Raw genomic sequence first — 72,089 nt, forward strand, 5'->3', positions numbered from 1 at the left:
CTGAACTCCAACGAGTACAGACCCAGAGTCCTCAACCGTTCCTCATACAACAAGATCTTCATTCCAGGGATCATTCTTGTGAACCTCCTTTGGAACATTTCCAAGGTCAGCACATCCTTCCTTAGATACAGGGCCCATAACTGCTCACAATACTCCAAATGGGGTCTTACCAGAGCCTTATACAGCCTCAGAAGTACATCCCTGCTCTTGTTTCTAGCTCTCTCGACATGAATGCTCACATTGCATTTGCCTTCCTCACTGCCAACTGAACCTACACGTTAACCTTAAGAGAATCTTGAACAATGACTCCCAAGTCCCTTTGTGTTTCTGATTTCCTAAGCATTTTCCCATTCAGACAATAGTCTATGCCTCCATTCCTCCTTCCAAAATGTATAACCTCACACTTTTCCAAATTGTATTCCTTCCGCCACTTCTTTGCCCACTCTCCTAACCAGTCCAAGTCCCTCTGCACCCCCCCTGCTTCCTCAATACTAGTGATGGGCTTCATTCACAACCCTTTGTAGTTTCTTCTTTCTCAATCGCATCACCTCACACCACCCCCATGAAATTTGGTGTACAGTTTTAGGGCGGCACGGTGGCACAGTGGTTAGCACTGCTGCTTCACAGCTCCAGGGACCTGGGTTCAATTCCCGGCTTGTGTCACTGTCTGAGTGGAGTTTGCACATTCTCCTCGTGTCTGCGTGGGTTTCCTCCGGGTGCTCCGGTTTCCTCCCACAGTCCAAAGATGTGTGGGTTAGGTTGATTGGCCATGCTGAAATTGCCCCTTAGTGTCCTGGGATGCGTGGATTAGAGGGATTAGTGGGTAAATATGTAGGGATATGGGGGTAGGGCCTGGGTGGGATTGTGGTCGGTGCAGATCCGATGGGCCGAATGGCCTCTTTCTGTACTGCAGGGTTTCTATGAATTCTATGAGTTTGTCATTCCACAGAATGGCCAGTCCTTCATAAGTCTGACACAGTTCTCTTGCAGTTAGCCAAAGAAAGTATTGTTACAAACGCCTAGTATTACAGATGTTGACAATCTGAAATAAAAACACAGAGGCCTGGAAAAACTCGGCAAGTCTAGCAGCCCCTGTGGAGGAAGAAGCAGAGTTAACATTTCAGATTGATAACCTTTCAACAGAACTCTTAAATATATTTTGGAATATACTTTGTAAAAAATGTGACAATTTACGTATTGTTATGTCTGTACCTATACCAATTGAAAGAATATTCAACAACATTGCTGCCATTTTATTAAAATACACATGCGGAATGAACCAGCACAGTGGGTAGCACTGCTGCCTCACAGCGCCAGGGACCCGAGTTCGATTCACGGCTTGGATCACTGTTTGTGTGGAGTTTGCACATTCTCCCCGTGTCTGCGTGGGTTTCCTCCGGGTGCTCTGGTTTCCTCCCACACAGTCCAAAGATGGGAAGGTCAGGTGGATTGGCCATGCTAAATTGACCCTTAGTGTCAGAGGGACCAGCAAGGTAAATATGTGGGGTTACAGGGATAGAGTCTGGGTTGGATTGTTGTCGGTGCAGGATCAAAGGGCTGAATGGCCTCCTTCTGCACTGTAAGGATTCTAAGTATAATTTTGAAGTAAGATTATAAATTCGTCCAGCTCAAAGATTGCTGGGCTGAGAAATTTCAGGAGGAAAGTGAAAAGAGTTTCTATGCAATCTGTGTGCTTAATAATGAGACAATGAATGATTATTTGCTCTGGCTTCTGTTGTGTATGTAAACTCCCTGGAGTATTTAATGGAATTAGTGCAATTCAAACTTGTTTGTAAGTATTGGAACATGGTGCTTAAGTGCTGCCAAACTGACACCATGTGAACATGACTGATAATTGAATTTGCTCTGATCATTCACTCACAGACTTGTACACACGACATGCCTTAAACAAGGGCATGTTCATCCCTTCAAACCTGATAAACAAGGTCAACCTCCAAAGATACTCAGTATCGGCCAGAGTCGAATGACTCAGCAGTTGGTGCTGAGCTGAAATTTGCTGAATCATTGTACTAAATGATCGCCCTTTGCCTTCTCTCTCAGATATCTGGCTGGCCAGGACTCTGAGCTCTTCTGTTTTTCTTAGCATCCATCATATTTGGAAAATGAGATTGGATATCCATTCTCCCAGACCTTTCACACCTACAGATACACAGACACACCTATAGATAGACTGTGCTCCCACTCTCTGCACCCCTGTGATACAAAACATGTTCTTTACGTTTCTTGTTGAGCGAAAGCTGTAATGATGGTTCACCATTTAAGTCAGTTTTCAAATTATGAAATATTTATGGCTCCATATCATAAAAATGTGTTTTCTTGGCATTTTAAGTGCTGAATATTTAAAGTCATCTGGCAAACTGCAGAGCTATATAACATATAATATTGAGTTTTACACATGGAAAGTTTATTTGCAACAATTGTTAATCAATTAATGAAATTACACTGAGAAAATGAAATGATAATCGTGTTATCATGGCTTAGTTGATAATACTCGACTTAGAGAGCTGAGCACACAAATCTAGCTGACACTCTTATGCATTACTGAAGCAGATCTGCACTGTCAGAGGCGCTGTTTTTCAGATGGAACATTAAGTCAAGTTTCTCTCTGCTCTCTCAAGGGGTCAAAGAAGACCCAACGGTGCTTAGAGAGAGGTGATGCCCAGTGGTATTATCAGTAGACTATTAATCCAGAAATTCAGCTAATGATCTGGGGGACCTGGATTCGAATCCCACCATGGTAGATGGTGGAATTTAAATTAAATTTTTAAAAATCTGGAATTAAGAATACACTGATGACCATGAAACCATTGTTGATTGTCGTAAAAACCCATCTGGTTCACTAATGTCCTTGAGGGAAGGAAATCTCTCATCTTTACTTGGTCTGGCCTACATGTGACTCTAGAGCTACAGCAATGTGGTTGACTCTCAACTGCCTGCCAAGGGCATCTAGGGATGGGTAATAAATGCTGGCCCAGCCAGCGACACCCATGTCCCATGATTGAATTTTTTTTAAAAACTGTTTTGTTGAGGCTCAGGAGAATTCCTCCCAGCCAAAGTTTAATTCTCAATCAACACCACGAAAAACAAATGATCTGATACTCATCGCAGTGCTGTTTGTGGGATCTTCTCTGCACTAATTGGTTGCCATGTTTCCAACATTACAACGGCGAACAGACTTCAAAAGGAAAAGTAATTCTTTGGCTGCTTTGGATTCGTCAGCAATCAGGAACGCTGTTATAGAAATTCAAATCTTTCCTTATATGTATTTGTTCAAATCTCTCTTGGAAAGAAGGAATGAAGCCATTAACAGTCAGCGGAGACTGGGATCACTCTGCAATGATATAAGGAGGAAAGAAGAGGATTCAAAGGCCGTACAATATTCAATTTGTCTTTTGCAATAGTCTCTTGGCTTTGGTGAAGGATCTTCAATGCATCATGCATCATAGCATTCTGACACTCAGAAGCTATGAACACACAGCCTTGCACAGCACATGCATGCTTGGAATTGTCGCAATGCTATATTCAGAGACAGCTGCTAGATACCAACTTCCACTTCACCGGTGTGATTTTGAGCCCGTGTTAGTGGTCAGCGAGAACGGCGATGCAGGCCTGAAAACAGTAACGCGTGCGTTCTGCGTATTGGGCCCAGTCTTCTATGTTTGTATCATACACTACAAGTTTACCAAAAAGAGGCATTTTTCTTACTGGAGGATTAGTTGCCTCAACAGTAAAGATGGTGCCGAGGGCAGAAAAAAACTCGCCTTATTCCTCATTGCCAATGTAATAATCTTACTGAGGCCAGTCTTCTGTCACCATCATTCTTTATTTACAATGTGCATAAAGTGCCACTCAGTGGCTACAATGCACATGTCAAGGTCCCCCGCCACCTCCCCCCTCCCCCACCCCCCCCCCCCTCCCCCCCACCCCCCCGAGTCCCTCGACTGCCGGCCTGAGTGGAACCAACTGGCTTTAAACTTCCCGCTGCTCCTTCCCTATTGGACGAGCCTCCACTCACCTAATTCAGGTGCTCATACTCACCGAGGCCCATCGGGAGATCTATTGATGATCTCCCGTGACCATCATCACACTCCCTTCCTATAACCTCTGCATTTTTGTGACTATTAGGATAATAGTTGTGCTTTGCACCATGAAAACTGAGGCAAGTTATTGATTTAGTGTCTCAGCCTTTCTGCGTTCCTCACTATTAACTCCCCAGTCACATCTTCCAAGGGACCCACATTCACCTTAGCTACTCTCTTCCTATCGATATACTTATAGAAGCTTTTGCTTTCCTTTTGCAAGAGGATTTGTGGGGCATGGTGCCACGAAATGCCAGCCTGGAGGATCTGTATGGGTGAACAAATAATGTTTAATGCAAGAGCGATGTAACTATGGCGACCTATCGCTACTAGTGCCTAGGTTCGTTTTTATATTTTGTGCCCGTTTTCTTTCATAATTTACCTTTGCTCTTTTTATTACTTTTTTAGTGACCCTTTGTTGATTTTTAAAAGCCACTGGCCTTTGCAATACAGTTTTGTTTTTATATTATCCTTATTAGAGGTAAGCGCTTAGGTCTCCATTACCTTCAGGGTGCCATTTGCAGAGGAAGCAACGCTGAGGACCCAGATAATTTCAACTCGGAGTGGGAATTCAGTGCCTAGGTTCACCCGTGCCCTCGAGGTGCCTATATATCTTACTCTTCCTCACCCTTCCACTATGTCCAGATACTTCCCCAGGATCCCCAGCTGAGGTCGAGGTGGCCTGCTGAGTATCACACCCTTTGCCCGAGATTACTTTGGCGGGCATCCCCTCGGGGACCTGGACCTTGAGGGTCCGGGCCTACTTTCAGGCTGGAGGTGTGTCACTCACAGGGAGGGGGGTGTCAGTGGGCTGGACACCCCTCAGGGTCTCCTGGCTGCAGGGCCTGGGCTCCATTCAGCCAATCCTCTTCTCTTCTGCCTGGAGGCCACTGGCCTGCTCCAGGGGATAGAGGGGCTGCTGGAGTCAGATACAGAAGCACCGCAGTCCTCTGGAGCTGACACTGAGACTCCCACTACTTCCTGCACCATGGAGTTCATCCCCTCAGACATGGAGGTCATGAGCTGCACCCTGGGATAGACATCCCTCACCATGCAGTGCATGTCCTGCACCAAACGCTCACTGCGGATGCCACCCTCGCAATGTTGGCCTCAGTGCGCTGCAGTGACGGCACCACCTTCTCAGACAGAAGACGATAGGACTGCTCCAGTCGGCCTTGCACTCCGAGGAGGAATGTTGTCATACCTTCCTGATGCTCGCGACTCTGCCTTTGCAGCTCCGGCAGTTCTGGGATGACCGGGCCCAGCGGCACATCATCAGCCAGGGGCTCAGCAGAGTCCTGTTCTCCGGCATCCCTCTGAGTGCCGGTTCCCTGGGATGTCCCTGCCTCCCCCTGCTGTGGGTTTGCAGCTGTGAGGTGCTCACCAGGCAGTGGACCAGAAGCCTGCCTGCTGAGTGAACCCACTGAGGTGTGAGTAGCTGCATTGGTGCCGGGTGTGGGTGACAGCTGTGGCACATCCTTGATGCCTCCCTTGGAGCTGTCCAGACATGACGATGGTTTGAGTTGATCGACTGATCGACTGGCAAGGGCAGTGAGATGGCATTAGCAAGGGCAGCAAGATGGCATTAACGCTCTACTGGGGATAACTGATGGGGGAAAGTTAACTCCCGTGTGGCTGGAACCAATTCTGCCCGTCTGGATCTGCTGCCCCCACCTCACCCTCTGTACAGGTGCTGTCCTGCTCCTCGCCAGCCAGCTTGAGGGCTCTCTCCTCAAAGGGCATGAGGAATCTCAGCTTGGGCATGACTCCGCCAGGCTGCGCCCACTCATGATGGTTGTGCTGGAGTTTGTCCTGCAGTGAGACGGGTGGGGAGAGTGGACACAGGAGTCCTGCCAAGTTCAACGGGGATGAAGTCTGGTAAGTGTGAGGTGGGAGGGGGGATGTGAGGAGCTGGGGGGACCATAGGGAGTGGGGGGAGGGAGGAGAAGGGCACCGTGAGAAGTGTTGGGAATCTGTGAGGTGGCTGGGTGAGAGATCTCTGCGGAGGTGTGAAGGATGCAGGAAGGGGTGCAGCAGAAGACAGGAGGATGAGGGGAGACTTAATAGAGGTGTATAAAATTATGAAAGGCATAGATAGGGTGAACGGTGGGAAGCTTTTCCCCGGGTCGGTGGTGACGTTCACGAGGGGTCATAGGTTCAAGGTGAAGGGGGGGAGGTTTAACACAGATATCAGAAGGACATATTTCACACAGAGGGTCGTGGGGGCCTGGAATGTGTTGCCGGGCAAGGTGGTGGAGGCGGACACACTGGGAACGTTTAAGACTTATCTAGACAGCTATATGAACGGAGTGGGAATGGAGGGATACAAAAGAGTGGTCTAGTTTGGACCAGGGAACGGCGCGGGCTAATTGTTCCTTGTTTCTCGTTTCATGGCTTCATTCTATGATCATCTTGCTGGTGCCAGTACAGAGCGAGACTGCGGATAGTTGGGAACCTGTCTCGGGGGCAGGGAATTCATATGGTGTTCGTGGAAGTGGAAATGACTAGGGTTGGGAAGCATTTTCCGATCAGGGCCATTGTGATCTCCTGGACTCGTTTCGATCGCCTCAGGGGGTCGGAGAGGAATTTCCCAGATTTTTTTTCCCCATATTGGCCCTGGGGTTTTTCACTCTGGGTTTTCGCCTCTCCCTGGAGATCACATGGTCTGGAATGGGAGGGTGGGGGTGAGTTAATAGGTTGTAATGAACAAAGCATCGTAGCTGTGAGGGACAGCTCGGTGGATAGGATATTGGTATGTAGATAGGCTGGAAAATTGGGCGGGGATCCTGGATTCAGGATTCAATCCTGGACCGGGGAGCGGCGCGGGCTTGGAGGGCCGAAGGGCCTGTTCCTGTGCTGTATTGTTCTTTGTTTGAGGCGACCCTGGGTTACCCTGGCCACACGAAGTAGGGCATTCATCTTCTTGTGGCGCTGTTACCCCATCTCCTTACAGAGCGAGCTGGCACTCACTGTGGCGGCCACTGCCTCCCAGGCAGGGGTGGTGATTTCGGTGGGTGGAGGTCTGCAGGAACGCGGGTAGAGGACATCCCGCCTCTGCTCCGTGCCATCCAGGAGTTTGGTCGGGCCTCCCTCCGAAAATCCCGGTGCTGTCTTCCTTACAGCCAGCCCCCTGACTGGACTTGGAACAAGTGCTGGGACGGTGTTTAGATGGAGCGCCACCGATTACAGAGATTACATTTCCCCGAGTGAGTGAGTCAGAGGCAAGCCGCCGTGAGTGCGGCGTGAATCACGCAGGAAACAAAGATGTTAAAGAGGCCCAAGACTCGGTGAGAATTCCCACTGTCGGCATCGATGGGATTCTCTCCGGCTTTCACACCGGAACCGATAAAATATGGGAAAACTCCGCTCCACAAACCTGCCTGAAATATTTTTCTTCTCTGTAGTCCTTTCCACACAACATTTAATCGTGCTGATCCCTGCATTAGTCACTCCCCAATCCTCAGAAATCCCACCACAATTCATTAAAAATAAATAGCTTGGAGGAATAAAAGCATGCTACCTCCTGTAAACATTTCACAGACAACATGCAGAGTGGATGGGTTGCTCACCCCCCCCCCAACTCTTTTTAAGACAGAAGTGGACAGTTTGGTGTTGGGTTTAAGATTTAAAAATTTTTAATCCCCTCGCACACACACAACTTACCCATTCTTGGAGGTTAAAACTACCCCCATTCCTCTCTAGGATGCGCCATCATGTGGTAAACAATCGAATTGCACAGTGCTTTGCATTCCAGAAGCTGTTCAAAAAAGGAAATAGACAAAAGGCGGGCAACTACAGGCCGGTTAGCTTAACGTCTGTAGTTGGGAAAATGCTGGAATCCATCATTGAAGAAGAAATAGCCGGCCATCTGGATAAGAATGGTTTGATCAAGCAGACGCAGCATGGATTCATGAGTGGAAAGTCGTGTTTGACGAAATTACTGGATTTTTATGAAGATGTGACTAGTGCGGTTGACGGAGGGGAACCAGTAGATGTGGTGTTTTTGGATTTCCAAAAGGCATTCGATAAGGTGCCTCACAAAAGGTTGCTGCAGAAGATTGGGGCACACGGAGTTGGGGGTAAAGTGTTAGTGTGGATTGGGGATTGGCTATCCGACAGGAAGCAGAGAGTTGGAATAAATGGGTGCTTTTCTGGTTGGCAGATGGTGACTAGTGGCGTGCCACAGGGATCGGTACTGGGGCCTCAACTGTTTACTATTTACATAGATGATCTGGAGGAGGGGACTGAGTGTAGGGTAACAAAGTTTGCTGACGACACGAAGATAAGTGGGAAAGTGAATTGCGTGGAGGAAGCGGAAGGTCTGCAGAGAGATTTGAATAGGCTGTGAGTGGGCGAGGATCTGGCAGATGGAGTATAACGTTGGCAAATGTGAGGTTATTCACTTTGGAAGAAATAATAGCAAATTGGATTATTATTTAAATGGAAAAAATTACAACATGCTACTGTGCAAAGGGACCTGGGGGTCCTTGTGCATGAGTCGCAAAAACTCAGTCTGCAAGTACAACAGGTGATCAAGAAGGCAAATGGGATGTTGGCATTTATCGCGAGGGGGATAGAATATAAAAGCAGAGAAGTCTTGCTGCACCTGTCCAAGGCATTGGTGAGGCCGCAGCTGGAATACTGTGTGCAGTTTTGGCCCCCTAACTTGCGAAAGGATATATTGGCCTTGGAGGGAGTGCAGACAAGGTTCACCAGGTTGATACTGGAGATGAGGGGTGTAGATTATGAGGAGAGATTGAGCAGATTAGGTTTGTACTCGTTGGAGTTTAGAAGGCTGAGGGGTGTTCTTATAGAGGCATATAAGATAATGAAGGGGCTGGATAGGGTAGAAGTGGAGAGATTCTTTTCACTTAGAAAGGAAACCAGAACTAGAGGGCACAGCCTCAAAATAAAGGGGGGTCAGTTTAGGACAGAGTTGAGGAGGAACTTCTCTCAGAGGGTGGTGAATCTCTGGAATTCTCTGCCCACTGAAGTGGTGGAGGCTACCTTGTTGAATATGTTTAAGTCACGGATAGATGGATTCCTGATCGGTAGGGGAATTAAGGATTATGGGAGCAGGCGGGTAAGGGGAACTGATTCACTTCAGATCAGCCATGATCTTATTGAATGGCGGGGCAGGCTCGAGGGGCTAGATGGCCTACTCCTGCTCCTATTTCTTATGTTCTTATGTTCAAACTGGAACCCACACTCACAGGCGCAGGAACATGGATTATGTCAAGGTCAATTCATTTCACAATTCTTCTCACCACCACCTTGGCTCCATGTCCCTTAATGCCTTTCCCTAGCTAAAGTTTATCGCTCTCAGATTTACAGTCAGTATTGAGCCAGTGTCTATTGCGTTTTGGTGCAGTGAGTTCCACGATCCTTTGCATGAAGACGTCTTTCCTAACTCCATTCTTGAATAGTCCTGCTTTGATTTGGGGCTATGTATGTCCCCTTATCCAACTCTTCCCAACACACTGAGGATACCCTCCATTGTGTAGAGTGGTGTTTTCACAAGGCTAAATGGGATAGATTGAGAAGTCCTCTGGCAGCCAGGTCAGTACTGGGCATTCATGAGGCAGTGTGGGCCGTCAGGAGCAGCAGAATTGTATTCATCCACAAACTGTAATCCCCTGACACGGCATATCCCTCAATGAGGAGTGTAAGAGGACATGCCAATAACAGCACCAGGCACCTGCCAATGAGGTGTCGCCCTGCTGAAACTACATCACAGGACTTGATCTCTGCCAAACAATCTCTGCGACAGACAGAGATAAGTAATCTCACAGTCATAGAATCATCGAATCCCTACAGTGCAGAAGGAGCTAATTCAGCCCATCGAGCCTGCACCAACAATCCCACCCAGGCCCTATCCCCGTAACCCCAGATATTTACCCTACTAATCCCTCTGACACCAAGGGGCAATTTAGCATGGCCAATTCACCCTAACTCACACATCTTTGGACTGTGGGAGAAAACCGGAGCACCCAGAGGAAACCCATGCAGACACGGGGAGAATGTGCAAACTCCACACAGTCACCCAAGACCGGAATCGAACCCGGGTCCCTGACGCTGTGAGGCAACAGCAATGGATGCAGACAACATCCTGGCTGTAATATTGAAAAATTGTCCTCCAGAACTAGTGTGCCTTTAGCCAAGCTGTTTCAGTGCAGCTGCAATGCTGCCATCTACCTGACAAGATGGAAAATTGTCCAAGTATATCCTGTGCATAAAAAGCAGGACAAATGCAATATGATCGATTAACCCTCATCAGTTTACTTTCAATCTCCAGCAATTATCACTCACCAAAAATGTAATTGAAACATCCACATGAACACTGTGGCTATAAGAGCAGGTCAGAGGCTGGGAATTATGCAGCGAGTAACTCACCTCCTGACTCCCCAAAGCCTGTCCACCATCTACAGGCCAGGAGGGTAATTTTTTTAAAATTCATTCATGGGACATGGACATCACTGGCTGGCCAGCATTTATTGCCCATCTCCAGTTGTCCGAGGGCAATTGAGAGTCAACCACATTGCTCTGGAGCCACATGTAGGCCAGGCCAGATAAGGATGGCAGATTTCCTTCCCTAAAGGGACATTGGTGAACCAGATGGGTTTTTATGACAATTGACAATGGTTTCATGGTCATCGGTAGATTCTTAATTCCAGATATTTTTTTATTGAATTCAAAGTCCACCATGGTGGGATTTAAACTCGGGTCCCCAGAACATTAGCTGAGTTTCTGGATTAATAGTCTAGCGATAATATCACTAGGCCATTGCCTCCCCAATGGAATGGTAGTGGAATACGTTCCACTTGCCTGGATGAGTACAGCTCCATCAACACTCAAGAAGCTTAACACCATCCAAGACAAAGCAGCCCGCCTGATTGGCATCCAATCCCAAATCTTAAACATTCCCTCCCTCCACCACAACACAGTGTAAGCCAGGGGCAGTGTGCATGCTGTCTGCAATTGGTGAAGGAGCTCCTCACAGAATTCGACCATCTCTTGCAAAGAGAGCAGGTTGAGTTGGTACTGCCAGTGCCAGTGAAGATGCCCATGGCCCCAAATTCCTTCATGTCAATATTCTTTTAGGTTGCAGTAGGCAACATCTGCAACAACTTCCATTTGCCTGTCCACTGTTGCATCGAAGAGGTAATAGGTATTCTTTATGCCATTGATTTTGCTCTGAAGACAGGGCAGGTGGCACGGTGTGCTTTGATTTTTTATTTTATTTGATTTTGATTTGATTTGATTTATTATTGTCACATGTATTAGTATACAGTGAAAAGTGTTGTTTCTTGCGCGCTATACAGACACAGCGTACCATTCATAGAGAAGGAAAGGAGAGAGTGCAGAATGTAGTGTTACAGTCATTAGTGTTACAGTCATAGCTAGGGTGTAGAGAAAGATCAACTTAATGCAAGGTAATTCAAACGTCTGATGGCAGCAGGGGAGAGCTGTTCTTGAGTTGGTTGGTACGTGACTTCAGACTTTTATATCTTTTTCCCGATGGAGGAAGGTGGAAGAGAGAATGTCCGGGGTGCATGGGGTCCTTAATTATGCTGGCTGCTTTTCTGAGGCAGCGGGAAGTGTAGACAGAGTCAATGGATGGGAGGCTGGTTTGCGTGATATATTGGGCTACATTTATGACCTTTTGTAGCTCCTTGCGGTCTTGGGCAGAGCAGGAGCCATACCAAGCTGTGATACAACCAGAAAGAATGCTTTCTATGGTGCATCTGTAAAAGTTGGTGAGAGTCGTAGCTGACATGCCAAATTTCCTTAGTCTCCTGAAAAAGTAGTGTCGATGATCTCTGCTCACCCTGTTCATCCATGTGCATGTGGCTTTGGCAGATAACAGACTTCCCATGGTACAGAGTGCCTTCAAATGTACACATTGTGCAGTACTGCAATGGAAGCTGAGACATCCGCCATCAGACACTGCACCATATATTCTCATGGAGTTGACCGCCACTTCCACAGTGGACAAAATGGGTCCCCAGTTCTCCCTAGCTCTCCCCAGTTAAACCCTGCACCACCTGGGCTCCTCTGTACTCCCTGACGGAGGCATCATGCTTTTTTGACAGGCCTACCAATGCACTAAGCAACTGGGTAGACATGTCCATCAACCTTTCTCTGTACACCATACCATCAACATCTTCATCCGAACATTCTGCAACTCCTTGCGTGGCCTCACCTTCGAGCAAACGGAAACATGTGCGAACCATCCCCCCCCTGCCCTGGCTGCAGTCCTCTTGTTCACATTGACTCAACATCTACAGATCCTGCCTCAACACCGCCCTCTGAAGTTTGGGCAATGGCAGTACAGTCTCTGAACTGGTGGCTACAGGTGTGAGACTGAATGATGGTGTTTCATCTTGTTCCATTTGCACTGCAGATTTCTACAGCAGTTAATGGCCAGATGGCAGTTGTAAAATATCTGAAATGCAAAAGACCATAAGACTAAGGAGCAGAATTAGGCCACTTGACCCATCGAGTCTACTCTGCCATTCAATTATGGATGATATTTTTGTCATTCCCATTCTCCTGCCTTTTCCCCATAACCCCTGATCCCCTTATTGATCAAGAACCTCTCTATCTCTGTCTTAATGACACTCAATGACCTGGCCTCTGCAACCTTCTGCAGCAAAGAATTCCACAGATTCACCACTCTCAGGCTGAAGAAATTCCTCCTCATCTCTGTTTTAAAGGATCGTCCCTTTAGCCTGAGGTTGTGCCCTCTGGTTCTAGTTTTTCCTGTTACCGGAAACATCCTCTCCATGTCCACTCTATCCAGGCTCGCAGTATCCTGTAAGTATCAAAGGTATGTGGGTGAGGGAGAAGGGGAGAAAGCAAAAGAATCATAGAATCCCTGCAGTGCAGAAGGAGGCCCTTCGGCCCATCGAGCCTGCACCAACCACAATCCCACCCAGGCCCCATCCCTGTAACCCCACATACGTACCCTGCTAATTCCCCTGACACTAAGGGACAATTTATCATGGTCAGTCAACCTAACCTGCACATCTTTGGACTGTAGGAGGAAACTCCGGAGCACCCGGAGGAAACCCACGCAGACACGGGGAGAAAGTGCAAGTTCCACACAGACAGTGACCCGAGGCTGGAATTGAACCCGCGTCCCTGGAGCTGTGAAGCAGCAGTGCTAACCACTGTGCCACCGTGCCACCCCAGACACATGTTTATACCACATGAAGCTTATGAATCAAGTGCGATTGTCAATGAGGTGATGTGCGGTGTGAGAAGGAGGAATAGGTAAAAAACAAGGATGGTTTCAGCCCCATTGCTGGCCTCCTAACCACCTCAATGGCTGCCAGCACTGTCTCTTCCATCGGGGTTAGACTATGGAGGAATATCTGTTCCCCATCTGTTAGCTACTGCTGCCTCTGATTAGGGACCAAATTTCCTTCCCTGCAAGACCGAGGGAAGGTTGACAGTGGTACAATGCCTCTGTGAGCTGTGCCTGCCACAGTTAATTCGCTGGCAGTGTGTGTAAGTTGGGAGATGTGAGAGTGAGGTTTGCAGCAATGCTAAGAGCAAGAAGGTGAGGCTGTGACTGTTAGGTTTGGGTGGTTGATTGTTGCTCGGTGAGTGATGGGAATGTGGTGATGTGAGCAGTGTGTGGTTCAGTTGTAAAGGTACGGCAACGAGCTTACCCGCTTGTGTGAAGTCATTGACCTTTCTGTGGCACTGCATTCAGGTTTGATCGCTGGCATTGAAAATGATGATTATCTGCTTCCCACACTCCAGAGGGTCTCCTGGCTCCCTGAGCAAAGAGGTTCTCTCTGATCCCACACCAAGGTCTCCTGTGATGAATGGGCCACACTTTCTGCTCTGTTGTGCCACTTTGGCTTGTGCTTCTGCTCATAATTTCTTCCACAATGATTTCTAACACATGCTGTAGGCAGAATGTGCCTCCTCTCTCACAGCTGCAGGCTGACTTTAAATGGTATTAGCCTCACACATACATGGACCCCTTGCTGTGGCAAGTTGTCACTTGCCAGCACGTCATATTATCATTTATATTTGCATATAGTACAAAGTTTGGAGTGTACTCTTGTATCTTCTGCCTCTTATATCTCTTGCTTCCTCTGAACCCTGTCACACTCTGGTGGGGGGCGATTCTCCCATCTTGCCGCGCTAATTTTTGTGTGTGGGCCGATTCGTGGGATTCACGCATGCGTTCCCGCCATGCGCATCTCCGAGCACTGGATATCCAGTGTGATTGAAACCACGCTGGAAACCAGCGGGAGCAGGAGGTAAGTGATTTAAATCTTATTTTAATATTATTTAATTGTGATTAGCGGGCCTGGGACTGAAGTCTCTCTGTCCTGCTAGTATCTCCCACCCCGTCAGTACAATTTCACTCCGACAGGGTTCAGACTAGCTCCCCGCTTTCGGGGAACTAGTGGGACGACCATGCTGGAGTGAAGCGGGGGCAATCAGGGCCCCCCAGAGGGTTGGGCAGCGGGGAGGTGGTGCCCCCTGGGCATGGGCACCCTGGCAGTATTAACCTGTGCCCCCAGCACTGCCCAAGCGACAAAGTGCCCATGCCCAGGTGGCACTTTGGCACTCCCAGTGGGCATGGGGCAGTGTCAAGGAAGTGGGGCTTAGGGGGTGGGGCCAGCTGGGATTGGAGCCTACTGGGGGCTAGGCCTAGGGGGCGATCCATGGAGGCTGGGGGGTCCCGCTGCCACTCTGCATGAGGATCGGTCAGGGCTGGAGGGTGGCCAGCGATCAAGGTGGCCTGAGGGGATATGGTCAGCCTGGGGGTTCTGCCCATGGGGGAGGGTCTGCCGGGGAGGGGAGTCCGTGGGGGTGAGGGGGGGGAGTTTGTCACTGCTGAGGCGTGGGGGGCTGGAGAGTGGGATGTTCCTGGATTGGGGGGAGGGGGGGGGGAGATTGGGCCTGGCCCAGGAATGGACGGGGTAGGGCCATGATCGGCCCGTGCCAGGGTTTGGAAGGGCAGCACTGCGGGGTCCCGGGCTGGCCAGCGATCGAGCTGGCCAACAAACTGCAAGCTGTCAGTTCGGGGCCACTGGGCACGCGGAGAGTCCCGGAACTGTCAGCCTCTGATGTGAAGCTTTTAATTATGTTCATGGTTGTGACCTCTGCATTGCACAGAGTGTGGGAGATTCGAGTCTGAACTCCCACTGAAAAACAATCATGATTTACACCAGTTTACCACCATTTCAGTACTTTTTTTGGGAGAATGCCCCCTCTATTCCCTGCTGAGGCTTGAGACTTTCTTTACATAATAGAACTGAGAAAATACTAATTGGAAATCATAATGGGATCATAGAACATAGAACAGTACAGCACACTACAGGCCCTTCAGCCCTCGATGTTGTGCCGAGCTTTGTCCGAAACCAAGATCAAGCTATCCCACTCCCTATCATTCTGGTGTGCTCCATGGGCCTATCCAATAACCGCTTGAAAGTTCCTAAAGTGTCCGACTCCACTATCACAGCAGGCAGTCCATTCCACACCCCAACCACTCTCTGCGTAAAGAACCTACCTCGGACATCCCTCCTATATCTCCACCATTATAGTTATGCCCCCTAGTAACAGCTGCATCCACCCGAGGAAATAGTCTCTGAACGTCCACTCTATCTATCCCCCTTATCATCTTATAAACCTCTATTAAGTTGCCTCCCATCCTCCTCGCTCTAAAGAGAAAAGCCCTAGCTCCCTCAACCTTTCCTCATAAGACCTACCCTCCAAACATGGCAGCATCCTGGTAAATCTCCTCTGCACTCTCTCCAATGCTTCCACATCCTTCTTATAGTGAGGTGACCAGAACTGCACACAATATTCCAAATGTGGTCTCACCAAGGTCCTGTACAGTTGCAGCATAACCCCACGGCTCTTAAACTCAAACCCCCTGTTAATAAACGCTAACACACTATAGGCCTTCTTCACAGCTCTATCCACTTGAGTGGCAACCTTCAGAGATCTATGAATATGAACCCCAAAGTTTCTCTGTTCCTCCACATTCCTCAGAACCCTGCCGTTGACCCTGTAATCCGCATTCAAATTTGTCCTACCAAAATGAATCACCTTGTACTTATCAGTGTTAAACTCCATCTGCCATTTTTCTGCCCAGCTCTGCATCCTATCAATGTCTCTTTGCAGCCTACAACAGCCCTCCACCTCATCCACTACTCCACCAATCTTGGTGTCATCAGCAAATTTACTGACCCACCCTTCAGCCCCCTCCTCCAAGTCATTGATAAAAATCACAAATGGATTCAAGTGGATTCTAACAAATCTGAAACCCATTTTACATCCCTCAACATTTCTGTTGCTACTGATGCCAAGGCTATGTCAAACAGGCTGCGTTTCCGACACTCTTCTCTCCATCACCCTCATCTCCCTCTCTTCCCTCTCGCTGATGTTTCCAGAACATAAAACTAAACTAATGACAGATGTGTTTTCATCACAGCTTGAATTTATCAAGGTGTCAATGTCAGATTAGCTGTCCTTGTTCTATTCATCCAATTATACTTTTCAAACGACAGATGTTATACCCAGGGGAGCCTATGGCCTAGTGGTATTATCGCTAGACTATGAATCCAAAACTCAGCTAATGTCCTGGGGACCTGGGTTCGAATCCCGCCACAGCAGATGGTGGAATTTGTATTCAAGAAAAAATATCTGGAATTAGGAATCAACTGATGACCATGAAACCATTGTCGATTGTCAGAAAAACCCATTTGGTTCACTAACGTCCTCTAGGGACGGAAATCTGCCGTCCTTACCTGATCTGGCCTACATGTGACTCCAGAGTCACAGCAATGTGGTTGACTCTCAACTGCCCTCTGAACAAGGGATGGGCAATAAATGCTGGCCAGCCAGCGACGCCCACAAATGAATAAAGTTACAACCCAGTTAAAAGTTAAAATGACCCTCCTTCCTTTCTCTCTCTCCCTCCTCCACATGGGCAGAGACACAGAATGGGGTATAAATTTGGGATAGAATACGTCAGAAAGTTTTCCCATTCTTTTCTTATTTGCCCAGTAGTGACCAACATAGAATCATACGCTGGAATTGTACCGCCGCGCCCCCCACGGAATCGGAGCGGGTGAGGGACAGACAATGGAAATGTCCACTGACCTCGGGCAGGATTTTCTAGTCTCGCTCGAGTGAGGTTGTAAAGTCCCGCCCCTCGAGTCTCCACCGACCAACTACCACTAAAATCGCATGAATCCCATTTTCCTGCAATTGTCCCATATCCTTGAACGTTATGATGTTTCAAGTGCTCAGCCAAATATTTTTTAAAGGTTGTAAGGTTTCCGGCCTCCACCACCTTCCCGGGCAGTGCATTCCAGATTCCCACCACCCTCTGAGTGAAAATATTTTTTCTCAAATCCCTTTTTACCCAAAAACTATGCCCCCTCGTGATTGACCCCTCAACCAGCTGCTTCCTACTCACCCTGTCCATATCCTGTATAATCTTATACACCTCAATCACATCCCCCCTCAACCTTCTTGATTTGAGTTGATTTATTATTGTCACTTGTATCAACATCCAGTGAAAAGTATTGTTTCTTGCACGCTATACAGACAAAACATACCATTCATAGAGAAGGAAATGAGTGAGTGCAGAACGTAGTGTTACAATCATAGCTAGGGTGTAAAGAAAGATCAACTTAGTGCGAGGTAAGTCCATTCAAAAGTCTAACAGCAGCAGGGAAGAAGTTGTTCTTGAGTCGGTTGGTACGTGACCTCAGACTTTTGTATTTTTTTCCAGACGGAAGAAGGAGGAAGAGAGAATGTCCGGGGTGCATGGGCTCCTTAATTATGCTGGCTGCTTTGCCAAGGCGGTAGAAAGTGTGGATAGAGTCAATGGATGGGAGGCTGGTTTGCGTGATGGATTGGGCTACATTCACGACCTTTTATAGTTCCTTGCAGTCTTGGACAGAGCAGGCGCCATACCAAGCTGTGATACAACCCCAGAAAGAATGCTTTCTATGGTGCATCTGTAAATGTTGGTGAGAGTCTTAGCTGACATGCCAAATTTCTTTAATCTCCTGAGAAAGTAGAGGCATTGGTGGGCTTTCTTAACTATAGTGTCGGCATGGGGGGAACAGGACAGGTTGTTGGTGATCTGGACACCTAAAAGCCTGAAGCTCTCGATCTTTTCTACCTTGTCCCCATTGATGTAGACAGGGGCATGTTCTCCTTTATGCTTCCTGAAGTCAACGACAATCTCTTTCGTTTTGTTGACATTGAGGGAGAGATTATTGTTGCCGCACCAGTTCACCAGATTCTCTATCTCATTCCTGTACTCTGTCTCGTCATTGTTTGAGATCCGACCCACTATGGTGGTGTCGTCAGCAAACTTGAAAATCGAATTGGAGGGGAATTTGGCCACACAATCATAGGTGTAGTAGGGGGCTAAGAACACAGCCTTGTGGGGCACCGACATTGAGGATGATCGTGGAGGAGGTGTTGTTGCCTATCCTTACTGATTGTGGTCTGTGAGTGAGGAAGTTCAGAATCCAGTCACAGGGGAGGTGCTGAGGTCCAGGCCACAGAGTTTGGAGATGAGTTTCATGGGAATAATTGTGTTGAAGGCTGAGCTGTAGTCAATAAATAGGAGTCTGACATAGTGTTCTTTTTATCTAGGTGTTCCGGGTTGAGTACAGGGCCAGGGAGATGGCGTCTGCTGTGGACCTGTTGCGACCATAGACAAACTGTAAACTGGAGCAAGGACTTGGCACATTGACAGGAATTAAGATGATTTATTGGCCAAGTAACAATGATTTTGAGGGATTTTTGAATTTCATGAACAGCGCACAGTAAACACGTTGTTGCAGACACTTGCCCAGTAAAAGGAGACAGGAAGCAAGTAAGATCTCAGTCCTGCCTCTGTCCAGTGGCCATTGTGAGGGTCAATGCGCAGCACCAGGAAAGGTGGAACACAGGGGGCAGCAGTAAACAAAGCCGGGGGCGGAGTGGGTGGGAGGAGAAGGTGCCAGCACTGCCAAAGTGCTATACGGGCAGTGGCAGGTCAGCAATAGAAATGGATGGGGTAAAGTGGGGGGGAGGATGTTTGAATGAAAGGTCTCTCATGCTGAGTGAGCCCTCTTGCCATGGGCTTCTTCCACCAAAGCTGTGGGCACAGAACAGCAGCAAAAATGCAGGGAGATCCTATCACCAACAGTGAGAGCTGCCTACAAACACTCTCTGGGGTGCCACTCCTGCCGGAACAGAAGTCAGGCCATTCAGAACACTTAATCCAGAGTCAGACACTTTGATAAAAATAAATTACTGCGGATGCTGGAATCTGAAACAAAAACAGAAAATGCTGGAAAATCTCAGCAGATCGAACAGTCTCTGTGGGGAGAGAATAGAGCCAATGTTTCAGGTCTAAATGACCCTTCATCATTCAGAGCTCTAACGAAGGATCATCTAGACTCAAAACGTTGGCTCTATTCTCTCCCCACAGATGCTGTCAGACCTGCTGAGATTTTCCAGCATTTTCTGTCAGATACTTTGAGTTGGGAATTCTGCTGACTATATGATCCCAACTTGGGAATGTATATGTGGTCCAGAGTTAACAATTTGAGTCAAATGCGATTCTTTCAGTGGGTAGCCAATGTAATAACCTTAACAAGGCCCATGACGTGGACCTCTTAGAATACGAGCTCCCTGATTAAGCCAGTAATGGCTTGTCCAATCAAGGAACCCTGCATGTGTATATAGTGTAGAGTGTCAGGGTTACAGACACTCCAGATTTATACTCTGTGCAAGGAAGTACCTGTCTGACTGTTGATTACTATGTGAATAAATCTAAGTTTGGTGAAGGGACACCGGCCTTGGAGGAATATTTCAGTGGCAATGAGGTAAAGCATGACCCTGAAGGAACTTGCTTGCAACAGTTGGCCCAAGTTGGGGTAAGCCACTCTTATGCATTATGCCTTTGCTTGGAAGACTAGACTCCTTCAGCACTGCCGTCGAGGACTAGGCATCATATGTGGAACGCATGTGTTACTTTCTTGGGCCAAATAACATTATGGCAGATGAAACACAAGTTGTAGGCCAGTGTCCAGGAGAGTTCACACCCTGGAAGGTCCAGTTACATCTGATTTATAACAATTAAATTGCATATTGATGTCCAAATCGGACCCAATCAAGATTAACATATGGTTAAATGGACGTCCAGTACTATTGGCAATCTATGCCAGTGAGGCCGAATCGGCAGTCGGAGAATCAGTGTTCCATAAAATTCGCTTTGGACTCCAACCCTTTAATCAAGACATCAACAAGACTGAGAGCCTATAGAGAGGAACGTTTGCGAATTGTGGATACAAGCTCTGTCTCTGTCTCCTATGAAAGGCAGCTGGTTCGGATACCAATGATCGCAGTAGGGGGCTCAGTTCCAAGCCTAATGGGGTGAAATTGGTTGCGAGAGATCCACCTAAATTGGCTCAACTTCTTTCAGCCGGAGAATGGCTGCCTTAGTGAAGTCCTGCTTAAACACCCTGAAGCTTTCCAGGAAGGCCTAGGGACTATCAAAGGAGCCAAAGTGACCTTCCATGTTGACCAGGAAGCGATTCTGTGATTTTGTAAGGCCGTCCCAGAACCATTTGCCCCACAGAAAAAAGTTGAAGCAGAAATATGGAGACTGGGACATGAAGGGATCATCAAACCAGCGCAATTTGCGGAATGGGCAGCACTGGTTGTACCAATTCTGAAGCTGCGATGAATCAGTCAGCCTTTGCGAGGATTTTAAACAAATGGTAAGCAGTTTCTCACAGCAGGATAAATATGTGAATTTGGCAGGAGGGTTCTCGCTTGCGAAACTCGATATGAGTCATGCTCACTTACAGTTACAGCCAGATGAGAATTCCCAGAGATATTCAACAATTCATACTCATCAGGGCCTTTGCTGATCCACTGCGCTGCCATTTGGGGTATTGTCAGCCTACTCAATCTACCAGCGAACGATGGAGAACATTTTACAAGGTCAACCTCAGGTTGCTATTTATAATGTCCTCATAAGAGGAAAACCAAATAAGGAACACCTAGAGAACCTTGAGGATGTCCTTAGTCAATTTTCCAAGATAGGTGTACGCCTAAGAAGGGAAAAATGTGTATTTCAGGCCCCCCAAGTGACCTGTCTGAGCTACAGTGTAGACAAGTCTGGTTTACACCCCTTGGAGGACAAGATGCTGGTGATCAAAGGCCCCCTGACTCCCACATCCATCCAGGAGTTAAGATCATTTCTCTGGTTGATAACCTACCACGGAAAATTTAAACCCAAATTTTCCTCCATCCTGGCCCCATTACACCAACTACTAAAAAACGATCAGCCTTGGGACTGATCCTTGGCTTTCAATAAGGTAAAGCAACAGCTTTCCTCGTCGAATGTTCTGGCACGTTATAGAACCATACAGTACAGAAGGAGACCATTTGGCCCATCGAGTCTACACCAACCACAATCTCACCCAAGCTCTATCCCCATAACCCCATGCATTTACCCTAGCAAGTCCCCTTGACACTAAGGGGCAATTTTAACATGGCCAATCCATCTAACCCACACATCTTTGGACTGTGGGAGGAACTGGAGCAAACCCACACAGACACGGGGAGAACGTGCAAACTCCACATAGACAGTGACACAAGCCGGAATTGAACCCGGGTCCCTGGTGTTGTGAGGCAGCAGTGCTAACCACTGTGCCACCGTGCCGCCCAGGAAAGAACTATTACTGACCTGTGATGCCTCGCCGTATGGGATCGAGGTGCTACTGGTACATAGGTGGCCAAAAGGAGAGGAACATCCATTTGCATACGCTTCCACGACCTTGGCTATCACGGAACACAAATATGCTCAGATCGAAAAAGAAGGATTGGCGGTGATATCTGGTGTGAAAAGATTCCGCTAGTACCTTTATTGGCAGAACTGCATCATTATTACAGACCACAAGCCCCTACTGAGACTGCTAAGGGAAGACAAGGCGGTGCCTCCTATAGCAACCACTCGAATCCAGCGGTGGCCACCTACAATTACCAATTGGAATATCGTCCAGGAGGCCATGTCACTAATGCAGATGCCTTGAGTCGGCTACCATTAGCAGACACCCCACTGGTGCTACACCCAATGGAAGAGACTGCAATGGCAATGCATTTTTTGGAGACTCTCCTAGTGGCAGCAAATAATATTCAGCTGTGGGTCAAAAAGACCCAGTCCTCGCTAAATTGATGAGCTAGTATTGATGTGGGAAACAACAAGGCCATTACAGTCCGAATTCCATCCATATTGGAGTCAGACAGAGCAGCTCACCATTGAAGATGTCATACTCTTTTATGGGGATCAAGATTTGTCCTCCCAAGCCAGGGCCACCATCCCATTCTGCCTGAACTTCATCATGGCCACCCAGGAGTGACAAAATTGATGATGTTCTCAAGGGGATATGTCTGGTGGTGAGGCATGGATACGGATATTTGTTCATAGGTCAGTGTCAGCAATGCCAACAAGGGCAGAAGTTACCACCGTCTGCTCCTCTACACCTTTGGGAATGGCCAAGGGAGGGTGTAATAAAAAAAGGGATAAGGGGATACGGGGAGGTGGATTTGAGACCAGAGAGAGATCAGCCATGATCCGATTGAATGGCGGAGCAGGCTTGAAAGGCTGAATTTGCCTACTTCTGCTTCTAATTCCTATGTTCCCATGGACTTGACTACACATGGATTGTGCTGGTTTGTTCATGGGCTCAATGTTCCTTGTAATTTTAGATACTCATTCCAAATGGATGGACATACACAGGGTGCATTCGTCGAATACGGGAATGACAGTAGAGAAACCTCGTGCCTCCTTCGTGACTCACGGAATCTAGAGGTGCTGGTTTCCAACAATGGACCTTCCTTCACCTGCCAGGAATTCACCTATTTTATGAAGCTGAATGGAATTCGACACATGAGGACAGCACCATATCATCCATCGTCGAGCGGTCTTGCAGAAAGAGCGATCCAGACCTTGAAAGCAGGATTAAAGAAACAGCCTGCAGCCTCTTTGGGCACCAAACTTTCCAGATTACTGTTCGATTACAGGACAACCCCCCCCCCCCCATGCAATTACCGGAGTAGCCCAGTTGCTAATGGGCAGATGACTCCGCACCAGGTTGAGCCTGGTCTTCCCGAATCTGAGGGGGAGGGTGGAAAGAAGCTCAGTGCTGAGCCTACAACAGCACCAGCCAGGAGAGACACTTAAAGGCAGGCGATAGGGTGTTATTAAAGAATGATGGGAATGGCCTCACGTGGTTACAAGGTAAGGTTAACTCGAGGACAGGACTGGTTTCACACAAAGTCCACATAGGGAATGAGAAAACACCTGGACCATTTGAAAACTTTAAATTCTCCGGCCATTCAGGAACAAACAATGTTGCGATCCTCGGAAAGATTTCCGGGACTTGCCAGCACGCACTCCGTCTCAAATCGTTGGAACCTCTGAGTCTGAAATGGACATGACAGAAGTAACCACATCTACTCCCTTACCACCAGAAGAAGGGAGTGAGCCCCTTGGTGCCTTGTTGCTCTAAGCAAAGGAGAGGAGCTCCAGTTTGCTACACCCCACCTACATCAGACACCAAGCTTGAGGAACTGATCGGGTTATCATTGCATTCCAGGGTGATCCTGGAATAGTGATCAATTTTAGCACATGTGATCCAGCAAGATCTGATAGTGGATAGCTAAACCAGTTGTCCACCATATCCTTTCAATTCTGCATCAGACTTAAAGGTGGCCCAGTGGTTAGCATTGCTGCCTCACAGCGCCACGGGCCCTGGTTCAATTCCCGACTTGGGTCACTGTCTGTGTGGAGTCTGCACGTTCTCCCCGTGTCTGCGTGGGTTTCCTCCGGGTGCTCCGGTTTCCTCCCACACTGCAGAGATGCGCGGGTTAGGTAGATTGGCCATGATAAATTGCCCCTTAGTGTCCTGGGATGCGTAGGTTAGAGGGATTAAACGGGTAAAATATGTGGGGGTGGAGCCTGGGTGGGATTGTTGTCGGTGGGGACTCGATGGGCCAAATGGCTTCCTTCTGCACTGTAGGGATTCTATGGTACTATGATTCTCTGAGCAGAGAAGAGGCCGAATCAAGGCATGGCTAGGGTTTGAGAGAGTAGCGGTTTTATTAGGGACCAGGACATCAAAAATGCATCAATGGCAATTGTTAGTTGTAACTGAAGGCCAGCAAGTAGTTTTCACCTTTAGGCAGTGCAGTGGTTCAATTAGCAGAAAAGATAAGGGGGGAAAGTGAAACTTGGATAAGATGGAAAATACTCTGTTTTCTGGAATACCACCATTTATAAGTGAATATGACCAAATCTATCTCTTGCACCAGTCCTATTATTGATTGTACAGCCCCACCTGCTGGCGGATGCTTCACAATGCCTTTTAGCCTGAGTGTAGATCTATGATGTGGAGATGCTGGCATTGGACTGGGGTAAACACAGTAAGAATTCTTACAACACCAGGTTAAAGTCCAACAGGTTTATTTGGTAGCAAAAGCTTTTGCTACCAAATAAACCTGTTGGACTTTAACCTGGTGTTGTTAGACTTCTTACTGTGTAGATCTATGTGCAGGAAAATGTCGAACAAGGAACGATCTCACTCATACTGTGCTGGGATGAACCCTCTTTAACTCATTCAAAAATGAGGAGTAAAGAGCCCTGAGCAAAGAGAATATTCATCCTGACTCTTCAAGACAACAGAACAAAAAAATGATATTCTAATCAACCTTTTATTCAAACTCAACCTGTTGCCCACCACAAAAATTCCCATGTTCTGGATACAGAAGTGTTTTAAGACAAAAAGAATCTGCAGGGGCTTATAGAATCACAGAAGTTTACAGCATGGAAACAGGCCCTTCGGCCCAACTTGTTCATGCCATCAGGTTTTTACCACTAAGCTAGTCCCAATTGCCCACATTTGGCCCAAATCCCTCTATGCCTTCTTACCCTTGCAACTATCTAAATGCTTTTAAAAGACAACATTGTACCTGCCTCTACTACTACCTCTGGCGGCTCGTTCCAGACACCCACCATCTTCTGTGTGAAAAAATTGCCTCTCTGGACCCTTTTGTATCTCTCCCCTCTCACCTTAAACCTACGTCCTCTAGTTTTAGACTCCCCTACCTTTGGGAAAAGATATTGATGATCTAGCTGATCTATGCCCCTCATTATTTTATAGACCTCTATAAGATTGCCCCTCAGCCTCCTACGCTCCAGAGAAAAAAGTCCCAGTCTATCCAGCCTCTCATTATAACTCAAATCATCAAGTCCTGGTAGCACTCTAGTAAATCTTTTCTGCACTCTTTCTAGTTTAATAATATCCTTTCTATAATAGGATGACCAGAACTGTACACAGTATTCCAAGTATGGCCTTACCAATGTCTTGTGTAACTTCAACAAGACTTCCCAACTCCTGTATTCAATGTTTTGACTTGTATGGCACAAATGAAACTTACCACTTTTCAGTGGAATACGGAATAGTACCCAAGCCTCACTGCAAATTGGCATGGACTGCTTCAGGATCTGAGGAGTTGCGAATGATTCTTAATGAAGATTCCCATTGTTGACCTTATGATGGGAGGGAAGGTCATTAATGATGCAGCTGAAGTTAGTTGGAGCTAAGGACACCACCCTCTGTGTGGCTTATTTTAAAGTTTATTTATTAGTCACAAGTAGGCTTAATCAACGCTGCAATGAAGTTACTGTGAAAATCCACTAGTCGCCACATTCTGGCGCCTGTTCGGGTACACTGTGAGGCCTGGATAGAGTGGACATGGAGAGGATGTTTCCACTAGTTGGAAAAATTAGAACCAGAGGGTACAACCTCAGGCTAAAGGGGTGATCCTTTAAAACAGAGATGAGGAGGAATTTCTTCAGCCAGAGAGTGGTGAATTTGTGGAACTCTTTGCCACAGAAGGCCGTGGAGGCCAGGTCATTGAGTGTCTTTAAGACAGAGATAGATATGTTCTTGATCAATAAGGAGATCAAGAGTTACGGGTAGAAAGCAGGAGAATGGGGATGAGAATCATATCAGCCATGATTGAATGGCGGAGCAGATGCGATGGGCCAAGTGGCCTAATTCTGCTCCTATCTCTTATGGTCTTATGGTGTTTGGGTGATGTGACTGTCACAGTTGAATAGCTAGTAATGCGTGCAGGGTATGAGGATGTGAAGCATGTTGAGATGTTGTGAGTGTGAGGGTGAGTCCTACTTGATAGACACATAAAGAGTGATGGGCGTGGGGTGAACTGAGCAGTGGTAAAGGCCAATGTTGCTGTTGGTGGGTTACAGTATCTCAATGGTTGACTGACACAAGATCAAAGCATCATGGCTGTTGCCAAAACATTCGGTGCGTGGTCACATAACTAACTGCATGTTGATGGTATGATAACCTGTGCAGCTCCAGTACATCTCAATGTTCACATGTGGGCCCTGCTGAAGTACATGCGTGCTGCCAATGGTTCCCTGCAGCACTGGGAATCCGGTTACACTGGCAAAGCCATGTGCCCATTTCTCCTGTTTCTCTTGGGGTAGAAAGAGGTCCCCTCTCCTGGCATAGAGAGCCTCTTGCACACACCCCCTATGACAGAGAGGGATGATGACTTACTGACAGAGTGATGCACAGCAAACTGCGAAATATTGGCAATATCACTTGCCCCCACTTGGACATATTCTTTCTGGTTGTATCACAGCTTGGTATGGCTCCTGCTCTGCCCAAAACAACAAGAAACTACAAAGGGCCATGAATGTAGCCCAATCCATCACTCAAACCAACCTCCCGTCCACTGACGCTGTCTACACTTCCCGCTGCCTCAGAAAAGCAGCCAGCATAATTAAGGACCCCATGCACCACGGACACTCTCTCTTCCACCTTCTTCCGTCAGGAAAAAGATACGAAAGTCTGAGGTCACGTACCAACCCACTCAAGGGCAGCTTCTTCCCTGCTGCTGTCAGACTTTTGGATGGACCTACCTCGCATTAAGTTGATCTTTCTCTCCACCCTAGCTATGAGTGTAACACTACATTCTACACTCTCTCCTTTCCTTCTCTATGAACAGTATGCTTTGTCTGTATAGTGCTCAAGAAACAAAACTTTTCACTGTATGTTAATACATGTGGCAATAATAAATCTAATCAAATCAAAATCAAATCGGCTGGTGCAGAAATTGAGTGCTATGATAATCCTCACGGTCACTGGCAGTACTCTGCTGTGTGGCTGCAGGCCCGATTGGGGGAGGTGACACAGTTCAGTGACTGAGATGGAGGGAAGGGAAGTCTCCCTGAGGACCCGAGGTGGCTACAGACTTGTATTGACAGTCCTACCACCCTCTCTGCTCACGGCTTCCCCTCTCTGCTGCCTCTCCTCCATCTCCCTGTGGTGCTGCAGCCCAAGAGGAACTGGAACTACCATACCCCCCATTACCGATAGCAGACTTTCACTTGGCCAGTTTTCACCACCGACCTCCTTCACAAAGTCTAACGTCACTTCTTCCAGACCCCAACAACTGTCCAGAACTCCCCCAGCACTGAACACAATGCTTCCGCTTCACTCTGCAACAGGGAAAGAAAATCAAAAAGGCCTCCCCCAAAAATCCCATGTCAATGCTCGAGATTGGGGGGGGGGGGGTGTCATCCATTGACAATGTGAACAACTGTTTAACTAAATGTCTTTATAAGAGGGCCAGAGAGGTCCAAGATGGGTGGCATGGTGGCACAGTGGTTAGTGCTGCTGTCTCACAGCGCCAGGGACCCAGGTTCAATTCCAGCCTTGGGTCACTGTCTGTGTGGAGTTTGCACATTCTCCCCGGGTCTGGGTGGGTTTCCTCCGGGTGCTCCGGTTTACTCCCACAATCCAAAGATGTGCGGGTTAGGTGGATTGGCGATGATAAATTGTCCATTGGTTGCCAAAGGGTTTATGGTGATAGGGTTGGGACAGTGGGCCTGGGCAAGATGCTAATTCGGAGGGTCAGTGCGGACTCGATGGGCCGAAAAGCTTTCAAAGCACAACAGCATTAATAGATAATAACCTCAGCCCTGTGCCCTTACTCATGACTAATGTGGATATTTGCTAACACATTTACAGGTGCTCTGGCATGTCAATGACTTCCGTATGCGGAACCTACTTTTGGCATGCCAGCAAATTATTCAGCCCCTTGGATGAGGCGACTATCTTATGAGGAAAGGTTGGACAAGTTGGGCCTATGAGTTTAGAAGAATGAGAGAGAATCTTATTGAGGCATATAGGATCCTGAGGGACCTTGACAAGGTGGATGCTGATTGAATGTTTCCCCTTGTGGAAGAGACGAGAACTAAGGACCACAGATTAAAATGAAGGGTCTCTCATTTACAATAAAGGGTAGGAGAATTTAATTCTCTCCCAGAAAGCCAAGAGTAGTGATAAGCAACCTCAGCTAGTAAGTGGGCCCTCCTTCATCTCAGTTTGAATCTCAGATTGAAATCGGGCTTGTTCACAAACCATGACCCTTGAATAAGATTGAATAGATTTAATACATGCTGAATATTTCATAAGTCATAGAAAATACTTCATCATTCATATATTAATAGAACTGTCATCAACTTCAAGTGGTAAAAACAAAAGATTATGCTTGATTGGATGCTGAAGGAGCGCATGACTCTCACAGTGAATGTTGTGAGCAATCAGCACGCACCTCACTTCACGTACCCTTGCTTTACGTGATTTGGTTTGATTTATTATTGTCACTGTATTAGTATACAGTGAAAAGTATTGTTTCTTGTGCGCTATACAGACAAAGCATACCATTGAGAGAGAAGGAAAGGAAAGAGTACAGAATGTGGTGTTACAGACATAGCCAGGGTGTAGAGAAAGATCAACTTAATGCGAGGTTGGTCCATTCAAACGTCTGATTACATATGTGTCACTTCAGTTATACTGGCAGGAAAAGATTTACATGGATGGAAACCAGAGGAATGTGGCAAATCAGCGAGTGGGCAACAAAGAACAGAGAAAAGTACAGCACAGGAACAGGCTCTTTGGCCCTCCAAGTCTGTGCCAATCATGATGCCCTAACTAAAGAAAAAACCTTCTGCCCTTAGTCGGTCCTTATTCCCTCACCTCCCCCCCCCTCCCCTCCCCCCCCGCCCCCCCCCCCCCGCCCCACTATTCATGTAAACATCCAGATGCCTTTTAAATGTTGCTAATGTGCCTGCCTCCATCAACTCCTCTAGCAGCGCATTCCAGGCACCCACCACTCTCTGCATGAAAAGCATCCCCCACACATCTCCCTTAAACTTTCCCCCTCTCACCTTGAACCTGTGCCCCCTTGTAATTGACACTTCCGCCCGAGGGAAAAGCCTCAGCCTATCCACCCTGTCTAGGCCTCACATAATTTTATAGACCTCTATCAGGTCTCCCTTCAGCCTCTGTCTTTCCAGTGAAAACAATCCTAGTTTATTCAACATCTCTTCATAGTCAACACCCTCGCGACAAGGCAACATCCTGGTGAACCTTCTTTGCACTCTCCCCAAAGCTTCTACATCCTTCTGGTAGTGTTGTGACCAGAACTGCACGCAATACTCCAAATGTGGCCTAACCAAGGTTTTATACAGCTGCAACATGATTTCCCAACTCTTGTACTCAGTGCCCTGGATGATGAAGGCAAGTGTGCCATATGCTTTCTTGATCACCTTGGTCACCCGTGTTGCCAGTTTTAGGGAACTGTGGACCTGCATGCCCAGATCCTTCTGTATGGTAACGTTCCTAAGGGTTCTGCCATTTACACCATAATGCACACCTAAATTTGATCCTCCAAAATGCAACACTTCGCATTTTTTGGATTAAACTCCATATACCATTTCTGTGTCCAAGTCTCCAATCTATCTATATCCTGTTGTATCCTCTGACAATCCCCGGCACTATTAGCAACTCCACTAATCTTCATGTCATCCACAAACTTACTAATCAGACCACCTACATTTCCCTCCAGATCATTTCTATATATAGTACAAACAACAGAGGTCCCAGCACTGATCCCTGCGGAACACCACTAGCTGCGAATCTCCATTCTGAAAAACACCCTTCCACCGCTACTCTCTGTCTCGTATAACTAAGCCAATTCTGTGTCCATCTAGCCAGCTCACCCCAAATCCCATGTGATTTTAGTTTTTGTACCAGTCTGCCATGTGGGACCTTGTCAAATGCCTTACTAAAGTCCATACAAACTACACCCATAACCCTTCCCTCATCAATTATCTTTGTCATCCCTTCAAAGAACTCAATCAAGTTGGTTTTGTACCTTCCCCGTACAAAACCATGCTGCCCATCACTAACTAGTCCATTTTTCTCCAAATGCGCATATATCCTGTCCCTCAGTATCTTCTCCAAAAGCTTCCCCACCACTGACATCAGCCTCACTGGCCTATAATTTCCCAGATTATCCCTTTCAAGTCAGCAAAATGTCTAGTGGACCTCATGTGGCCCCCTGGGCTGTAGGTTGCCAACCAATGATCACAAGTCTGTGGAGCTTTCTTCCCGAGAGATCGGTGGAAGCAGGGTCACTGAATCTTTCTAAGGCTCAGTTAGATGGACTGTTGATTGTCAAGGGAGTCAAATTGTATAGGCAGTAGAAAGGAAAGTGAAGTTGAGGCCACAGTCAAACATGATCTTATTGAATGGCAAAGCAGGCTTGAGGGGCCAAGATGTCTAATCCTGCTCCAAATTCGTACATTCATATATGATAGGGCCTCCCTACCAGATAGTGTTGAGGATTAACCAGATAATGCACGGTGAGTACTCAATCTCCTAAGCTTTTATTACTTGCTAGCAAGGAGAACAGACACAGTGAATTTCACTATGGTGTTCTGTTGATTCATAAGGTAATTAGCAATTATAGTTAATTACACCAAATGAGAAAATAGCAACTTTCTAACCCTTCATTTGCATACATATCCACCAATCATAGCATAGCTTTTTTGCCCTTTCTTATCCAATAGAAAACCATCTCCTTATTATGCTCCTCCTGGCATAATATGTCAACCTATCTTGTTTCTTGGTATTTGTCATGGTAACTTGTCTTTATTTCATCCTGTGGCCAAGGCCGGGAATGCAGTGTTTATGAAACTGACACAAGGTTAGATTAGTCTCTTTCCTGAATGTGCAACCGCTGACCTCAATGAGGCCTTGTTTCCATTTTTGCCTGTTGTTTCATGTAACTTAATTTCCACATCAGCATCTGCAGTTTTTAACTGCTTTTAACTATAGTTTTGCAAGTCCGAGCAACCCCATGGTGCTTTATTTGAAGTGAGCATTCTTAATCTTGCAGAACAAAGTGAATTAAACATTTGGCTGCAGCTGGAATTACAATTTAATTTCCACAATAGTGCCATGTGTGGATGTTTGTGTTCAACATGTGGTGAGTCAGACACAAATAGCTCCGGCAAGCAATGCAACACCCACATTTAAAGAAGGTATACAGCTTTTTAAATAAGTCTCACTATGCTGGCGAGTGCAGTGCTGGCTTATATATGCATATATTACCCACCTCAGTGAAATGATAGGTTTCCATTTAGCACCTGAACAACCAGTGCTCTATTAGCCAAACATCTGATTGTGGTACCCAGGATAAGACTGCTGTTAATTAGATAATGAAAGGTAATGTAGACGATATAAAAGTGAAGGTTTGAAACAAGAACCCTTTTGAAAGACATTTGGCGAGTTAAAAAATGTTGGGCGTGACTTTCCCGGCCTGCTGAGCTGCTCGAGTAGCGCAGCATGCTGGGAAATGTCACCAGGGGGCAAAATGGGATTCACGCCCAGAGTCCAGACAATCGTGATCTTCCTGGTCCATTTTTTAGAGTGTAATCAGTCTTGCGCTGGGGAACAGCAAGAGGCTGATTACCATACAGAAATTGTCTGGGCTCGCTAAAGTTTCTGCCCCACCGGTGGAGGCCCACACCAGCGCAGGCCACATATTGTCCCCATCAACGGGGACCAGGTGTGAAGGCCTCACTGGTGGAGGCCATGGAGTCGGCAGGGGGTGATGCCCCTTGGGAAGTGCCTGCCTGGCACCCAGGCACTGTCCAGTGGGCACTGGGCAGTACCAAGGGGATGGGACCTGATGGGGCAGAGCCGTACTGGGGTTGCAAATTAATGATTTCATTTAGCAACATTCCCCATTGACCACAAAAAATTCTGATGTAATCAATGTGACTGCACCATTATTACCAAAAATCTGAAGCCTGAAATGTGTTAACTTAGCATTGTATTGAGTAGCAACTAGGGGATTTTCACAGTAACTTCACTGCAGTGTTAATATAAGGCTACTTGCAACACTAATGAATAAACTTTAAAACTTAAACATGAACACCAAATACGCATGGTTTCAGTTACGCTATCTCTGAATTTAGAACGGTGTTGTAATAGGTTGCATCATATATAGTTAAAAGAGATTGCCTGGGTTTAGATTGGCAGGGATGGGTTAACAACGTAATTCATGACAAACCTTACTATACAGGATAATCAGTAATCCTCCATTTTGGAAGGTCCCAATTCACAGGGGAATTTCATACAACATTTTAAATCTAGGAGAATGTATCTGGATATTTATGTCGAGCATTTGGCAACCTTCATTCTCCCAATGCAATGCAAGAGAGGAGTAATTCAACTGAGATATAGCTCTCCTGTCCCTGCAATGGGTATGAGCATGGAACAGAATTCCGGAAAGATGGACTTCATCCAAGTTGGGATTCCTTTGCCCAAATCTCCCCTCCTTCCCTCAGCATGGAACATCTGATTTAGATGAACTTGGATGACTTGATGTTTAGGAATGGTTGCATCCAGTGTGGGAATGTCGTCCTGTGAACACGTAGCGTGAAAAGGTAGCCAACACGGCAAAACAGTGGACTTATAACAGCAGAGAATGCAGAACATTAGCAGAGAACCAGAGGTGGTCCTCCACAGAATTGCCAGTTGGTAACTGAGCAGATCCGGAAGTGCTGGAGATAAGGTTTTAACTTCAAGTTTTTAGGTGTCCAGATTACCAACAACTTGTCTTGGTCCCCCTATACCGACACTATAGTTAAGAAAGCCCACCAACGCCTCTACTCAGAAGACAAATGAAATTTGGCATGTCAGCTACGACTCTCACCAACTTTTACAGATGTACCATAGAAAGCATTTTTTCTGGTTGTTTCAGAGCTTGGTATGGTTCCTGCTCTGCCCAAGACCGCAAGAAACAACAAAGTGTCGTGAATGTAGCCCAGTCCACCACTCAAACCAGCCTCCCATCCATTAACTCTGTCTGCACTTACCGCTGCCTCAGAAAAACAGCCAAAATAATTAAGGACCCCACCATCCTGGACATCCTCTCGTCCACCTTCTTCCATTGGGAAAAAGATACAAAAGTCTGAGGTCATGTACCAACCGACTCAAGAACAGCTTTTTCCCTGCTGCCATCAGACCTTTGAATGGACCTACCTCGCATTAAGTTTACCTTTCTCTACACCCTAGCTATGACTGTAGCACTACATTCTGCACTCTCTCCTTCCCTTCTCTATGAATGGTATGCTTTGTCTGTATAACATGTAAGAAACAATACGTTTTACTGTATGCTAATACATGTGACAATAATAAATCAAATCAAATCAAAAGTGGCATTTTGATATCATGGGCCAATGAGAAAAGGTAAATTGAGATTTCCTGCATGCTTGATGGCAGAATTAAATTCCAGTGCCCCAGAAGCCATACAACACTCAGGGCATGTTAACTTGACTTCAATAGTGAGCGGAAAATGATCATCTTTATAATGTTAATTTGCATCATTTTGACATTGTCAGTACTAATTCATATCCTTTCGCACTGCCCGGGCCTTCATCTATGCAGCAATGAGGACCTCTCAGACGATGAAGCTGGCTGAAAGTCCACTGTAACAAGATTCATGCTAGCCATGCACCATGCCACATAGTCATGTTGAGGAGTAACCAGCCAATGCACACAGTGAGTACTCAAATCTTTTAAGCTTTTATTACCTGATAGCAAGGAGAACAGACACAGTGAATTTCACTATGGTGTTCTGTTGATTCAGACAGAAAATGTAACAGTTATAGTTCACAGTAGCTTGCTTTTTCGTATTTTGTTATTGAAAGGCTCTTATTTTCATCCTGTGGCCAAGGCTGGGAACACAGTGTTTATGAAACCAACACAAAGTTTAGATTAGTCGCTTATCCTGAGTACGCAAGCGATGGCCTCACTAAAGGCCTTGTTTGCCAATAAACATTTTCCATTGCTTGACAAAGTTGTTTGTCATAACTTAATTTTCAGAATTGTTGTAACTTATATTTTCCATACCAGCATCTGTAGTTTTTAATTGCTTTTAACTATAGTTTCACAAGTCCCAGCAACACCATGGTGCTTTATTTGAAGTGCGCATCTTTAATCTTGCAGAACAAAGTGAATTAAATATTTGGCAATAGCTGGAATTACAAATTAATTTCCACAATCGCACTTCAAAAGGACCAGTAAGATAGTTCACTGATTCTGAATGGAGTGAGACAGAGCAAACACTGATAACAGGGACAGCAGTGGAGTGTCAGCATTAGCCTCCTCTTCTCAGCTGGACACAGATGCTGTACCCCAGGGCTCATCAAGGAGCAGCTGGAAATCTGGAAGCCTTCTTAGTACACTGTCCGTCTTCCTCCTCCTCTTCCCTGGATTTGCGCAGCGATGATGCAGCTGTGCAAATTGTTCCTACGACAACTCCGATTCTCATTGCTGTCCAATGTTGTACAGATCAGAACAAATCACCATCATTCTGGAGACTCTAGCTGGTGTGTACTCATGGACTCCTCTTTGCTTAATCCGGGAAGCTGAAACACATCTTGAGCAGCACTGGTCATGTAGTATTCATTGTCCCACTTTAATGCTTAATTGGGTGATTTTCTCATGAGTGTCACCAGCCAGCTTTAAAGGACACACTTTCTTCCTTCTAGCATCCAGTCCTTAATTCTGTTTGTCAGTCCATATAATTCAGGGAGTTTGGATTGCCACAGAATTAAAACATCAAGGCAGCTTCCCAGAATTCTGTGACACTCCTGTATAAACCTTTTCTTGGATCCTAACTGAACATTGATGGAATAGAAGCTCTTGTGGTTCAAAAATCTCCTGAGTGATTGGGGAGTGGGCAAATTGCCATGTCTGTGAAGTCGAGGACACCTTGCATCTGTGGAAAGTAAACGCAAAAACTTCACTCATTCTGACTGGAATCATCACTGGCGCAGTTATAAATTGCAAAATGTATAACATAGAAACATAGAAACAGGAATAGGTCATTCGGCCCTTCGAGCCTGCTCTGCCATTTATTTTGATCATGGCTGATCATCGAATTCAATATCCTGATCCCCCTTCCCCCCTCCCCCATGTCCCTTGATCCCTTTAGCCCCAAGAGCTATATCTAATTTCTTCTTGAAATCAGACAACGTTTTGGCCTCAACTACATTCTGTGGTAGTGAATTCCACACATTCACCACCCTTTGGGTGAAAAGATTTCTCCTCACCTCCGTTCTAAAAGGTTTACCCCTTATCCTCAAACTATGGCCCAAGTTCTGGACTCCCCCCACCATCGGGAACATTCTTTCTGAATTTATCCTGTTAGAATTTTCTTAGTTTCTATTAAATCCTTTTTCAGTCTTCTAAACTCCAGTGAATATAATCCTAACCGAGTTAGTCTCTCCTCATATGACAGACCTGCTATTCCCAGGCATCAGCCTGGTAAATCTTCGCTGCACTCCCTCTATAGCAAGGGCATCCTTTCTCTGACAAGGACCCCAAAACTGCACACAATACTCCAGGTGTGGCCTCACCAATGCCCTATACAATTGCAGTAAAACATCCCTATCCCTATATTCAATTCCTCTCGCCATGAAGGCCAACATACCATTTGCCTTCTTTACAGCCTGCTGTACCTGCACGCTTACTTTCAGCGACTGATGCACGAGCAACGTCTTGCTGAGTATCCACCTCCCTCAATTTACACCCATTCAAGTAATAATCTGTCTTCCTATTGTTGCTACGAAAGTGGATAACCTCACATTATACTGCATCTGCCATGCACATGCCCACACACTCAGCCTGTCCAAATAACACTGAAGAATCTCTGCATCCTCAAGCTGTGATACATCCAGAACGGCTGCTTTCTATGGTACATCTGTAAAGCACATGTCCCTTAGACTTCGAGAGGCAGCCAACAGTGACACTAAAGACTCTGCTGAAGCCAGAGGAAACACAGTGAGAACACAGGCTTTGTAACTCCTCCTGCGGAACCAGGCGAGATGTGGATAAGCAATGTCATAAGATGAAATTGCATTTTTTTAAAAATGCATCCTCATAACAATGCACAAATAGCCTTGTGCAATCATTGGTGTCTGTCTGTCTGCTCGTTCGCAGGTTGGTTTATAATGTTATCTTTGACATCGCATATTTAACCTAAGAACAATGAATATATTATTACAAAAGTAGGGAGGTAATGTTTCAGTTATTCTGGGCATTGGTGAGAGTTTCTCTGGAGTATTGTGTACAATATTGGTCTCCTTATCTAAGTAAAAATGTAAATGCATTAGAAGCAGTTCCGAGGTTTACTGGACTAATATCAGGAATGGGTTGTCTTATGAGGAAAGGTTGGAGAGGTTAGGTTTGTATCCACTAGAGTTTAGAAGAGTAAGAGACAACTTGATCAAAACCTTTAAAATCCTAAGGGGTATTCTTTCTGAGGGTTGTAGGTCTCTGGAACTCTCTTCCTCAAAAGGCAATGGAAATATTGCCTATTGACTATTTTTAAGGCAGAGCTAGATAGATTCTTGATCATCAAGGGGTGAAAGGTTATTGGGGGTGGGTGAGAATGTGTGGTTGAGGTTACAATCAGATCAGCCATGATCTTAGTGAAGGGGAAGACTCGAGGGGCCGAGTGGCCTACTCCTGCTCCTAATTTGTATATTATTAATTTCTTCATCTGTTATTTCTATAAAAATGGCAACTAAACGGGTTCAAGGATCTTCTCACGGTCAGGAGAACTTTCTAAATAAAGATCACAGCCGGTTATCGATCAGCATCTAATTGTGTTAATTCACAAAATACAATTGAACTCAAGGTCTAAACCTGTAATAATGAATAATAGTTCTCTGCACAACAGGAACAGCTGCTGACTTCAGCGCAATGCCAGGTGACTTACACAATCCAGGTTGTGGAAAGTAGTTCAAAGCCCTGGAAAGGAAACAAGGCCATTTTAGATTTAAACACCTCTACAAAATAACCAAAATCATCTGGAATAGAGAGGGCTGTAAACCTTGGGGGTTTAGAAAATTGATTAGCTGACATGTGTAAGCAGAATATGTGGCAATTTCTGTAGGCTCAGAAAATAAACAGGAATACTGGGAATGACTTCAAAACAAAAAAATGGTCTGCAGGAAGAACAATTAGTTTACCCAACTATGAGCTAAATGTTTTTCAGTGGAAGTTAAGAAGGTAGGTGATGCTTCCAACAATGCACTATGGTTTTAAATATTCAGACTCAGTCTAGATGGCAACTGAACGATGCAGCAAAGCGGAATAGAATCGGGACCAAGCATTTGTGATGGGCTGGAGACAATTACATTAGCTTCCTAACTGTTTAACTAGAAGGAATTAAGATTTATCCAGGATTGGGAACACCACCACATGGAGATTCCCCTCCGTAATGACTTTAATAAGATCCACAAGGTTAGAATATGATTGAGGCAGTAAATGCTGTCCAATCCGGGAGCCCTGCAGAGGTATATAATGTGGAGTGAACGGGTTACCGGCACTCAATGTGTATACTCTGTACTGGGAGGTACCTGACTGAGTAATACTAACTATTGTAAATAAATCTAAATTTAGTGAAGGGACACTGGACTTGGAGGTGTTATTTCACTTTCCATGTCACTCATCATCATGACTGGGAAATATATTGTCATTTCTTCAGGAGGAACAGAGAGATCTTGGGGTCCATATCCACAGATCTCTAAAGGTTGCCACTCAAGTGGATAGAGCTGTGAAGAAGGCCTATAGTGTGTTAGCTTTTATTAACAGGGGGTTGGAGTTTAAGAGCCGTGGGGTTATGCTGTAACTGTACAGGACCTTGGTGAGACCACATTTGGAATATTGTGTGCAGTTCTGGTCACCTCACTATAAGAAGGATGTGGAAGCGCTGGAAAGAGTGCAGAGGAGATTTACCAGGATGCTGCCTGGTTTGGAGGGTAGGTCTTATGAGGAAAGGTTGAGGGAGCTAGGGCTGTTCTCTCTGGAGCGGAGGAGGCTGAGGGGAGACTTAATAGAGGTTTATAAAATGATGAAGGGGATAGATAGAATGAACGTTCAAAGACTATTTCCTCGGGTGGATGGAGCTATTACAAGGAGGCATAACTATAGGGTTCATGGTGGGAGATATAGGAAGGATATCAGAGGTAGGTTCTTTATGCAGAGAGTGGTTGGGGTGTGGAATGGACTGCCTGCAGTGATAGTGGAGTCAGACACTTTAGGAACATTTAAGCGGTTATTGGATAGGCACATGGAGCACACCAGGATGATAGGGAGTGGGATAGCTTGATCTTGGTTTCAGATAAAGCTCGGCACAACATCGTGGGCCAAAGGGCCTGTTCTGTGCTGTACTGTTCTATGTTCTATGTTCTTCAGTGTTGCTGGGTCAAAATCATGTCTATCTGGATTGAATTCCATTTGCCACTGGTCAGCCCATTTGACCAGTCCGTCTATATCCTCCTGTAATCTAAGGCTATCCTCCTCACTATTTGCCACCCCACCAATTTTGTATCATCCGCAAACTTAGTGATGAGCCCCCTTCTACATTCAAGTCTAAACCATTTACATAGACCACATAACACGGGGCGGCACGGTAGCACAGTGGTTAGCACTGCTGCTTCACAGCTCCAGGGACGTGGGTTCGATTCCCGGCTTGGGTCACTGTCTGTGTGGAGTTTGCACATTCTCCTCGTGTCTGCGTGGGTTTCCTCCGGGTGCTCCGGTTTCCTCCCACAGTCCAAAGATGTGCGGGTTAGGTTAATTGGCCATGCTAAATTGCCCCTTAGTGTCCTAGGATGCGTAGGCTAGAGGGATTAGCGGGTAAAATATGTAGGGATGTGGGGATAGGGCCTGGGTGGAATCTTGGTCGGTGCAGACTCGATGGGCCAAATGGCCTTTTTCTGCACTGTAGGGTTTCTATGATTTCTATGAACAACAATGAACAATGACCCCAACACTGATACCTGCGGGACCCCAGTGGACACAGGCTTCCAGTCAGAACAACACCCCTCGACCATCACCCTCTGCTGCCTGCCACTCAGCCAACTCTGGATCCAATTTGCCAAATTTCCTTGGATCACATGGGCTCTTATCTTTGCTATCATGGACAAGTTGGGCCGAAGGGCCTGTTTCCATGCTGTAAACCTCAATGACTCGATCAGTTTCCCATGTGGGACCTTATCAAAAGCCTTGCTGAAGTCCAAGAAGACTATGTCAAATGCATTGCCCTCACCTACACCCCTGGTCACCTCTTCAGAAAATTCAATCAAGTTGGTCAGACATGACCTCCCCTTAACAAAACCTTGCTGACTGTTCTCGATTAATCGCTGCCTCTCCAAATGCAGATTAATTCCATCTCTCAGAATTGCTTCCAATAGTTTCCCCACCATTGAAATTAAACTGACCGGCCTGTAGTTTCCTGGTTAACCCCTTTCTCCCTTCTTGAATAATGGTACCATATTGACTGCCCTCCAGTCCTCCGCACCCCTCCTGTGGCCAGAGACAAATTGAAAATTATTGCCATCACCCTGCTATTTCCTCCCTTGCCTCACTCAACAGCTTGGGATAAATTTCATCCAGCCCTTGAGATTTATCTACTTTTAAGCCTGCCAGATCACTTAGAACCTCCTCTCTGTCTATGTTAATTTTTTAAATTGTATCACAGCTTTTCTCTCTAATTCCTATACCGATATCGCCCCTCTCACCAGTGAACACCGACACAAAGTACTCATTTAGAACCCTACCTATTTCCTCTGGCTTCACACACACATTTCCACTGTGGTCCCTTATGGGCCCTATTCTTTTCCAAGTTATCCTTCTACCCTTAATGTACTTGTAAAACAACTTAGGATTTTCCTTGATTTTACCTGCAAGTATCCTTTCATGTCACCTCTCCTAATTTCCTTTTTAAGTTGCACATTCTATATTCTTCCAGGCCTTCTGCTGTCCTGAACCCTCAATGTCGGACATAAGCCTCCCTTTTTTCTCTTTATCCAATGCTGCATATTCCTCAATCTCCAGGATCAATGGATTTTTGGCCCCTCTTTTTCTTTATTGGAACATGATGGCACTGTACTCGCCCCATTTCCTTCTTGAATATGTCTCACTGTCCTGTCACAAATTTACCTAAAAGCGTCTGCTCTCTTTCCTGGACTCTCTCCTCTCTCTCACTGCGAGCTCTTTACTGAAGTCTTGTCTCTCTCTTTCCAAACACTTTACTGAAGTCTCGCACCTCCCTCTCACTTCACGTTCTTTATTGAAGTCTTGACCCTGTCTCTCTCCGTGTTCTTTACTGAAGTCTCAAATCTCTCTCTTCCTTCGTTGTTCTTGTAGTTTTAAACTGAACTCCCTGCTCCCCTCTCTGTTTCCTGCAGTGCATCTTGTGGATGGTACACACGGCTGCCAATGTGCATTGGTGTTTGAGAGAGTGAATGTTTGTGGATGTGGAGCCAATCAAGTGGGGCTGCTTTGTTCTGGATGATGTCGAGCTCCTTGAGTGTTGTTGGAGCTGCACCCATCCAGGCAAGTGGAGAGTATTCCATCACACTCCTGACTTGTGCCTTGTAGATGGTGGACAGGCTTTGGGGAGTCAGAAAGTGAGTTACTGGCCAGAGGATTCCTAGCCTCTGACCTGCTCTTATAACCACGGGATTTGTACGGCTAGTCCAGTTCAGTTTCCAGTTTATGGTAACCCTCAGGGTGTTAACAGTAGGGAATTCAGCAATGGCAATGCTATTGAATGGTTATACTCTCACTTGTCGGAGATGGTGATTACCAAGCACTTGTGTGGTGTGAATGTTACTTGCCACTTGACAGTCCAAGCCTGGATAATGTCCAGTATCTGAGGAGTTGTGAATGGTGTTGAACATTGTGCAGTCATCAGCGAACATCCCCACTCTGACCTGATGATGGAGGGCAGGCCATTGATGAAGCAGCTGAAGAGGTTAAAACAAACACATCCCTATCTAAAATGAATTGTTAGCCCACATTCTCAGCATGGGAGCTGCCTGTTTTGCAGACAAACCGGCGCCATGTAAAACAAAGCTGAATTTAAAACATACACCTCACAAGAAACATGATAAGAATACATTTCTTAAAGAAACATTGTCATCACAATTGATATCACATAGAGTGAATCTAAGTGGCTGAAGACTGACATCTGTGTTACTGGGGACTCCAGTGGAGGCCGAGATGGATCATCCACTCGGCACTTTTGTCTGATGATTGTTGTAAATGCTTCAGTCTTATCTTTTGCACTGATGTGCTGGGCTCCTCCATCATTGAGGATGGGGATATTTGTGGAGCCTCCTCCTCCAGTGAGTTGTCTAATTGTCCCCCATCATTCATGACTGGATATGGCAGGATTGCTGATCTTAGATCTGATCCATTGGTTGTGGGATCGCTTAGCTCTGTATATCGCTTGCTGCTTATGCTCTTTGGAACACAGGCCCGACTTGTAGCTTCATCAGGTTGACACCTCATTTTTTGTTTGGCCCTGGTGTTGCTCCTGGCATGCCCTCCTGTACTCTTCATTGCTTTGGGATTCCGCAACAGTGGTATACTACAAAGTAGTGTCACGAGCCATGGGAGTAATCAGTATTCCTTGTGACCTAACAACCATCCTGCTCCTTGACCCTGCTATCAATGTAGAGCAGGGACACTGGCCTGCCAAAGTGAAAAAGATTCATTGCAGATTGCGACGTTTGAGTTCTAGTGCAAGCAATGTAAATCACCTGCACTTTCGTAAAGATTGATGCAATCGAAGCTGACACAACCCTGGAGAACCCTGGGGTGGCTCGGTGGCACAGTGGTTCGCACTGCTGCCTCACAGCGCCAGGGAACCAGGTTCAATTCCAGCCTTGGTCACTGCCTGTGTGGAGTCTGCATGTTCTCCCCATGTCTGCGTGGGTTTCCTCTGGGTGCTCCGGTTTCCTCCCACAGTCCAAAGATGTGCAGGTTAGGTTGATTGGCCATGCTAAATTGACCCTAGTGTCAGGGGATTAGCAGGGTAAATATGTGGGGTTACGGGGATAGGGTCTGGGTGGGACTGTGGTCAGTGTAGACGCAATGGGCTGAATGGCCTCCTTCTGCACTGTAGTGATTTTATGATTCTATGAAGTCAGGATGGTGAGTGACTTGGAGTGGAACTTGGTGTTCCCAGGTATCGGTTGCCCTTCTCCATCTAGATGGAAGCAGTCATGGGTTTGGAAGGTGCTGCCTAAAAATCTTTGGTGAATTTCTTATTCTTAAGGTGTTTGACTTGGAAATATATCACCATTCCTTCGCAGCTGCTGAATCAAAATCCTAGAATTCCCTCTCTAACGGCATTGTGGGTCAACCCACAGCACATGGACTGCAGTGATTCAAGAAGGCAGCTCACCACCACCTTCTCAAGGGATGGGCAATAAATGCTGGCCCAGCCAACCCCATGCCCATGTCCCACGATTAAATGAATGAAAAAAAGCAGCAAGCCCTTGTTCACCAGAACCTCAAGGAAGGCAATGAAGGGGCAGCTCGAAAGAAGGAAGGTGAGTCGGACACCTCACACAGCGGGTGGTGAATATTTGGAATGAATTGCCTGAGAAAATAGCTGATCATATCATTCGTTTTAGGACGGAGTTGGGCAGGCAGTTGATGAGAATAAATTTGTGAGCTGTGTATTTTATCCTGTTTCTTGAATTCAATGGCTGCAATGAAATGATAGCTTCTGGTCCTAATTTGCTGTGTTGCAAGTAATCTCTGCTGCTTTCATTTAATATTATAAAGGACAGACAACTTCTGTGCCTTTAATGAGGAACTGTATTCATGACGGGCAATAAACTTGATTCATATGAACCATTGAAACTATGGTTGCAATTGGTCTCTGCTGCTTACTCAGTATGACTGTATCAAGTGGTTAGCACTGCTGAATCACAGCATCAGGGAGCTGGGTTCAATTCCCGGCTTGGGTCACTGTCTGTTTAGAGTTTGCACGTTCTCCTGTGTCTGCGTGGGTTTCCTCCGGGTGCTCCGGCTTCCTCCCGCAGTGTGGGTTAGATTGCTTGTCCATGCAAAATTGCCCCTTAGTGTCAGGGGGATTAGTCGGTAAAATACTTGCGATTACGGGGATAGGGCCTGGGTGGGATTGTTGTTGGTGCAGGCCCGATGGGCTGAATGGCTTCCTCCTGCACTGTAGGGATTCTATGATCCTATGAAAAGATTCTATGAAACTTAATTCATCCATTGATGGTATGGTGGCACAGTGGTTAGCACTGCCACCTCACAGCCCCAGGGACCGGGGTTCAATTCCTAGCTTGGGTCTCTGCCTGTGCAGTCTACACATTGTCTGCTTGGGTTTCCTCCGGGTGCTCTGGTTTCCTCCCACAATGCCCGATTTTACCATCAAGTTGCGCCCGTTTTTGGGCGCAAAAACTTGGTAAAGTCGGACATGAGGCGAGTAGTACGATCCGCGCCCGCCTCCACGCCGGTTCCCCCTTTACAAGGCCCGAAAATGGCCACAATAGGAACTGCACCCGACGGTCATTTAAATGCACTTGCATGCATTTAAATTGACTTAATGGGCTGCACGCCCAACCTTACCGGCACTTCCCCCTTTACCACCGCGTTCACCCATCCAGAATCGGCACAACACAGACATGCTCCACAAAAGTCTTATTCAGCGCTCCAGTTAGTGAGGAGGTAAGGGCCTAGCGTCCAGAAGTGGAAGGGGGGTCCACTGCCACTCTCCTTGAGATCGGTGGAGGGGAAGGGGGAAGTCTGCTGCCACTCTGCCTGAGATCGGTGGGGTGGGGGGGGGAAGGAGGGGCCTGCGATCGGTCTGAGTAGCGGGGGTTGTGGGGATAAGAGGGTCAGTAATGTTGTGGGGGTGGGACAATGTCTGTGGGGCCAGGGGGAGGCATTATCCAGCCCGGGAGGGATGTGACTGGGGAGCCATGTTCTATAATTGTTTTCTGCGCATGCGCAGTTGGAGGCACCGAATGGAGCTGCAGTGTTTCGGGCACAATAAGCCCAGCCCACTGGCTTCTGCAGCGCAATTCGGAATTGCTGATATTTTGTCAGGTAGAGTGCATATGGGAGTAGCCTGAGAACAGGCCTAAGAGTTGGATCTGAAACGTTCCCAGCTTCAAGTCCGCCCAGCACTTAGAATCAAAATGGTAAAATAGGGCCCACAATCTGAAAGACATGCTGGTTGGGTGCATTGGCCATTGTTATGGTTCAGGTCAGAAACTCCAAAGTGTTTTATGAGGCCCGTCTGAACCATAAGTTTTGCATTTTACATTTGGCTAGGATAAGCTTGAGATGTTTCACTTCAGGTGTGATTCAAGTGACCCACGAGGGAGCTTTCATCAAACAAAGTTTATTTAAGAATATGGTTAACATGTATAGTAAGAAGTGAGCAAGAACCTTTATCAATTACAAAGAAGAAACAAAACAACCACTATAATGTAAAACTCTTAATGAATATCTCTAACGTGTTCCAATTGAAACCAAAACCCATAGACAACAAAAGCCCTTTTCACAGTTTTAACACAGCACAGACCACTGCTCATGTGATACTGGAAATTGAGTCCTTTGGTTGAAGTCTGCACTTCTCTGGATTTACTCTAAACATTTTGAAGACAAGACAGCTTCCCAAAGCATCAGAGAGACGCTGGTCCAGCCCCCAACAACAGCAAACTTTAACCCTTCAGGAAAACAAGATCTTGCTTTCAGCTAGCCAACAGAATTTACAAGACAACGGGGAGAGAAGGAAAACACTTCTTTTTTAGCTTGCCGTCCCTTCTAAAACACAACTCAAAACTGAAACTGAAAATGAAATCCCTGTCACCTGAGCTGCACACAATTTTTTCTTCTCAACAATGACATTACCTAAGGCTGTGAGCTTGATACACACTGACTGTGAAAGCTGCAGAGATCATGATTTTAAAAAAACACTTCTTAAAGGTACAATAACATCACAGCCATGCTAAATTCTCCCTCAGTGTACCCAAACAGGTGCTGGAATATTGCGACTAGGGAATTTTCACAGTAACTTCAGCACAGCTGACTTGTGGCACTAATAAATATACTTAACTAAGTGTTTTTTGTATTTCATTCACCACTGCATGGTATAGTTTGCCTTGCTGATCCCTGTTGTGCTGAGTGATGGTGTCAATGTTTATTGAATCTGACAGTTGTGACAAGGGCTTTGAATATAGTTGGTGTGCCTGAATGATTGCAATTCAATGTGCTGTGTTAATCACCTCTTAGGAAGCTTTTATACACAGTTGAAATATTGCAGTCGTGAACGGAATCATTTATTGTGTTCAATTCCTTGGTGCAGATAAAACGGTTCCTATTAGAATTTCATCCCTCATTTCCAATGTCTGTTGTCAGTACACAACTGATCAATGTCAGGAGAAAATTAAATTCACAAAGTGAATTCCCCTTTGGGTGAATCCCCAGCAAAGATATATTTCAGAAATTGACAATCACAACTCCAATTGGCCAAGAACTGAAGGTGTAATGAATAAAGGAGCCAGAGGAGTGGAGTGTAAGCACCTTTTGAACAACGTGGTTGTATAATGCCTGAGACATGTCATGATGGAATGATTAGATTTCAGCAGCATGGAATGTAAGCTGATGTGGCACAGTTTTCAAAGAACAAAGAACAATACAGCACAGGAACAGGCCCTTCGGCCCACCAAGCCTCCGTCGCTACGCTGTTTCTATCCCTCCTATTCGTATCTCTATCAAGATACACCTTGAACGTTGCTGGCATGCCTGCTTCCACCACCTCCAATGGCAGTGTGTTTTAGGCACCCACCATCCTCTGTGTGAAAAACTTTCCCCGCACATCTCCCCTAAACTTTCCCCCTCTCAGCTTAAACCTGTGCCCTTTTATATTCGACCCTTCCACCCTGGGAAATACCCTCTGACCATCCACCCTGTCTATGCCTCTCATAATTTTGTAGGCCTCTATCAGGCCTCCGTCTTTCCAGTGAAAACAATCTGAGTTTATTCAACCTCTCCTCATACCTGAAACCTTCCAGACCAGGCAACATCCTGGTCAACCTTCATTGCATCCTCTCCAAAGCAAAGCAAAGTCTATTTCCTGTTTTTAATTTTTTTCGCTGGATATTGGCAACCGCCGGAAAGGCCAGCATTTGTTGCCCCATCCCCACTTACCCTTGAATTGAGTGGCTTGTTCTGGCCATTTCTGAGGGCCAATCAGAGCCAACCACATTGCTGTGGCTCTGGAGTCACATGTAGGCCAGACCAGGTAAGGACGGCAGATTTCCTTCCCTAAAGAACATTAGTGAATCAGATGGGTTTTTCCGATAATTGATGATAGTTTCACAGTCACCCTTACTGAGACCAGCTTTATATTGCAGTTTTGTTAACAGAATTCAAATTCCACAGCTGCCATGATGGAATTTAAATCCATCTCCCAGAGCCAGGGCCACTGGATTACTAATCCCATGACATTCCTACTATGCCACCATCTCCCTGTATTACACATGAACATACAAATTAATAACAGGATTAGACCACGTGCTCTCTCGAGCCTGTTCTGCTATTCAATAAGATCATAGCCGATCTCATTTTAACCTCAATTTCACATTCTGCCTATATTTCACCCCTTTGTTTACCAACTGGGGGATTTTCACAGTAACGTAAGTGTTAACGTAAGCCTACTTTTGACTAATAAATAAACTTTAAAAAATTATCTACTTCTGCCTTCAAAGATATTCAAAGACATTGCCTTAACCACCTTTTGAGCAAGAGAATTCCAAAGTTTCACAACCTTTGGAGATTTTCTTTTCCTCATCTCTGTCTTCAATAGGTGCCCTCTTATTTTTAAACAGTGACAACGAGTTCTAGATTCTAGTCATTGAGTTGGAGGAAATTTCTGCTTGTCCATTTCTGGGTATCAAACAAGCAGCCTGACAATGCAGAGAAAATGTAGGGGTTAAACAAGGCAGTGGCGAGGTAGAGCTCTGATGAAGGGACATCCTGACTTGAAACGTTGGCTATGGGCGGCAGGGTGGCACAGTGGTTAGCACTGTAGCCTCACAGTGCAAGAGACCCGGGTTCAATTCCTGTCTTGGGTCACTGTCTGTGCGGAGTCTGCACGTTCTCCCGTGTCTGCGTGGGTTTCCTCCGGGTGCTCCGGTTTCCTCCCACAGTCTGAAGGACGTGCTGGTTAGGCACATTGGCCGTGCTAAATTCTCCCTCAGTGTATCCAAACAGATGCTGAAGTGCGGCGACTAGAGGATTTTCACAGTAATTTCATTGCAATGTTAAGGTAAGCCTACTTGTGACACTAATAAATAAACTTAAAACTCTATTCTCTCTCTACAGATACTGTCAGACCTGCTGAGTTTCTCCAGCATTTTCTGTTTTTCTTTTTGTTATATTCTAACTGTGTTCTTAAATAAAGTTTGTTTTGATAAAATCTTCCTAGTGGGTCAAATGAATTATATCTGGAGTAAAACATCTTATGCTCACCCTGATGCCAAAATTAAATGCAAAAGTTAGGGTCTAGGCTAACTGCATTATATGCCTTGGAGTTTCTGGGCTGGTCCCTAACAGCCTGCTCTGCCATTCATTATGATCATGGCTGATCATCAAATTCAAAACCCTGATCCCCCTACCCCCATATCCCTTCATTCCTTTAGTCCCAAGAGCTATATCTATTTCCTTACTGAAATCACACAATGTTTTAGCCTCAATTGTTTTCTGTGGTAGTGAATTCCACAGATTCATGACTCTCTGCATGAAGAAATTTCTCCTCACTTCAGTCCTAAAAGGTTTATCGCTTATCCTCAAACTATGACCCCTAGTTCTGGACTCCTGCACCATTGGGAACATTCTTTCTGAATCTACCCTGTCGAACCCTGTTAGAATTTTATAAGTTTCTGTGAGATCTCCTCTCACTCTTCTAAACTCCAGTGAATATAATCCTAACTGATTTAGTCTCTCCTCATATGACAGACCTGCCATCCCAGGAATCAGCCTGGTAAACCTTCGCTGTACTCCTTCTATAGCAAGGACATCCTTCCTCAGATAAGGACACCAAAACTGAACACAATATTCCAGGTGTGGCTTCACCAACGCCCTAGACAATTGCAGCAAAACATCCCTATTCCTATATTCAAATCCTCTCGCTATGAAAGCCAACATACCATTTGCCTTCTTTAAAGCCTGCTGTATTTGCATGTTTATTTTCAGTGACTAGTGCACAAGGACACCAACATTTGCACAAATGTGAGGTAATGCATTTTGGAAGGTCTAATACAGATAGGAAATATACAGTAAATGGCAGAACCCTTAGGAGTATTGATAGGCAAAGGGATCTGGGTGTACAGGTACACAGGTCACTGAAAGTGGCAATGTAGGTGGAGAAGGTAGTCAAGAAGGCATACGGCATGCTTGCCTTCATCGGCCGGGGCATTGAGTTTAAAAATTGGCAAGTCATGTTGACGCTTTATAGTGAGGCCGCACTTGGAATATAGTGTTCAATTCTGGTTGCCACACTACCAGAAGGATGTGGAGGCTTTGGAGAGGGTACAGAAAAGATTTACTAGGATGTTGCCTGGTATGGAGGGCATTAGCTATGAGGAGAGGTTGGAGAAACTTGGTTTGTTCTCACTGGAGTGACGGAGGTTGAGGGGCGACCTGATAGAAATCTACAAGATTATGAGGGGCATGGACAGAGTGGATAGTCAGAAGCTTTTTCCCAGGGTGGAAGAGCCAATTACTAGGGGGCATAGGTTTAAGGTGCGAGGGGCAAGTTTTAAAAGAGATGTATGAGGCAGATTTTTTACACAGAGAGTGGTGGGTGCCTGGAACCCGTTGCCGAGAGAGGTAGTGGAAGCGGTTACGGTAGTGACTTTTAAGGGACGTCTTGACAAGAACATGAATGAGATGGGAATAGAGGGATATGGTCCCCGGAAACGTAGGGGGTTTTAGTTAAGTCAGGCAGCATGGTCGGTGCAGGCTTGGAGGGCTGAAGGGCCTGCTCCTGTGCTGTAATTTTCTTTGTTCTTTGTACATGAATAGGATGGGAATAGAGGGATATGGTTCCCGGAAGGGTAGGGGGTTTTGGTTAAGTCAGGCAGCATGGTCAGTGCAGGCTTGGAGGACCGAAGGGCCTGATCCTGTGCTGTAATTTTCTTTGTTCTTTGTTTCTATAGTTCCCTGTTTTCTCTCTACCTCTCTTTTTGAAGAGCGGGCTTACATTAGCTACCCTCCAATCTGTAGGAACCATTCCAGAGTCGAAAGAATTTTGGAAAATGACCGCTAATGGATCTAATATTTCTAGGACAACTTCGTTAAGTACTCTGGGAAGAAAATTATCAGGCTCTGGAGATTTATCCACCTTCAATCTCATCAATTTCCCCAAAACCATTTCTTTATGGATGCTGATTTCCTTTAGCTCCTCATTAAAACTTGTTTCCCTCAGAACCTCTGGTACTTTATTCATGTCTCCCTTTGTGAAGACAGGAGCAAAATACAAATTTAATTCCTTCGCCATTTCTTTATTCCCCACTATGAATTCCCCCATTACTGACTGTAAAGGGCCGACATGTAATCCATGGTTTACCACAATTCCCTTTCCACTCTTGGGCCAAATAGGAATAAAAAAAGTTTGGAGTTCACCCATACATTTCTTGAATGCCTGCCACTGTATTTCCTTTCAGCAATGTTTCCCAGTCAATCACGGCCAATTCATGCCTCATGCCATCATAGTTACCTTTATTGAAATTCAGGACCCTGGTCTCAGAATCAACTACATCACTATCCACCTTGACAAAGAATTTTACCATATTATGGCCATTTGTCCCCAAGGGTTCTCTCATAACTAGATTGCCAGCTGATCCTTTCTCATTGCACAATACCCAGTCTAAGATGGCCTGGACCCTTGTTGGTTCCTCAATATATTGGTACAGAAAACTTTCCTTATACACTCCAGAAATTCCTTCTCTTTTGTTCTGTGACTAATTTGACTCTCCCAATCTACATGCAGATTAAAGTCGCCCATAATCCCAGATGTTCCTTTCACAGATGCATTTCTGATTTCCTGTCTAATGCTTTTTCCAACATTACCACTACAGTTTGGTGGTCTCATATACCACCTCACAAATGTTTTTGCCCCTTGGTGTTTCATATTTTGACCCATACAGATTCCACATCAGCTATGATAATACTTTTTCTCCATATCGTATCAATATCTTCTTTAATCAACAATGCAACCATCACCTTTTCCTTTCTGTCTGTCCTTCCGAAACAATGAGTAGCTCACAATGTTTAGATCCCATCCTTGGTCACCTTGGAGCCATGTCTCCGTAATCCAAACTATTTTATACCCCTTAACATCTATTTGCACAAATAATTCATCCATTTTATTTTGAACGCTCCAAATATTCAGGTACAAAACAATCCAAGGGCAATGAGACAGAGAAGGTCCCATCATCATGGGCATGAGGGGGAACTCTTTGACTTGGCGGGGGGGAGTGAAAGGGTAGGGTGATAATCCCCATGAAGTCCATGGGGAATCACTGATTGGTCTCCCTGTGGAGCTCGTTGAGTATGAGTTCCCCTGGTAACAGGCAGTGGTCTGCCCAGCTGGAACTCAGTACCTAAGCTTTTCATAAGGCAGGCCCAAGACTGGGCCTGCTGAATTGTAGTCCCTGGCAGGGACTAGTGTATGTACACCACGGGGGAATTGTGCCAGTTATCTTTGCATTTGTTATTAGAAGTAAGGGTGGAAGAAGTGGGGAAGAGGGATTTGCAGAGATGGTGGGAAGTGGGAAGAAGTTGATGGCTTATCTTTACATTCCTAGGGAATGCTGGGGTAGTGACCAGTTTGATAGACGAGAGCAGGGCCCAATAGTTTGATGTGGGCCATCTGGATATAGTGATGTATGGTTAAATTAGGTGTGCATTACAAAGTCTATATTGGACTTAAGGGAGCAATACCTAGGGACAAAATCAGCATGGGAAATTATAACAATGGCAACAAGAGGGCAGCACAGTGGTTAGCACTGCTGCCTCACAGCTCCAGAGACCTGGGTTCGATTCCCAGCTCGGGTCACTGTTTGTGCAGAGTTTGCACGTTCTCCCCATGTCTGCGTGGGCTTCCTCCGGGTGCTCCGGTTTCCTCCCACAGTCCAAAGATGTGCAGGTTAGGTTGATTGGACATGCTAAATTGCCCCTTAGTGTCCCAGGATGCATTGGTTAGAGGGATTAGCGGGGTAAATATGTGGGGTTACGGGGATGGAGCCTGGGTGGGATTGTTGTCAGTGCAGGCTCATTGGGCCGAATGGCCTCCTTCTGCATTGTAGGGATTCCATAAGAGAATCAGATGTGGAACAAACATGTGACTGAACAAATCTGTAAAAGCCCAGCAGTGAATGAAAGGCTACAGGTGAGACAGATAGCCATTGAAGTGCCATTGTAAGTGACTTGGAGAGAGCTTCCACCATTGGCAGATACAGAAGGAAGGTGTGAATGATGCAAATTACAAGGTATTGATTAGTCACAGATTTGTTACTGATTGAGACAATGGGAATGAATGGCAAAGTCAAGGTGGCCTTGAATATGGGTATAAAAGCTTTTATGGTGGGATCTTTGACTCAAATACGCTTTTAACTTGAAATAAAATGACATGGTGCCAATATCAAAAAATCGGTATTCAATCAATCAATGTTTATAGGTGCTTAGATTTGAAGAAACGCTTGTCTTTTCCTCATTAAGGTTTTGAATTATTTTATATTAGTTGTCATATTGTCATTGAATTCTTTGATCATGAACGACTCCTTGTGACATTTTGGCTACTGTCAGATTTACAATTGATGATCTTGTCATTAAATCAGAAAATAGATAAATGTGTCTCAACCTGCTGCTATGGAGTTGGTAGCTAGGGAACGTCGTTAGGTTGGCCAGCCTAGGAATTTATTCCTTAGAACGTAGGAGAATGAGGGGGTGACCTTATTGAGGTGCATAAAATCATGATGGGCATAGATTGGATGAACGCACATCTATCTGGCCGGATTTTACGAGGATTTGACCAAGTGTCCAGCGAGCGTGAAAATGGGAGGGTTGCTGATCTGTTTTTTGGGTGAGTTTTCATTCCCGGTCTCATGGATGAGACATTGAAAATGTGAGTTAGACCATTTTTAGCTGTTGCAGGAAGTGGACTGGGCTTAATTTGCCATGATGTGGAGATGCCGGCGTTGGACTGGGGTAAACACAGTAAGAAGTTTAACAACACCAGGTTAAAGTCCAACAGATTTATTTGGTAGCAAAAGCCACACTAGCTTTCGGAGCTGCAAGCCCCTTCTTCAGGTGAGTGGGAATTCTGTTCACAAACAGAGCATGTAAAGACACAGACTCAATTTACATGAATAATGGTTGGAATGCGAATACTTACAACTAATCAAGTCTTTAAGAAACAAAACAATGTGAGTGGAGAGAGCATCAAGACAGGCTAAAAAGATGTGTATTGTCTCCAGACAAGACAGCCAGTGAAACTCTGTGGGGGTTACAAATAGTGCGCCATGAACCCAATATCCCGGTTGAGGCCGTCCTCGTGTGTGCGAAACTTGGCTATCAGTTTCTGCTCAGCGACTCTGCGCCGTCGTGTGTCGCGAAGGCCGCCTTGGAGAACGCTTACCCGAATATCAGAGGCCGAATGCCCGTGACCGCTGAAGTGCTCCCCAACAGGAAGAGAACAGTCTTGCCTGGTGATTGTCGAGCGGTGTTCATTCATCCGTTGTCGCAGCGTTGCCGCAGAAAGCTAGTGTGGCTTTTGCTACCAAATAAACCTGTTGGACTTTAACCTGGTGTTGTTAAACTTCTTACTTAATTTGCCAGCCAGCCTGCAGATGGAGCTATTGCGCATGTGCAGACTTCTGATTCTGCACGTGCACAATTCCAACAGCAGAGGTCTGACAGACTGAGAGAGAGCTACTCGGCTCCTGCTGCTCCAGGCAGCCCGAAGAAACTCCCCCCATAGCCAATTGCGAGCCCCTCTCCACCCAAAATGCAGCCCTCATCACTCCCACCGCCATCCAGATCAATCATGCTCCCCTCAGCAATGGTGATGATGCAGAGCGGGCCCCCCCTCCCCCTTACCCCCCCCACCTATCGCATCTGCAGAGTGACAGCAGACCACCCCGCCCCCCCCCCTGCGATCTGATCATAGACAGGGTGTCCCCTTCGACTGGGCCACCCTTTCAGGCCCCGCCCCTTCAGACCCCAACACCATAGTCCCCGCGCCCTATAGGCCCTGTCCCGGTACTTATATTAAGACCAAGTCGGAAGCTGTAACTGACTTAAGATCTTATGATGATTTAAAGTCTCTTTAAGTTGAGAATTAAAAGCGACAAGAAGTTGACTGATTACATTCACCTAACTGGGGTCCAAAGATAGCAGAATTCTAACAAACTGAATCGAGTATTTCAAACATGGAGTTCTGGGAAAGATGGGAATGGGTTTTGAAGGTACCAATACTTTCAAGGACTATAGAGAGCAGTGAGAGCTTGTAATTCAAACAGAAAATGCTGGAAAAATTCAGCAGGTCTCTGACAGCATCTGTGGAGAGAGAGAGACAGAGGCCGGAATTTACTTGGCTTGAAAAGTTGCACGGGAGGAGCCTGTTCATCTTATCTGCTGACACTCCAACGCATCAAGGTCAACACAGCTAGAGTGGGGGTTGTCGTGGAGATCTTAGTCCAAATCCTTGTCCTGCACTGCAACAGAACGCGCCCTCCATGCCGCGTCCTCCACGCCGCGCACTCCATGCCGCAGGGCATGCACTCTATGCTGCGTCCTCCATGCCGCGCACTCCATGCCGCGTCCTCCACGCCACGCACTCCATGCCGCAGGGCATGCACTCTATGCTGCGTCCTCCATGCCGCACACTCCATGCCGCAGGGCATGCACTCCATGGTGCAAGTACTTGCTGGTTTCCATCAGTGCCAATGTCAGAGGACAGCAGGGTTTCTTGGCATCACTGCAGTGGCCCCTCTGTTCCAAGGAGGGATCCAGGGGCCCTGAAGGACCCATAGGGGGGGAAGTTAGCTAGCACAGAGCAGGACCCCGAAAACAGACTGGTGCCTTCCAAGTCTTGACCCTCCAGAGAACGCCCGCTAAGAACATCACAGACAACAGGATGTGGCAGAGAGCAGGTTGCTTCCCCCTCTGCTGTGGGTGTTGGGGATGCACCATGACAATGTGGCAGGGTTAGAAGGGTCAAGAAGCTCCAGTTGCACAGTGCGGGCATGAGTGTTTAACGCTTGGACAGAATGTTCACCTCTGTAAACAAACTCTCACTAACAGCACCAGCCCTCTGGCTCTTTGTTCTGGTTGAGCTGTGTTCCTGTAATTCAGAAGTGCAAACCGGATTCCTGCACAGGGTAAAAGATGCTCAGTCCAGGGCTGCCTCGCTGTGCTTTCTGTAAGGTTCCCAGTACGTCAATGGCGTCCCTTCACAGTGACTGATCACATCAGTCACACCAGCTTTCTGTGAGGAATGAGGATGTCTCTCACAATGCACAGGGCTAGCGTCACTCATTCCAATCATTCTCCACGAGTTTCTGCACCTTTGAGATGTGGCTGCACCCCCCACCCCACCTTACCATACCCCCCCCCACCCCCACCCCCCCTTTCCCCCACCCCATCCAATCAGCTCATGAAGGATGCTGTAGGATCAGTGAATGTAAAACTTTCCCCATTGCGTCGCCATGATATGACCCCAGCAACTGAGAGCAAGTGAGCTGCTACTATCCAGACAGGAGGCAGAAATTCACAGATGTTCTGTGAGGATCCATGGAATATTCCCCCCACACTCCACATGCCCTCCCACCTTGGACTAAAACCATTGGTCTCACCCAACTAGGCCTCCGATACCATGAAGAGAAACACATTCATCTCCCTTGCATCTTATCCTGATACCCTTCGAGAGTTATCCCAGTCTCTGTCAAGCATTACTCCGGTCTCCCTTGAGTCTCAGCCCATTCTTCCTTTGTGTCTTACCCCGATACATTCGGAGTCAAGTCTCCTCCTGAAAACGCAGAGCCACTCTGCAAGTGCTGCGCTCACCTCTAAGCTCCCCTCAGGGTTCTGCTGGCCACATGCATGCCTTTTGCAGACAGTCATGTTTCACACTATTCTGCCATCTTGCTGCTATAGTTGGATTTTTGACCGGTGGGGAGAGGGGGAGTTAGTCAGGGGTGAGGGGTATGCCAATGTATGGGCTCAATAATGAAATGCGAATGTATTCTAATAAGGTCCCTGACATCCAATGGCGAGAAACACACAGCCCGCCACTGACAGTAGATGGAATGTTCGTGGGCAGATGTATCGTTAACGTGAAAATGTAACTTTGCATTTCTCAAGATATTTTCTGCTTCTGTCACCGAACCCGCTTAACGTGAACGGGAGCGGCACGGTGGCACAGTGGTTAGCTCTGCTGCCTCACAGCGCCAGGGACCCGGATTCGATTCCCGGCTTGGATCACTGTCTGCGTGGTGTTTGCACATTCTCCCCGTGTCTGCGTGGGTTTCCTCCGGGTGCTCCAGTTTCCTCCCACAGTCCAAAGATGTGCGGGTTAGGTGGATTGGCCGTGCTAAATTGCCCCTCAGTGTCAGGGGGATTAGCAGGGGTAAATATGTGGGAGCATGGGTCGGATTGTGGTCAGTGCAGGCTCGATGGGCCAAATGGTCTCCTTCTGCATTGTAGGGTTTCTATGGAGTCTATTCTATGAAAGAAAAATCCCAGCCATTATCTCCATTTCTCCAAAGATGCTGCCTGACCTGCTGAATATTCCAATGATTTCTGCTTATAATTCAGATTTCCAGCATCCTCCATATTTTGCTACTGTGTTATAATAAGAGATTTTTTTACATAATCAAATAAGTTTTTTTAAAGTTTATTTATTAGTCACAAGTAGGCTTATATTAACACTGCAACGAAGTTACTGTGAAAATCCCCGAGTCGCCACATTCCGGCACCTGTTTGGGTACACTGAGGGAGAATTTAGCACGGCCAATGCACCTAACCAGCACGTCTTTCAGACTGTGGGAGGAAACCGGAGCACCCGGAGGAAACCCACGCAGACACGGGGAGATCGTGCAGACTCCCCACAGACAGTGACCCAAGCCGGGAATCGAACCTGATCCTTTAGTGCTGTGAGGCAGCAGCGCTAACCATTGTTCCACCTGCAGGCTGTTTATGTTTATTTATTAATGTCACAAGTAGGTTTACTGCAATGAAGTTTCTGTGAGAATCCCCAATTAGTAATCGATTGGTATTACTAATCAATTAGCATGAATGAGAAAAAGACTTCCACGTTGTAGCATTCATGAAAGAATCAAAGTGCATATAAATAGCACATGTGGTGTTTTGAATCCAAGGATCATAAAGCATTCCACAAACATCTGGGTTGCATGGTATTGGCGAGACGATAGAAGATTATATCCACTGAGTTTAGATATCGAACTGCCAACAAAAATAAAAACACATCTTTTCTACAGATAGAATGAGGGTGTTTCTGTCCACACAGAATGGAATGTGTTGTGAATGCATTGCCTCCCCAGCTATCCTATTTACAACATCCACTCATTTGGATGTTGTAATGACATCTTTAAACCTTTGTGGTTTTATTGCTTACTCCTGTATAATTTGTAGCAGTGTAGTTTGTTGAAATAATAACTTCCTCATTAATTATTTCTCGGCCAAGTTCCTTATAGGTCCTTATTGTCTGTAACCAAAGCCCTGCTGTTAATGTTCTTGCTGATATTTAGTACAACGCTTGAGGCACTTTGAGAATTTGTTACAGAATTTACAGCACTTGAAGAGCTTCCTACGTTTTGCTGTATATTTGTTTGGCAGTTGTGTTATGCTATCTCGTCTTTGTAGGGATGCCAGTGAAGTATTAAACAGCTACAGCATCTCCAGAGGGAAAGGCAAATGCCAAATTCTTAACATGTGAGGCAATCTTAACTTCAAAGGTTCCAGCCTAACATTTGCAATGAGACTATGTTCAAAATTTTCCAAGTCATCATTCATCCAGTTAATCTCCACATAGAAAGCTTCATTGGCACCGGTGTTCAGAGCAGTCAGATCACATTAAATATAAATTCAATTGTCTAAAAGGAAGGTAATTCAGATTTCAGGAACTGCAATGCACATTGCCAGTAAACATATCCAATAAATGCATCAGCCACATAAACCAGGGAGGCGTAAGTCTCGATTTATGCTAAGCAAGCCATTTCCTCCAAGTTTGTTTCTATTTCATCGCATTGTCCACTGCTCCAACTGAGATGTTGCTATTTACGGATTTGGATTTAATGGCATTGGAAGTAAAAAATGTGGTTCTTTTCTTGCTCATTATGCAGATCAATGCTTCCTCGACTGTGTTATAACAGCTCTTCTTTGTGCTACCAGAGGGTGTTGAATCTGTGGAATTCATTGCATTCACAGAAGGCTATGGGGACAAGTCATTGAGTGTTTTTAAGACAGAGATAGATAGTATCTTGATTGGTAAAGGGGATCAAACGTTATGAGGGAAAGGCAGGGTTGAGAAACATATCAGCCATGATCGAATGGCGGACGGACTCAATGGGCTGAATGGCCTAATTCTGCTCCTTTATCTTATGATCTATAGGAACTTGGATTTAATTGGTCGGTGGATTCTTCAAACTATCATGAGCCTTTTGGGGTAGAAATAGTTCTTCTCTAAGGAGCCCTGAGAGTTAGGATGGACGCAAGAAATGCTGACATCTTAGTTGTGGGATCCCCGTCTCGTAACGTTGAAGGCTTTGGAAGGAGGCAATGGATTGCACCTTGTTGTAGTTGCCAGTCTCAGTGGCACGCCAGCTACTCCACCAGCGCTGGGGACAGGATTCTATTTACCACTGAACAGCAGGAGAACTGTCCTTACAGAATCCGGAAACTGTCTGGGAGAAAAGCAAATGAATATTCTCTGCTTTCACCAAGACTCTGTCCTCTACACTGTTGACGTGGACATTACCAAATGGCCCCCAAGAATTGCAGTCTTTCTTTCCATGCCTCCACCCCAATTGACAAATTTGCCTGGATCTCTCACAGATCAAGAAAGCCATGCGGACATCCCCGAGGCTGGAACTATCTCCAGGGTGGTCTGCATAGAGGTGGAACCCACTGGAATATTAGCAAGCAAAAAACATATTGGATTCCATCTCTTGGAGAGGGTGCACTGAACTTTCATATGTTTTTGATAATCAGATATAATCTTTGTGGTTGATTGTTGACATCAGGTGGTAACGTGCGTCTAAAATGGCCATGATACATTTTGAGCTTTAGCCCACGTTTAGCACATGACAACATCTTGGTAAATAAGTTGAGGTGTTTGCTAAGAGCGGCCACCTAGAGGCTTGTGAACAGATTGATTGTCATATGAAACACCTGCTAACATCTTTAAAGAGGCTGAATGGCTTTTTAGTTGCCAGTGCTTACCTTTTCCCAGCAGTGAAATATTGTTTGGGAGTAAACAAAGCATTGATCTGGATTTTGAGAGCTACTTAATTAATAGATATATTACTGAAGCTGTGGGTGGCACGGTGGCACAGTGGTTAGCACTACTGATGCATAGCACCAAGGACCTGGGTTCGATTCCCGGCTTGGGCCACTGTCTGTGTGGAGTCTGCACATTCTCCCCGTGTCTGCGCGGGTTTCCTCCGGGTGCTACAGTTTCCTCCCACAATCCAAAGATGTGCTGGTTAGGTGCATTGGCCATGCTAAATTGCCCCTCACTATCCCAGGATGCGTATGTTAGCGAGGTAAATATGTGGGGTTACGGGAATAGGGCCTGGTTTGGATTGTTGTCAGTGCAGACTCGATGGGCCAAATGGCCTCTTTCTGCACTGTAGGGATTCTATGATTCCATGACCTCTGAAGCAGCTTGGGAGACTTTCTGGGACACATTGTCATGGTCAACACGAAAGCAACATTTATTGCACAAAGCCTCAAAGGACTTCTGTTAAAAGAGCAAGTGCGCCATTTTATTGGGTACCTGATGATGGAGTTTCAATGCCAAAGCAAGAACAGATATGTCCTTTCCCTCAATTCCTGCGCTGCCCTGCAATGTGCTGCTGCACACCAGCCAGAAGTGTCAATGTTATGTTTTATGCCTCGGAGACATTCAAAGATGATCAGAACAAAGAACAGCACAGCACAGGAACAGGCCCTTCGGCCCACCAAGTCTGTGCTGACACAGATGCCTCTGTAATCTAATATTTTCTTGCCTCTATGTGGTCCATATCCCTCTATTCCCTGCCTATTCATGTATCTATTCAGATGCCTCTTGAACATTGTTATAGAATCTACTTCCACCATCTCCTCTGGCAGCGCGTTCCAGGCATTCACCACCCTCTGTGTGAAAAAGCTGCCCTTTACATCTCTTTTACACTTGCCCCTCTCACTCTCAACCTATGCCCCTGAGTAATTGACCCTTTGACCCTGGGAAAAAGACTCTGACTATCCACTCTATCCAAGCCTGTCATAACCTTGTAAACCTCTATCAGGTCCTCCCTCATCCTTCGATGCTCCAATGAGAACAATTCAAGTTTGTTCAACCTTTCTTCATAGTCTATATCCTCCAAACCAGCCAACATCCTGGTAAATCTCTTCTGTACCCTTTCCAATGCATCAACATCCTTCTGGTAGTGTGGTGACCAGAATTGAACACAATACTCCAAATGCAGCCCAACCAAAGTCTTATACAGCTGCAACATGATTTTCCAATTTCTATACTCAACGCCCGACCGATGAAGGCCAGCATGCCATATGCCTTCTTGACCACCTTGTCTACCTGAGTTGCTACCTTCAGGGAACTGTGCATCTGCAAGCCTAGATTCATCTGTATGCTAAAGAAAGAGCCACCAGACACACAATGAACCATGGAACAATCAAACAATTGAATACTACCCTCCACTACTTTGAAATGGATGCAAGTAACCCACATATACAGCTTCACCAACTTGCATCTGATTAGTGCTTTAGTTGTAAACCTGTAGGTGTCACTGGTTTAGCATGTCCGGCAAATTTAAATTATGTTAATCAGTAAGTGGGACAAAAATTGTGTGCTAAATCCAAAAGGGATTTTCAAAAGGATCAAGAGAGCTAGGAATCATTAGTACACATACAGAAGATTGCCAGTGGCCAGTTAGCTCACTTGGTTAGAACATGGTGCTAATAATGGCAAGGTCATGGGTTCGATCCCCGTAATGGTCAAATACAATTGCCAGGGTGGCACGGTGGCACAGTGGTTAGCACTGCTGCCTCACAGTGCCAGAGACCCGAGTTCGATTCCTGGCGTGGGCCACTGTCTGTGTGGAGTTTGCACGTTCCCCCCGTGTCTGCGTGGGTTTCCTCCGGGTGCTCCGGTTTCCTCCCACAGTCCGAAAGATGTGCTGGTTATGTGCTTGGCCATGCTAAATTGTCCCTCAGTGTATCCGAACAGACGCCGGAGTGCGCCGACTAGAGGATTTTCACAATAACTTAATTGCAGTGTTAATGTAAGCCTACTTGTGACACAAATAAATAAATTTAAAAGATGATTCCATGGCTTTGGGAGATATTGCTCAGCGACAGAAAGTAGGTGAGGAAGAGAAGGGAAAACATCCCTTCAGTGAACGTGTGGATCAAAAAGACCATTGCTGGAGGTATGTGATCAAATAGATCAGAGCAGTCTCATCAAACTAGAGGCATTGAAAGAGGAGGGTGTGGTTAGCCATGTCAAAAGTTGCAGAGCTCAAGGAGAATGTGGGATGAATAAAGTGACATAATTGCTGTTGTGGTATTACTTACACACCATTGTAAAGTAAAAGTGATCAGCAGAGCAAAGGTTAACATGGGGTGGAGAATAACACACCGCGCAGTATGATGTACAGAGTCACATGGTAAGAGACTTTGGGAGAGAACAGTCTAGAGGAAACCTCTGTGAATAAGGAGCCTAGCTGCATGCAACATCTCCATGTAAGACCACGCGAGCGATTCTCCTGGCCTGCTACGCTGCTCGAGTAGCACAGCATGTTGGGAAATATCAGTGGGGAGCCTGTAGCGGGATTCGCGACTGGTGTCCAGCCAATCGCAACTCGCCCAGGCCATTTGTTTTAACATAATCATCTGCACAAGGCTGATTACCAAACTGAAATTCACATTTCCATATGATTACCTAGCCCGGAACGCTAGTCTCCAGGTTGCTAATGTATCCACCTGCCCCCGCAAGGAGAGGTTCATACCAGCAGGGATTAAAGCTGGTCCCCATCAAAGGGGACTAGGCTAATCATCCCGCTGTGGGGACAGAGGCCATTGATGCCCCCCCAGAAGGTCAGGGGAAGTTGGGTGCCCCTTGGGAAGTACCAAGGGTGTGGGTCCAATCGATGGCAGTGGGGGGACCCACTGTACACCCTGCATTAGGGATCAGTGGAGTTGGGAGGGGGTGAACTGGGCAGGACATTGGGATGGGTCAGGCTGGACATGGGGTGGAGGGTCATAGAGGCCATCGATCAGTGGGGGCGGGGGGACCTGGGAAGCAATTGGAAGGCCGGTGATTAGGAGGCCGGCAATGGGGGCGGGCATGCACCAACCTCCCCACTGGCAGATTGGCACATGCGCAGTGGCCCGCTGAGTGCACTGATGCCAGCTTCTCGGGCGGGTACGGGCCCCACACACCCCCTTCCCCCTGTGATGAACAGAGTGCTGGAGCTTCATTCAACTAAGTACGCCCAAAAAAAAGGTGGGAAAAACTCCCGTATTCCTGCCCGTTTGGGCACTTAGTTTGTTTTGGGAGAGTTGCCCCCCACCCCCCCTCCCCAATATCTTGGATCTGTAAATAGTTAAAAAATATCAATGAATGGTTCATGTTTAAACATACAAGTATCAAGATCTCTTCATCAAGGCATCATTGCCCATTATATTAGAAGCTGGTTGGTTGCAGTGGAATCTATTAGATGGCGTCGCATCAGGGACTGCCTATGGTGATTGGCAGTGATGGCCAATGGCGAGAATATCATTGTGATCAGAGGTGATTTGAAAGGTGGCCGCTAAGTGTATGCGCCCAGGACAGTATTACAAGATATGAAAAACTGAAGACTGTGTTAGGGACCAGACCAGAAACTTCAGGGTATTTTATGAAGTTAGCCAAGACTTTAATTTTTCCATTTGATTTTGGCATTATGGTGAACATAAAGTGTTTCACTCCAGGTATGATTCAAGTGACCCACTAGGAAGCTTTTATCAAAACAAACCTTATTTAAGAACACAGTTAGAATATAACAAAAAGAATTAGTATAACCTTTACCCATTAAAATACTTAAAGTATAATTCTTAACAGCTAGTTATCTCTATTGTTCCAATTTAGCCGTATCTCCCACAGACTTAATCCTTTCTTTGGAACCAGTTGGTAAAGAAAATCAAATATGCTTACATGGTCCTAGATTTCCAGTCTTTTACACTTCTGGAGAGTGATTCAGTCAGACACATGTTCTCATTCTCATGCAGCAAACTCCAGAGAAAATTTCACTTCCAGACAGTAGATTCTCAGAGAAACAGGCTTATTTCCTGGCAGATTGCAGTCTGCACTTCACGACAGAGCAAGAGATACAGAGAAAGCGACTGTTCTCTAAAGATCCCAAAAGCAGACTGCGTTGAGTTCTCTGTGAAAGCCTATCCCCACCCAATCATATGACCTTACCTGTCAATTAATCCAATCAAGCCCCACTCTGAAATAACACAAGGGAAAACACAGCATAACAGAGCCCTGCATTCATTCAGATTAAAGCAAACATTGTAGCAATTAAGATCAGTTATGCTGCTGCAGTAACAGTACAGTGTTGCTGCATCCAGAAAGAATGGCTCTGAGTGCATAGAACTGATCCTGCACAAGAAACATGGCTAAAATACATTTCTTACAGGCACAGTATCATCACAACGGGCGAGAGAGATATGCACCTAAGAAGAAAAATTGCAAGACCCCTGCATGAAACAGAGCAAAGTTCACAAGACAGGTGAGCAAAAATCCAAAAAGGCTGTACTTACGTTTTAACATAGGGAGCGGCCCGAGGGCTCAGCATCTAGAGGGCAGCTGAAAGAGAACTGCAAGTTAAAAAAACTTAGAGGAAAACAAATCTGTAAAAACTGGCTTGCAGATTTAAAAGCCCAAATTGAGCAGAACCAGCAAAGAACAGAAGAAAAAAGAGGGAAAAGTCCCTGCAGAGTTTACATAGGAAAAAGCAGAAACTGCTGTTGTGTTTCTTTAAAAAGAGGTGAAATATTAGGCTCCCTCAAAAAAGCACGCATCCACCGAAACTCCGCCAGTGTGGGACGTTCACAGCTGAAAGGAGCTGCATAAATTAACAGAAAAGAGAAAGAATCACCCAGAAACAAAGTGCTGCCATTTTTTAAAAACCAGGCGGTGATATTTGCCAGTGAGCGCGCCAAGATCCTAAAAGTGCAGGAAGCTCACAACAAAGAGAAGCAGCAGCTGCAGCGAAAGCCTGAAGTTTAACAAAAAAACTTGCTGTCTTAAAGCGGCAACATATTTAAAGCAGTAACTACAATGAGGAAAAAAACAGCTATGGACAGCATATAAAGAGAGCCAGACACATTTATACCAGGGAAAGAGCTAAACCAGACCAACGATTGGGGGTGGAATTCTCCCAAAACATTTCCAAGTGTCAAATTTGTGTAAATACTGGAGTAAATCTTATTGTTTTTCTTCAGCGGGAGTTTAAATACGGATCTCCCACGCTCTGTGCGCTGTTGAATTCACGAGTGTGAATCCCGTTAAAATGCTGTGGGCGGGGCCTAATCGTGCTGGAGCGGCCGGCAGCAGAGTGCTGAGTGGGGCCACTGAACATGTGCCGATCTGTCAGTGCCGAGATCGGCGCATGCACAGTGGCCCCTGTCTGCCGGCCTCCCAATTGCAGACCAGCCATGCGATCCCACCCCCCCCCCCCCCACGCCCCCCACGGCCCGATCGCCGGTCTCCCAGACATGTCTGGGCCAGCCTCAACACCCCCTCCCTCCCCCCACTCCGTTGCAGGCCCGATCTCCTACCCACACCTCGATCCTCTTCCCTGAATCCCACCCGCAGTCACAAACACCCCTCCCGCACTGCCGACTCCACCCTCCCGCAGTCCTGATCCCCTCCCCCAAGCAGGCTGCCCCCACCCGGATGGCCAGCCCCGATCGCTGGCCTCCCTCCCTCCCCCACTGATCCCAACTGCAGAGTGGCAGCGCGACCCCTCACCTGCATCCATCTGTCCCCCAGAGGCCCTGCCCCTTTGGCATTGCCCCATGCGCGGTGGTCAGTGCCAAGGTACCCCTGTACATTGGCAGTTAGCCCATTGGGCAGTGCCAGGGGGCTCAGGCTGGCACTGCCAAGGTGGCAATTCCCAGGGCGCACCCCCACCCCCACTGCCCGACCCTCAAGGGGGCCTCAGTTGTCCCCCCATTCACTCCAGCAGGGTCGGGCTGCCAGCGCCCCGCAAGTGGGGAGCTATTGTAAACCCCGCTGGAGCCAATTATTCCGAGGGAGGGGGGCGAGGGGTGGGGGAGGGGGGGAGCGGGTGGTGGGGAATGGCTAGCGGGTCCGGAGACTTTAATCCCGGGCCCACTAATAATATTCAGAATAGATTTAAATTAGACTCTGCATAGATTAGACAGCTCCACGCCGATTTCCAGCACGGAGCTGACGGCGCTGGAATTCCGGCACTGGGATACACGCGGATGCCCGGACACCCAGCGCGGATCGCGCAGTCGGCAACTGCTAGATTCTCGCAGCCCTCTGCACTGAAACAGCAGCGCAGCGGGATAGGAGAATCACCCCCTGTTTTAGAGAAGGCGATTATTTTATTCAGTGCGTTGAACTAAATTCTGAAATATTCAAAAAGATGCAATTATGGAAGTAGATTAAAATATCTTCAGTTGTGCCAAAAGTCAATGTTGTGTCACAGAGGTGTGTATAGGGAGAGAGCAAAATGCTGGATTTTAATTTTCACTGGTCATTGGCAGTGAGAATCGACCCGGCCACTGATTTTCAGTGAGATTTATAAGAACGTATGAATAACATCGGAGCAAGTTGTTTCCATGATGTGATGTGAAAGGTCAAATCTACTTCTATGATATGTTTTATAGCATTTCCATAATGACACAAGGGAATCAGTAGTGTTCTAAGGGGTCCGCACTGAAGCCTTAGCTTTTCACCGTACATACGAATCAATTAAATGAAGAATTAGAGTTGTATATTCAAGTTTGTGGATGACATGAAGTTAGAAGGCACAGTAAGGCCACACTGCAGAGTGCAGAAAGTGTTTGTGAGAATGATTCCTGGAAGAGGAAATTCAGTTAGGTAGTTAGATTGGAGAAATGGAGACTATTTTCCTTGGAGACGAGGGTATTAGGAGGAGACTTGATAGAGGCATTCAAAGTCATGAGGGGTCTGGACACAACAGGTCCAGAAAATTGTTCCCATTGGTGGGAGGATTGAGAATGAGAGGGCACAGATACAAGGTAATTGGCAAAAGAAACAAAAGAGAAATGAGGAGAATCTTTTTCACACAGCAAGTGTGTTAGGATCTGGAATGAGCAACTAGAGAGAATGGTGGAGGCTGGATCAAGCGAGGTATTCAAGAGGGAACTAGATGATTATCTGACAGGAAGAATGTGCAGCATTCTAGGAGAAGGTCAAGGGTAATAGTATGAGGTCCATTGTTCATTCAGAGAGCCAGTCTACACTGGCCTCCTTCAGTACCAAACAGATTCTGCAAACTGTGTGGATGGGAAACAGGATAGTACAAAGGGACATAGATAGAGTGCATGGCTAAAATATAGCAGATGTGGGCAGCTGTGAGGTAATCCTTTTCGGGTACGAGGGAAACAATTGGAGTATTTTCCTAATCGTGAGGGACTCAGAGCTGTGAAGGGGCAAAGGGAGATATGTGCCTATGTACATGATGAATAAAAGCTCGCACACAATGTGTAATTTAAAATGTCATCTCAAAGTGGCTGGAATGAGAAATGATAAAGGCAAGAAGTCACTTGCGAGGATATGTAAGCCCCCAAATTGTAAGTACATGCTAGGTCAGAGTATGAAAGAGATAATGGGAGCTTGCTAGAAAGGTACAGCGATAATCATGGGGGATTTGAATTGACATATAGATTAGAAAAGTCAGATGGGGAAAGGTAGAGTGGATGAAGAGTTGATAAAATGTTTGCGGCATAGTAGAACAACACATTCTGGAGCCAGGCTATACTTGACCTGGCATTGTGCAATGAGATAGGATTCATTGATAACCTGATAGCGAAGGCACCCCTAGGTAGCAGCAATCATTTGAACTTTACTTTTAGTTTGAGGGAGAGAAGAGCGTGTCAAAGATTAGTATTTTAAACTTAAATAAGAGCAACTATCAGAGCATAAAAGTGGAGCTAACTAAAGTGAACTGACAAATATATTTAAGGGATAGATCAACAGATGTACAGTGACAGGCATTTAAAGGGATTTTTTAGAATACACATTCGAATGAGCAAGGAAAATTGCAAGGGAAGAGCCCATCATCTGTGATTAGCTAAAAATGTTAAAGATAGTATTAAACTTAAAGAAAAAGTATATTTTGTGCAAAAACAAGTGGCAGGTCAGAAGATTGGAAAGAATATAAAGAACATCGAGGAATGACAAAAAGATTTCTAAGGAGGGAAAAGCTAGAGTAGGAGTGAATGCTAGCAGTAATATAAAGACAGATAGTAAGAGTTTCCATGGATACTTAAATAAGCAAAGAGGTAACAAAATGGACATTGGTCCTATAGAAAGTCCACTTGGGGAATAGGTGATGGAAAGTAGGGCAGATGACCAGTAGGCAGATGAATTAAACAGGTTATTTGCCTGTCAGCCTCTGAACCCAACAATTTGCTCAATTCCACTTTCCTGATGATTGTAATTTTCCTGAGTTCCTCCCTTCCACTTCCTGACTTACAGCTGTCTTCACTATAGAGGACACCAGTAACATCTGGAAATAGCTGTAAATCAGGAAGTGAAAGGGAGGAAATCAGGAAAACTACAATCACTGGGAAAGTGGAATTGAACAAATTGCTGAGTTCAGAGGCTGACAAATCCGCAAGTCCAAATAGACTGCACCCTGAGGTCCTGAAAGAAGCGGCTAATAAGATACTTGATGCATTGGTTCTTTGAAAGTAGAGTCGTAGAATCCCTAGAGTACAGAAGGAGGCCATTTGGCCCATCAAGGCTGCACTGACCACAATCCCACCCAGGCCCTATTCCCATAACCCCACACATTTACCCTGCTGACCCCCCTGACACTAAGGGTCAATTTATCATTGGCAATCAACCTAACCTGTACTTCTTTCAGACTGTGGGAGGAAACCGGAGCACCCGGAGGAAACCCATGCAGACATGGGGAGAATGTGCAAACTCCACACAGACAGTGACCTGAAGCTGGAATTGAACTTGGGTCCCTGGTGCTGTGAGGCAGCAGTGCTAACCACTGTGCCACCATGCCATGCCTCCTTCTTTGTCCTGCCTATGACATTAGTGCTTATATGGACCATGACTACTGGATCGATCCCCCTCCCACTGCAAGTTCCTCTCCAGCCACATGGTTTTAATTTTCCAAAACTCCCTAGATTTTGGGAAGGTTCAATTAGTTTGGAAGATATCAAATATAACTGTTTTATTCAGAAAGGGAGGGAGACAGAAAGCAGAAAACCATAGGACAGTTATCCTAACATCTGCCAAAAGGAATATGTTGAAAGCCATTATTAAAGATGCTATAACAGAGCACTCAGAAAAATTTAAGGCAATTGTGCAGAGTCAACTTGGTTCTGTAAAAGAGAATCATGATTAATCAGTTTATTGGAGTTTTTTAAAGCAATCACATGTGCTGTGGATAAAGGGGAAGTGGTGGATGTACTGTACTTAGATTTCCAGAAGGCATTTGATAAGGTGCCACATGAAAGGTTGTGTAAAATAAAAGCTTGTGGTGAAGAGAGGGACATATTGGCATGGACTGAAGATTTGCTAGCTTGCTGGAAACAGAGGGTTGGTAGAGAGTATAGGCCTAAACTGCTCAATCTCTCTTCATAAGACAAGACCTTCATCCCTGGAATCAATCTCATGAACCTTCTCTGAACCAGTTCTAATGCATTTATATCCTTCCTCATGTAAGGGGACCAAAATTGTGTGCAGTGCACAGTGAAAGAATAAAGATTTTTTATAAAATCTTTTTTCAGAGTTACAGCCTTCCTGAAATAACCTTTCAGACGGGAGCTTTGCAGAGAAGCAGCTTTTGTTTTTCACATCCTTCAGTCAGAATTCCGGCTTTCTGAAGCTCCACAGCATTTAACCAAACCAAAACAAAAATAAACAAAAGCACAATTTCGCAGCAAAATAAATTCTCCCTTCCTTGGGAGTGAATATTTGGACTGAATTCTGGGAGAATTCAATGTCTACTTATTGGACAGTATAATGTATACCTGCCCCTTTTTTTAGTTGTTAAAATTTCTGTTCTGTAGTTTAAATCATCAATTGTCTACAAAAATAATGTAACAGTCAATGTCTTAAAACATGAAATCTTGTCCTGTCATCTGTTCAGCTATTAACTGGAAGTTCAAAATTATTTTAGAAAGTTCCCAGTATCTACAGGGATCATTAATTTTTAAGGGGCCAGTGTGGTTATGAATGTAATTTTTCATGATAATAACAGAGAACAGGAACAGTCTCGTGAATATCACTGCACAGATGTTAGCCTTACTGTGAGGCCGTAGTGTTAGTGGTGAAAATTATTGGGTGCTCAGGTAATCAGCGCCAGAACATGGGCGTTACTATTGTTTGTCCGGTCACTCTCCTTCCTGGGTATTTATCCTGCTGCCAATCTGATGAACTGCCTTCTCCATTCAGCAAAGCAGTGCAGGCTCAATCATGGAAGCTGCATGCCTTTTCCTCTAATACCAGGCTGGAACCGGCTGCCTCACAGACACACTTGGTGCAATGAATTGGTTGCCAAACTCGCCACCTGTACACTAGGGCACCTGCATTCAAAAACAGTGTTGCAAAAGTGAACCAAATGAGCATGGGTCGGGACCCAGAATTCTCCTGGGTGTTGTGTTCCTGATCCTGTTTTGAAAATCCATTGAATCTATACTACATTAGGAGTCAATTCTGATCAACTGTCCTGATTTTGATTCTTATGCGCCACATGAGCAATACACCCTTATATTCTTTCCTCCTTAGAATGGTGATAGCATGGTGGCGCAGTGGTTAGCCCTCTGCCTCACAGCGTCAGGGACCCGGGTTCGATTCCCGCCTTGGGTCACCGTCCGTGTGGAGTTTGCATGTTCTCCCCATGTCTGCATGGGTTTCCTCCGGGTGCTCCGGTTTCCTCCCACTGTCTGAAAGACGTGCTGGTTAGGTGCATTGGCCATGCAAAATTCTCCCTCAGTGTACCCGAACAGGCACCAGAGTGTGGCGACTAGGAGATTTTCACAGTGACTTCATTGCAGTGTGAATGTAAGCCTATTTGTGACACCAATAAATAAACTTCAAACTGGTAATCTATCCTCACAAAGGTATCTATAATGTTTGCCTCAAGTACTCCTTGTATCTAAATAAACAAAACCTGTTTGGTTAGAATCAGGGTTCATTCGAGAAGCAAATATAATGTTGGGTAGCAAACAGTGTGAAAAAGATAGGACAACAAACTTGCAGGCAAATTGAAGAAAACTGTAAGAGCTTTAATTATTAATTAGAAACTGATAGCGTTTAAGTGCAGTGAAGGGAGCAAGTGCAGAAATGTGTACAAGAGACCTTTCTTGGTCAATGGGTGGGACCTTCAAGCGTCCCACTGTGGCATGTTTTCCAGTGGCGGAAAGCTGGAAAATCCACCCCAATATCTGCCCAGCTCAGTGAGGGAGGGTGCCATGCTGGATCTAATTCTGGAGACTGAAGTGGCAAAATTGAACATGAGGCAGAATTTGGGAAGCAGTGATTGTGATATCATTGGGTTTGAAGAAAAGGACAAGGAACAATCAAATGTTCAGAATAGAGAATCTGATCAACTGGTGTGACGACAATAATCTCTCCCTCAATGTCAGTAAAATGAAGGAGATAGTCATCAACTTCAGGAAGCATAGTGTAGGACATGCTCCTGTCTACATCAACTGGGATGAAGTGGAAATGGTCGAGAGCTTCAAGTTTTTAGGTGTCCAGATCACCAACAACCTGTCCTGGTGTCTCCATACTGACACTATAGTTAAGAAAGCCCACCAATGCCTTTACTTTCTCAGGAGGCTAAGGAAATTTGGCATGTCAGCTACGACTCTCACCAACTTATACAGATGCACCATAGAAAACATCCTTTCTGGTTGTATCACAGCTTGGTATGGCTCCTGCTCTGCCCAAGACTGCGAGAAACTACAAAGGGTTGTGAAGGAAGCCCAATCCATCACCAAACCAGCCTCCCATCCATTGACTCAGTCAACACTTCCTGCTGCCTCGGAAAAGCAGCCAGCATAATTAAGGACCCGATGCAACCCGGACATACTCTCTTCCACCTTGTCCTGTCGAGAGAAAGATACAAAAGCATGAGGTCACATAGCAGCTGACTCAAGAACAGCTTCTTCCCTGCTGCCATCAGACTTTTGAATGGGCCTACCATATATTAAGTTGATCTTTCTCTACACCCTAGCTATGACTGTAACACTATATTCCGCACCCTCTCCTTTTCTTCTCAATGTACTGTATGCTTTGTCTGTATGGAGTGCAAGAAACAATACTTTTCAATTATACTAATACATGTGACAATAATAAATCAATCAATCAATGTGTGAATACTCAACTCAAAGAGAGCTGGTATCAGTGAGTTGGAAGAGGGTCTAACCAGGACAATTGGACTCAAAGACTGGCAGGTGAAACAGTAAACAGTTAAAATAGATAAAGAAGCTATAATTAAAAGCAGAAAAGCCTTGCAGTTATGGATAGGATATATGTTTTGTTTTTGAGGAAAGTCAGGGTGGAAAATATGCGGGCTGAATCCACACTCCTCCGATCCTCCTTAGATATGAAAGTGGTGTCAAAGGACAGAAGAACTGCACATGTTATACATCTCTTCAAAAAGTAAAGGGAAAAATCAACTACAAGTCAGTCAACCTAATATTGGCGGTGGGAAAATTTGCCGATGACATTAAAGCAGGACAACATTATTGACATTAATAAAAAGCCAGCACAAATTTGTTAAAGGTAAATTGTATTAGACTAACTTGATTGATTTCTTTGTCAAAGTAACAGTAATGCTGATGAGAATAGTATGTTGATGTTGTAACTGGCACGAGGCATTTGTCAATGTATCGCACATGAGCAAATGATGGTAAAGTTGAAGCAATGTAATTAATGGGACACAGGGCTTATTTGGTTCAAATAAGGAACCGGAAGATGTTGCTGTGCTCTTTAAGGCTGCAGGAAATAAAGACCACCAGGGCTTGTTTTTGGGACAACTCCACTTTTTGATATATATTAATAGTCTGAACTTGGGGATACAATTAATATTCACTGACGCAAAACTTGGAAATTTGGAATACTGACACAAAACTTGGCGTGGCCCGGTGG

The sequence above is a fragment of the Mustelus asterias genome, chromosome 23 (genome assembly GCF_964213995.1).
Source record: "Mustelus asterias chromosome 23, sMusAst1.hap1.1, whole genome shotgun sequence".
Lineage (NCBI taxonomy): Eukaryota > Metazoa > Chordata > Chondrichthyes > Carcharhiniformes > Triakidae > Mustelus > Mustelus asterias.